At 46.2% G+C, this 71,019-nt stretch overlaps 3 protein-coding genes across 6 annotated transcripts in view; 1 reads left to right on the top strand and 2 right to left on the bottom strand.

Annotated features, from left to right (window-relative positions):
• The window catches only part of SOX12 (SRY-box transcription factor 12), a 2,984-nt gene extending 707 nt beyond the window's left edge, over window positions 1-2,277 (bottom strand). Inside the window, exon 1 of the mRNA XM_060078648.1 lies at window positions 1-2,277. This exon is cut by the window's left edge and continues 707 nt beyond it. Within this exon, the coding sequence (XP_059934631.1) occupies window positions 954-1,892 (939 nt within the window). The 5' untranslated portion in view covers window positions 1,893-2,277 and the 3' untranslated portion in view covers window positions 1-953.
• A 17,678-nt stretch (window positions 2,278-19,955) lies between these two features.
• Window positions 19,956-22,920, bottom strand: ZCCHC3 (zinc finger CCHC-type containing 3). Its single transcript, XM_060077715.1, has one exon. The coding sequence runs from the start codon at window positions 22,617-22,619 to the stop codon at window positions 21,405-21,407; it is 1,215 nt and encodes a 404-aa protein (XP_059933698.1). The 5' UTR covers window positions 22,620-22,920; the 3' UTR covers window positions 19,956-21,404.
• Window positions 22,921-32,944: 10,024 nt separating this feature from the next.
• On the top strand, window positions 32,945-52,871 carry C16H20orf96 (chromosome 16 C20orf96 homolog). 4 transcript variants are annotated; one of them, XM_060078951.1, is made up of 10 exons: window positions 32,945-33,133; window positions 33,706-33,823; window positions 41,736-41,848; window positions 46,274-46,432; window positions 46,909-47,008; window positions 47,921-48,078; window positions 48,159-48,260; window positions 48,423-48,509; window positions 49,234-49,352; window positions 52,529-52,871. In XM_060078951.1, the coding sequence occupies exons 2-10, from the start codon at window positions 33,796-33,798 to the stop codon at window positions 52,587-52,589; spliced, it is 927 nt and encodes a 308-aa protein (XP_059934934.1). In that variant the 5' UTR covers window positions 32,945-33,133; window positions 33,706-33,795; the 3' UTR covers window positions 52,590-52,871. The 4 variants fall into 4 exon arrangements, with proteins under 4 accessions (XP_059934934.1, XP_059934933.1, XP_059934935.1 ...); XM_060078950.1 differs by lacking the exon at window positions 33,706-33,823; XM_060078952.1 differs by lacking the exons at window positions 32,945-33,133; window positions 33,706-33,823 and adding an exon at window positions 33,831-33,909.
• The last annotated feature ends 18,148 nt before the right edge of the window (window positions 52,872-71,019 follow it).

Here is a 71,019-nt window from a genome sequence, read left to right as displayed (position 1 = left end):
GTGTCTTGGTTCTGAGTTTTCTTTTTCTCTCCTGAAGGATTTCCAGAGAAAGACCCTGCCCCCAATTCCCAGGTGGGGGAAAGAAAGGTAGGCTTCTTGGAACCCAGACAAGCTGTAGAGGCAGTCATGCAGTCGGTAAGGGGTGGGTGCACGTGGGTTGGGCGACCCCGTAAGGGAAGAGGGGCTATGCCACTTGGGAGTTCCAAGCTCCACACCAACCCTTCCGGGCCGGCTAGTCTCTTTCTCCCCCTTCCGAGTGCTCCTCCCATTTAAGGCAGTGACGCCCCGTCGGGTTGAACGGAAGCCGTGGCTCCTGGATCAAAAGATTTCTCAGGATCGCTCTATATCCGCCCCCCTTCTTCCTGGATCTGACAGGGGCGTGAGGATCGACTGGGACCAGCTCCCTCCTCCCAAGAAGCATTAAGCATGCGCGAGAAGGGGGCGGATCCCAGTGTTCCCGGGGAAAAGGAGAGGGCCCCTCCCCCTCCCTGGGAGGGAGGGGCAAGGGAGGAGGGCGCGGGGCCGCCCAGCTGCAGCGCCCCCCCCAAACAAGACAGGAGGCGGGCCAGGCTAAGGCGGAGGGAGTCCGGAGCAAGGGCAGGGGCGTGTCCTCCGGCCGTGAGGAAGGGCGTGTGCAAAATGGGGGAGGGGTACAGGTCTCTTGGAGAGGACGGGAGGTGTATCGGAGGGGGGGCTGGCTGCTGGTGGCTGTGCGGGAGGGGGTAAGATGGGGAGGGGCTTGGATGTAGGAGAAAGGGTGGGGGTTGGGCTGCCTTGGGGTGTGTCTGCGGGGGAAGGGCATGTCTGGATTTGAAGGGGGTTGGGCACGTCTAGGAGGGGGGAGGCTGTGCGGGAGATGGGGTGCCAGCCTCGGCCTCCGAGGGGCCCCAATACCTGATTCCTGTATGTAAACAGCTGGTTTAGGGGGCGTGCGCGCCCCGCTGACGGTGGGCTCAGTAGGTGAAAACCAGGTCGGCGATGCTAGACGGGCGCCAGTCCCCTGCGATCATCTCGGTAACCTCGGGGGTGCAGTAGTCCGGGAACTCGAAGTGCGACGTGCCCGAGGGGGGCGGCAGGTCTGGGTCGCGGTCCAGGGCGCTGCAGTCCAGGCCGGCGGGGCCGGGGGGCAGTCTGGACAGAAAGCCCAGCGGCTCCTCCCCCGACGCCACCGTCTCCTCTTCGCCTTCCTCCGTCGCCGCCGCCTCCTCCTCCTCTTCCTCCGGCTCCTCGTCCTCCGACGGAGTCGGGGAGGCGGCGGTGACAGCCGCACCCTCGCCCGACGGCCCCTGGGAACGCTCCGCTTGTCCCCGGGCGGCCCGCCCCGCCGGGACCATCCTCCACAGCTCCCGCCCGGGGGTCTCCACCAGGCGCACTTCCAGCAGCTCCTCGTCGTCGTCCTCGTCGTCGTCCTCGGGCGCCGCCGCGCCGCCCCCCAAAGGCCCTCCCGCCGCTCGGCGGCCCCCGCGGCTAGGCAGCTGCGGCCCGGGCTTGAGCCGGCTGCCGCCGCCGCCGGGGGGGCGGGGCCGCGCCTTGGCGGGCGCCCCCTTGCTCTTTTTGCGCGGCCGGTACTTGTAGTCCGGGTAATCCGCCATGTGCTTGAGGCGCAGCCGCTCCGCCTCCCGCACGAACGGGATCTTCTCCGAGTCCTGCAGCAGCTGCCAGCGGCGGCCCAGGCGCTTGGAGATCTCGGCGTTGTGCATGTCGGGCCACTGGTCCATGATCTTCCGCCGTTCGTGCTGCGACCACACCATGAACGCGTTCATCGGTCTCTTAATGTGGCCGCTCGGGGTCTTGCACCAGCCGGGCTCACGCGCCCCCTCCTCGGCCGGCCCGGGCCCCGGGGGCGGTGGCCCGCCGTCCCGCTTGGCCCTCGCGCCCCGCTGCTGCACCATCGCGCCTGGGCCCGGGGCCGCTAGACGCCGCCGGGGGCCGTCCGCATCCTCAGCGGCTGGGGGTGGGGGAGGAGGCAGCAGCGACGGAGGGGCGGCCCCGCCCTGCAGCTCGGCCCGGCCCCCGCGAGCTGGGGAGCGAGAAGCTGGGCGCTCGGGCCCAACGGACGGCGGGGGGAGAAGGTCAGCGGCGCGGTCTCAGGCGGGCTCGGCGCGCCCCCGCCGCCTCCGGCAAGTTGCGCCCCGCAGCACGCCACACATTGTTTTGCGGGGGCTGAGGAACTGCACTCGCAGGGCCCCCGCGGGCTCTCCTTGCAGCCTCCTGCTCGGCCGCGGCCCGCGCGCGCCTCTCTCCGCCCCGCCGCCTTCCAGTGTCTTTCTCCCCGCGCGGCCCCGCCGGCGCGCGCGCCACCCCTCCCCCTCTCCGTCTGCGGGCCGCTGCGGCGCGCGCGGGGCCGCCCCGTGTAAACACCGAGGTGCCCGCTTGGGCTGCGGCCGGGCCACGCCTCGCGCTCGGGCGCCGCGTCACCCGTTGCTGGGCAGAGAACCTGGTATTTGCATCTCCCAATCGCTGGCTGCCGAAGTGGGGCGGGGCTCGCGCTGCGGGGCTGGGCGGTCTTGTGGCTGGGATTGGGGGTGTCGGATGAAGTCGGTTTCTTTTCTTAGGCTGGGGACTAGCGGGAGAGTGGGGGGGGGACGCCGAGCGTGCTTCCCTTCTGGCTCCAGAAAGCCTGTCCCCGCCTCGCGTTGCCTTTGAAATTTTAGCTTACTCAGTGACACCTGCCGCCAGGTAGGACCTCCGCTCCCTCCTCTTTCGGGGGCGTCTTTTTTAGCCGCCCCAGAACAGAAGGTGAGGAGACCTAGGCTCAGGAAAGCTCCTTAAGGGGACAACAACCTCATTGTATCATTGATGTAGCCCCTGCCTAGTATCCAGCCATATAGGCGCTCAACAAATGTTTCTGGGCCCAAGGAACCGAATCCCTTTTATATTTTTCTTCTCTTTTGAGGCACCACGAAAGTCCTGAGAAAGAAGGGCACATGACGCCCACTTTCCAGGTAGGAAACACCAAATATCTGCAGATTAGGGCTCGAATCCTAGGCTCGCGGTCCCAGCTCTCTTCCCTCAGCGCACGAAGGGGCCGGGGCACCTCGCCTAAACAGCCGAGGGTCCTGAGTAGGACGAACTCTCCGTTTTTCACACGTCTCAGGCGAGGTTCGAAGATGCGTGGGTGCCCCATTCCCAGGTCCCATGCCACACCTAGACCAGCCTGGTGCCAGACTAGGGCGCGATGCCCCTCCCGGGTCTGGAGAAGCGTGCGCGGGCACGGGGGCGGAGCCAGGCCAAGGGGCGGGTCCGAGGCGCACGCTCGAGGCGCGTGGCGGGGAGGGGCTGCGCGCTCCCTTCTCACCACGTGTGAGCCCGCTCGGGCATTGCTGGGCGTGTGCTGCCCCTTGGGGGAGGTCACCTTCACCGCGCAGTGGGCCCGGGCGATGGGTGGGGGTGCTGAAGCGTCCCTCCAAGGAATCAGGAGCTGGGAGGGGTCGGGATGGGGGTCTCTAGGGTAGCATTCTGCTGGGGCATAGTGGGCAGTATCCGGATTGGAAGGTGCGTGTCTCAGGCAGTAGACCTCACCCACCCCTGGGCGGGCGCGGAGAGCCCAGCCGGAGGGTGTGGGGTGGGGGAGGGAGGGCCTGCGTGCGGCTCCGCAGACGCTGGGGGCGGGGTGATTGCTCTGGGTGCCCGGGAGGGAAATTGGATCTTCGCCGGCGGGAGGGGGCGACTCTTAAAGGCACAGGGCACTCGGAAGGAGAAGGCTCCGCTCCCGACCAAATGGTTTCTCCGGCTATTTATTGGACGCTGAGATCTGGAGACCCCCGAGTTTGAATCTTAACAACGGTAGCTTGTACGGTTCATTGCTCAGTGGAGTCAGAATTCCTGTATTCATATCCGGGTGCCTCCTTTTGTGTGTCCTTAAAATAGGAAAAAGCAGTTTTTTCCTCATATGGTTATTTTACAGATTAAATGGGATAATGGTTGTAGACACATCCCTGACATCTAGTAAATGCACAACAAATATTAGTTATCAGAGACTCAGGGCACCACCAACCTAGAAACACCAACATAATAAGAAAAAAAGGCACCAAAGTAGTGATCTTGGGAAAAATAAAAGCCTTAAAATTTTTTTCTAACACTTTTACACTTTTCCTACTTAATATTTGTCTTATTTTAAATTACATAGGATGGGCACTGCCGTCTTTTCAGTGCTTAGGGCCTCTCAAAGGTCTTTCTGTGGCCCTGTAGCTGCTGCCATTACTATTATTAGAGTTTGAAGTACTGGCCTCCTGGTTATTCCTCAAACACAGAAGGCTTAAACCCACCTCAGGGCCTTTGTACATGCTGTCTCCTCAACCTGGAAAACTCTTCACCCCCACCTCAGGGCCTTTGTACATGCTGTCTCCTCAGCCTGGAAAACTCTTCACCCCCATCCCCACATGGCTGGTCCATCTCATTCTAGCCTCAGTTCACATGGACTCTCCAGAAACGCCTGCCCTGACCACTCTCTGCTGCCGCCCGCCCACATTCCCCTGCATCTCAGGTACACAGAATTGTTGGTCTGTGACATTGTTATCATTGTCCATGATTGGTTCAGTTCATGTTTGTATATATTTATTTATATATAATATTAGTAAAAAACAGTGAAATCAAGGCTTCCCTGGTGGCGCAGTGGTTGAGAGTCCGCCTGCTGATGCAGGGGACACGGGTTCGTGCCCCGGTCCTGGAAGATCCCACATGCCGCGGAGCAGCTGGGCCCGTGAGCCATGGCCGCTGAGCCTGCGCGTCCAGAGTCTGTGCTCCGCAACGGGAGAGGCCACAACAGTGAGAGGCCCGCATACCGCAAAACAAACAAACAAACAAAAACAGTGAAATCAGCAACCCAACACAGGAACTGGAACATGAATAATAACCCACCTTTCCCTATGAACTTTTCTCCCATCCCATCCCCTGCTTTTCCTCACCTGATGTAATGTCTATCCTGAGTCTTCCCTTACACTTAAAAAAAGCTTAGCAGCTTTATTGAAATACCAGAGTATTCGTTCATTTAAAGTATACAATTCAGTGACATATTAAGGGAGCTATTCAACCATCACCACAATCAATTTTAGAATATTTTCTTTGGGACTTCCCTGGTGGTCCAGTAATTAATACTCTGCGGTCCCAATGCAGGGGGCCTGGGTTTGATCCCTGGTCAGGGAACTAGATCCCGCATGCAGCAACAAAGATCCCGCAACTAAGACCCAGTGCAGCCAAATGAATAAATAAACATTAAAAAAAACCAACAAAATATATTCTCTAGCCTTTAGCTTTTAAAAAAAAGGGTATCATGCTGTATGTAATACTCCGGTATTTACTTTCTCACTCAATATTATAGTGGTAAGATTCATCTAAATTATTGCACCTGTGTGGGGTTCATTCATTTTCCACTGCAGGAATGTACCACAATTTTTCTATCTAGTGTCCTGTCCCTGGACATTTGTGTTATCACCAGGTTTTTGCTCTTATGAACAGTGTTCCTGTTAACAAGCCTAAATGTGTTCCTGGTGCTCAAGTGCAGGAAGGTCTCCCAGGTATTTTATGGGAAGTGTGGTGGCTGCATCTGAGGATATGTGAGTGCTAACTTTTATAAGGTGATTCGAAACTTCCAAGTTGTACCAATTTACTTTTCCACAAGCAACATAGACGAGATCCTCTTCGTCTACATTCTGTGCAAAGTTTGGTATTGTTAGACATCTTAATTTTTGCTTGCATTCTTCTAACTCATCACCCTTTCTATTTGCTTCATAGCACTCACCACATTCCGGAATTATTTTATTTGTTCACTTGTTTTTTGCCCATCTCCCCTCCACTGGAATGCCAGCTCAAAGAGGGCAGAGATTTTTGTCTGTTTTTTTTTTCCTGCTCTGTCCCTAGGAGAGTGCCTGGCACACAGTGGGTGCTCAATAATTTATTAAATGAAAGTCAGTGCTCTATCATAAGTGTGCTCAAATTCCTCCGGGAGCCCAGAGAAGGAAGTGAAATTTTGGAACGCAAAACCCCAAACTCCGGTCTGCCACTGGGATGTGGTATTTATCAGTGCACACAGGCTATCCTGAGTCCTTTCAAATGGGTGCCCCAGAGTCTAAACCTTGCAGGCCACAGGAGTTCAAGGCTGGGCTGATCACTGAGCTGTTCAATCCAGACTGTGGTAGATAGATAGTAAGGTTCTTGGAGAGATGCTGACCACTGCTGCCCCACTGGTCCAGGCCACCATCATCTCTTATCTGGGTACCTGCCCAGCCTCCTTTCTGGTCCCTGTACCCACCATATCTCCTACCATTCCATTCTCCTCCCTGAAGCCAGAGTGATGGTGTCTTTCAGTCAAAAATCTGATTGTGCGTCTTCCCTTGTTGAAACCCACCAGTGGTTTCCCCATTACTCTCAAGATAAACACCAGACTTTCACCTGACCCACTAGGTCAAGCTTGGTCTGACCCCTGCTCACCTATCTGACCTCCTCTCCCGATTTCTCGGTCTTGATCCACTCTCTAGTCACACAAGTCTCATTTCAGTTTGTGGAACAAGCCAAGCCTCCCCACACAGGGTGTTGTGAAGTCCATTCCCTCATCCTTTCCAGCACCCCTGCCTCTGTCTGCCTCCTTAGAGCTCTCCTAACCCCATGTTCCTTTTCTTCAGTGCACCAGTGACCTGCCTAGCTCATTTGACACTCAGAACAGATGGCTCCCTTAAATGACATTATTTTCAGCAGCAGTCATGAAATACAATGAATAATACTAATGATAATGGCCAGAAAAGAAATGCAGATGGTGACAATACTCTTTTATTGAACTTTGTATACATAATCATGTCGGTAAAAATAAATATTACAGTACAAAAAAGGAAAAGAGTATTTGATCCATACTTTTCAATTATATTACTATATTTCTTTGAAAAATAAAAGAAAAAAACACACCCACACAGTGGTCTGTTGCAATAATAATTCCATTCCATTAATTACATTACAGTTTAAAAGCAAATAAGAAATCACTTTAAAGATAAGAATCTATTTTAATATTAAATATATGATTCAGGGGCTTCCCTGGTGGCGCAGTGGTTAAGAATCCGCCTGCCAATGCAGGGGACATGGGTTCGAGCCCTGGTCCAGGAAGATCCCACATGCCGCAGAGCAACTAAGCCCATGCGCCACAACTACTGAGCCTGCGCTCTAGAGCCCGCGAGCCACACTACTGAAGCCCGTGTACCACAACTACTGAAGCCTGTGCGCCTAGAGCCCGTGCTCCGCAGCAAGAGAAGCCACTGCAATGAGAAGCCCGTGCACCGCAACGAATAGTAGCCCCCGCCACCCCCAGCTCGTGGCAACTAGAGAAGGACGGGGCACAGCAACAGAAGACCCAACACAGCCAATAAATAAATAAATTAAATAAATCAAATAAATCTATAAAAAATCTATATGATTCAAATTCGGTAAAACACAATTTTACTAAATAATAATAATATTATATATAATACTATTTTACTAAATAATAAAATTTGCAGTTACCACGCTTGGCCGTTCACTCTCTGTTTCACTGTGTTAAATTTTAAATACAACAGCTTCAAGTGGTCACATAGAATGACAGAATTGAAACAACTCAAGTTCTGGTTCTTCAGCTTCCTAATCACTGTGCTATCATTGTTTATTTTGAATCTATTGTTTAAACACAGCCATATGTTGTACCAAAGGGGCTGGAGACACAAGTACTCAGGAAGCGAGCTTGAACAATTCTGGACTGTTACGAACTTATTCTCAAAACTAACGCGTGTAGCTGTGTCTGACTTGGTGTGTGTTAGGGGCTGAATGTATAGCTGGGAGTGCTCTGAATTATCTTCCTTGTAGGCGATTATGTTTATTAGTGTACAAGTGATTAAAATATGCTGATTCGAAGCTTACAAATATATCATTAGGACTTAAGGTAGACCAACAACTTGATTTTCAGAGAGGAGTGTCTTACACTGACATGGTTTAGAATTGTGGGCACATGGTAATAATAAAATGCAGAGAGATGTTTAATCAGTTTTATTGTTCTCAAATTCTCTGCAGACAATACACCCTTTCATTGCCTGCAGAGCCCCACTTGGTACACCACAGCAGAGCAGAAGCTCCATGGGATCAAAGGACCCACCTGATTTCCACTCTCCCCAGCACTTAGCAGATCTTGGCACAACACAGACTCTCAATACCTGTTCAGTGAAGGGAGGAAGGAGCCAAATCGGGTGTGGGCGTGGCTGTCACAGACACCATCATGCAACTCCACCCACCCCAACTGTGTCTAGCTCTAAAACATCAGTCTTTGAACCAGCACCGTCCTCAAAGACATTCATAATAAAGAGGAAGAGCAATAAGAACAAGGTAATTCATTTCTTGATTCATCTAAATGTCTTCTTTGAAAAATTCAAAGATTATGATCGTGTGTGTGTGTGTGTGTGTGTGTGTATGTACATTACAGGGCTCTTTTACTGAATAATGGTATAGAACTGCACATGGGGCTCTTGAGCACTTAAGTATGGCTACTGCAAATTGAAATATGCTACAGTGCAAAATTCTCACTGGTTTTCAAATACTTAGCAAAAAAAATTAAAATATCGCATTAATATTTTTGAGATTGTAACATATTGGATATATTGGGTTAAATAAAATATGTTAAAATTAGTTTCACCTGTTTCTCTTATTTAATTTTTTTTTTTTTTTTTTTTTTTACTTTTTAAAATGTAGCTTCTGGAAAAGTTAAAATAACACTTATGGCTTGCATTATATTTCTAAGAGGCAGTACTAAGAGAGAAGATGGAGGTTTTCCTCATCCTTACTTGGCAAAATAAAAAGTTGTCAATTTTTGTCCATCTCCAAATTTTAAAATGAATAGTTTTATTCAGGGGTGAGAGGAGTTTTTTAAACTTCTCTGTGAAATCCCAAAGTCTTAAAGATCCTGACGGAATTCTGGGTTGCCAGTCCATAAGATGTAGTTTGAGACTCAGAAGCACAAGGCAGCAAGGAGAGACCAGAACTGGAGGCATGTTCATGGGGAGAAGAGGACAGCATCAGGGGCATTTTAGCAGCACCAGCAGGGCTGATGGAATTGGGGAATAATCAGACTGGGGGAAGGAAGGGGACGGTGACTAGATGGAGGAGCTGATTTTATCTGGACAGTGGGTTCCAACTGGTGACTCACATCACACCCCATCGGTACATCTCCACATTTCCTAGAGTACAATTCCCACAACCTGACTCTGAAATTCATTAGACTTTTCCTTTGGAGGTGACCATATTCTTTATCATGAAAGGGGACACTATTAATAATTATGCTGGAACAACAGAAATAAACTGGGACTGCCTGGGGAAACTGGGAAATAAGTCATTCCCACCTTATTGGCTAAATATAGAGGACTCCCATAGGTGACTCAGAAGTCAAGCATGGAAATACTGGGGCTTTAAACAATCAAAGCACCCAGGATTTGAAGTCAAACTTTGTTCAATGGTATGAGCTTTTAGGGAGTTACTTCAACTCATTTGCCTCAGTTTTCTCGTCTGCAAAATGGGAGAGCATAATATTTCAGGACATGGAGCATGGTAAAGAGTCAATGAGTTGTGGAACTTCCCTGGCAGTCCACCGGCTAAGACTCCGCGCTTGCACTGCAGGGAGTGCTGGTTCAATCCCTGGTGGGAGAACAGAGATCCCACATGCTGCGTGGCGCCACCCAAAAAAAAAAAAAAAAAAGTCAATGAGTTGTAATAAGAGCAACCCCAAAAGTACTCTATTGTGTGTATTCTCTTTAAAAGAAAATGTACGCAAAGGCAAAACTATAGAGATAGCAAAAAGATCTAATGGTTGTCAGGGTTTGGAGTGGGGAGAGGGTTGAATAGGTGAAGCACAGGGGACTTTTTAGGGCAGTGAAACTCTTCTGTATATTATAATGGTGGCTACAAGACCTTATGCATTTGTCAAAACCCATAGAACTATACATTAGAAAGAGCAAATCTTAATGCATGAAAAATTAAAGAATCATTTATGACTGGGGAGAATCCCAAAATGGAATGCAGAATGTGACAAAACAAACTGTATTACAAATGTATGAAACAGCCTCATTAAAGCGGGTGGGGGAAAGGAGCTTGACTTAAGCAACTTTAGAAATGAGCGGGGTCTGTAAAACTAAAAGCAAAAGAAAGTGTACATAAAGTTGATAACAGGGGTATGGGTTAACAATGCTGATGCTGCTATACATTTTTACTGGTGAATGGTGGGAGCCAGGTTTCTCATTGTTGGAGTGGGAATTTACAGATGAGCAAGGGGAGGAGGCTAGAATGATTCATGTGGTAATGGATTAGAGCTGGAAATATAAATAGGACCTTAATACAGATGCAGATGGTTACATACAGAAATATTCATAGATATGTTTATGTACACAGGTTAGCATATACACATATATTTCTTTGTTCTGTTAGTTGAAATAGGAGGAATCTGGACTTTTGAGAAACAGCTAATTCTAGGACTGGGGCAGGGGATATACAAGATGAGTCTGGGGCAACATATAGTGCCAGAAGGTAAGGAAGTGCTCAAGAACAACAAAAGACACACAAAGATGGGAATATGTCAAAGGGACACAGGAGCCAACTAAAAGAGCTGCCAGAGGCCAAATCTGGACCAATTTGAGCAACAAAATTAAGCAGTACTGGATTATAACTGAAAGTATGAAATAAGTATCTATGAGTCCATTGGTGTAAATAAATGACTAAATAAATAGAGGAAAAGAAACACATCTTCAGTGCAGAAAAACTCCAAATAACTTACATAGATACTCCACCCTCAAGGGGGTAGAACATTACTCCCCACTCTTTAAGTATGGGCTAAGCATAGTTACTTCCTTCCAAAGAGGAGAACATGAAAAGGGGTAAAAGAAGAGCAACTTTACAGAGGAGAAACCTGACAGATACTACCTCAGCCAGGTTATCAAGGTCAACAACAACAGCGGTAAGTCCTGTTGATGTCTGAGAAACTGCTACAGCCAAGAAGAATCTAGGAGACATGAGATAAATGCAATGTGGCATCCTGGATTGAATCCCAGGATAGAAAAAGGACATTAAGTAAAAACTAAGGAAATTAGAATAAACTATTAATGGTAACTAATGCACCATATTAATGTAAGATGTTGATAATAGAGGAAACAGGATGGGTGGGGGATATAGGAACTTTGTATTATCTTTGCAATTTTTCTGTAAATCTAAAACTTCTAAAAAATAAAGTTCATTTTTAAAAAGATGGCAGGGTTTTAAAAACACATTTAGTTTATTTAGACTTTAGAGTGTTAAAGCAATTACATGGTCTGCCTTAAAAATGGAATTTCTTCAATGGATTAAGAGAAATATTTATTTATCCTACAGTTTTAATATGTTTTGTCCAATGAAAGTCAGCTACCAATTGCTTAGGTCAATGTCTCAATGACTCAGGGTCTTTCATTTGTATGCATTTGAAATACAAACAAGGAAAGATGACTAGCTTCTTGATCATTTAAAATTAAATGAAAATACCAATATTGAAAGAAATCCACGTAGAGCAGATATCAACCCCATTGCCTAAATTTTCATTGCCTAAAATTGTTTTAGTAGAGAATGACATATATTGTTGTCTAATTGGAACAGTTTTGCTCTCTTAAATAAAATACCAGCCAAAGATTATTCAGGCTGCAACTGACAGAGGCTTTACTGCTAGTTCCTTCTAATTTGGAGAATTCCTTTTTTTGAAAAATCGAGTCTTGTTGCTTCATTGAAACTGGAGGGAGAGCAGGACCGAAGCTCACTGGCGGTGTCCCTGAGCGGAAGGCAGGACTGTAAGCCAAGGGACCTGCCCATTGGTGGGCTGCCGGGCAGCTGTGGGGCGGGGACGCCTGGGATGGAGCTCATAGCCCATTGGCTGCGTCGCTGGAGGATGGTGTAAAGGACCGCCAAGGCCTGTGCTGCCGGTTTCCACGGCAACGGAGGCTTGAAAGAGCCACTCAGATTTCGGCGTTCGTTCCCAACTCCCCCCTTCCGGAGGGGGGATGGGCGGCCTGGATTTGAGGGCTGGTGGAGGAGGCGTGGGGGCTGGGAGTTAAGGGGACAGGGCTTTCCTCCGACCAAACCAACCTAGCAAAGCAGCATCTGAACGGGGTTCGAGAAACCTGGCCTGTGTGCTCACTGGAAAAAAATCAGACAAACAGAAAGGCGTTAAAGACGAAAGAGAAAAATGGCATATAATTCCATCCTCCCTTGACCTCTCCATCGGTAACACTGTGCATGTGAACGAACACAAAGCCTAGCACAGAGTAGGAACGAGATACTTAGTGGGAGGGAGGAAGGGAGGAAGGGAGGAAGAAAGAGGAGAGAAAGAGGGAGGATCCCTGATGTGGGCAACGTGGCGTGAGACTAGTGCCCGCCCTTTGAGGCCGAAAGCCCGCAGACAGACCTGACGGGTTATGACAGCCTTCAGTATGGGGGCTTGAAGGAGAGAGGTCTCGCCGGCGCACTGGAAGGACGGAGGAGGCGGCAAACAGGATCGTGACTAGGCATTTGGGAGACCTATCTCTGTAGTAAGACCGGGTTCACATTCCCAATGGCCCTGCCACTTACCAGGTGCCAGTGCTTCAACTCTTCAGATACCAGTGTCCTTGTATTTGGGGAATGATAAACAGTACCCACCTCGTTGTGTTGGTGTCAGAACTGAGGTGAGATAATGCATGTCAACCTCTGAATACAATGCCTGAAACACAGTAAACTTCAGTCACCAGCAGCTATTACCATAATTGAAGACACGGTAGGATTTGACTAGGTGGAGAGAATAGGGGGTTATCCTTATGTGGGTGAGGAGGGAGGAGCAGTGTGGAAATCTTACGAAAGAGACCAGTTCGGATGTCATATAGAAAATCGTGGGAGATGATAGCCAGAGGACAAAAAGGAAAAACTAACGATGAGAGCTACTGTTTACTGCGGCTCTGGCACTCTGCCAAGCCCTTTACATGAATTTTTATTTCATTTTCTCATCGGCCCTGATAAGGCAGTTACCATTAAACACATTTTTCTGGTAAGGAAACAGGCCCAGAGGGCTTACATTTCTTGTCTGAGCTAAGAAATGGTACAACCAAACAGGGGCATTTGTAGTGCCCAGGACAAGAGTTCAATTGGAGGCCCATATACCACACGCCTCTGTAGTTAGAAGTGATACATCCATCATCAATCTAAGGTGTTAAATATGTTATATTCTCCTCCTTGACGGATCTACTTTCACAACAACCTGGAAAAGCCAGGTTTGAATTAGAATTCCAGGACCCTTGGAGGTCTGTGCCAGGGTGTGTTGGCCCAGCGAGGGCTACCCTCTGGATCCTGCATCCAACCCCTGTCCAGCTACCTCCCATCCCATCAGTGAGGGACCCAGCGCGTATGAGTGGACACCCCAGCTGCCACATCTAGCTGTCTCTTGCAAACAGCTACTCTGAGACCTAAGCCTCAGGTCTGTAAGGGGTGCATCAGGCAGTGCAACCTGCCCTCAGCTGAGATGAACCCAGGGTTGAGGCCACAAAGGTTCTAATTGAGCTTAAGGGTATTTTGGAAGGGAATTCTGGGGTTTCGGAGAATGGTCTGGAAAGGGAGGGCACAGACTCTGGGTGGGAAGTTCCTCTTGTGCCTACAGATTCCCACCCCACCCCCTGAGAAGGGGCAGGGCTCAGGGCCAGAGCTACTCTTGCCAGGGATAAGGGAGTGTTTTGTTGAAGCTAGGCATTCACAATCCACTGTGCCTCACAGTGCGGGGGACATGCAGGCTAAGTCTCAATGATATGCCCTCAGAAGAATAGGGGAGGATGGGCCTGACCTCCAGGCTGAAGGAAACCCTTAACAAAAGTGAGAAGACTGAAGGAGTGAATTCAATTAAAAAAATTTTTTTTATTATTATTTTTTAGTTGAAGTATTGTTGATTTACCGTGATTCAGGTGTATAGCAAAGTGATTCAGTTATGTATATAACTTTTTCAGATTCTTTTCAATTGTAGGTTATTACAAGTTATTGAATACAGTTCCCTGTGTTATACAGTAGGTCCTTGTTGTCTATCTATTTTATTTATAGTAGTATGTATCTGTTAATCCAAAAATTTGAATTTGCTTTTTGAAGATGAATGAATAAGCCCTCATTCAGTAGAGAGTCAGTGACAGGTGTGCTAAGGGATACTTTGAGTGTCATTTATAAAGGACAAGGAGGATACACACTACTGTATATAAAATAGATAAACAACAAGAACCTACCATACAGGGAACTACATTCAATATCTTATAATAACCTGTAATGGAAAAGAATCTGAAAAAATATATATATGTAAAACTGAATCACTTTGCTGTATAACTGAAACTAATACAACATTGTAAATCAGCTATGCTTCAATTTAAAAAAAGGAATAAAAAAAGGATAAGGAGGTACATATCCTGATCTGTAACCACAGCCAAGTAATTTCTAGATCATTCATGCAATAAATATTTATTGGGTTTTACTATGTGCCAGGCACAGTGCGAAATGTTGGAACTATAACCAAGCAAAAAAAGTCCTGGTCTCTGCCCTCTGGGAGCTCAAAATTGAGAGACAGAGGCAGATATCAATCAAACCGTGGCATAAATAAACATATCATTGTACCTGCAGTGACCACTAAAAGGAGGGGAGTGTAAGAGGGTTTTGTCTAGAAGGTTAGGGAAGGGAGGGCCAGGGAAGGTAAGGGTTAACCACGGGCCTGGGAGAGTGAATTCCTGGAATGAGTAGCAGGAGCCCAGCCAGGGTGAGGGGGTGAGGCCCAGAGGAGGCTGGGCGGCCAGGCAGGGCCTGGTGGGCCCCAGGGAGGACACAAAGTCTTTGAAGGTCTTTTAAGCTAGAGCTTAACGTGATCAAATTTTGTTTTGGGGACGATTTTCCTGGGTGGAAGGAGACCAAGCTTGGAAGCAGGGAGACCAGTGAGTTGGCTTGGCTGCTCTAGAGTTTTAAACTTTCCCATCAAAATGTCTTATTTTTAAAGGTAGAGGAAATGGACTCCTGTTTCTACAGAGTCTACAGGAATTTCTTTGAAGTCTTGTGTTGTGTTTTGCATTTTTTTTGTTGTTAATTTTTTTTTTTTTTTTTTTTGCCAGAGATAATACATGAAATAGTTAGAAACAAAACCAAAGAAACCCCCCAGGGATATACCGTGGAAAATACATTTTCCTTCCAGCCCCAATCCCAAATATCCAGTTCTTCTCAGAAGCAACAGTTATCAATTTCACTAATATCCTTCCAGATTATTCTATACATAAATAAGCATATGTATATATTTATTCCATCATTTTAAAATGTAATATGTATATCAATAATCACATGATACACTTTAAATATCTTACAATTTTATTTGTCAATTACACCTCAACAAAGCTGTAAAAAGTAAAATTAAAACGTAAACAGCATACCATATCTTGCTTTGTTCACTTTAAAATGTGTCTTAGATGGTTTTTAATAGCCGTTCTTTTTAACAGCTGCATAGTGTTACACTATTTGAATGTGCCATAGCCTAACTACTATTGATACATAACTGATAATCAGGTTGCTTCCAGTCCTTGGTACCTTAAGTAATGCATCAGTGAACATACATAACATCTGACATATAACATCTTTGTGCACCTGTCCAAGTTTAGCTATAGATTCATTTCCTATGACTGCTGTGTTAAAGATTATGTAAATTTAAAATTTTGATAGTGCCAAACAAACTGCTTTCCAAAGATGTTGGTCCATGTTTTATTTTAAAACTCTGCAAAGTTTGCATTCTCCACCATAATATATCTGTTTATTTTCATGAAACATGTCCTCCCCCAAATATTCTTAGTCACTCTGACAAGCCAGCAAGTGGTGCTGTATGGATCCACTGGCTCTGCCCACGTCTGGTAACGCTCGTTCTCGTGGAATTCCACCTTCAACTTGGTATGATCTGACTCCTTAGCTTCCTCTTATACCATTCCACACTCCATCATACTGAACTCCTTCTGGTTGCTCTTTGTCAGCCATACCTGAAGTTGACATGAAGTAGGGAAATGGGCACTCTGGCTGAGAATAAAGTCCCAAAGGGGCCCAGAAGCCTCTTGCAAAAGGAGTTGTATGCTAGGCTGACTCCCTAGAGCAGTAGAGAGCACCAGAGGGAGTAAAAGGGTCAGAGTGCTAGACTGGCATTTTAGGAAGATTACTTGTTCCTTAGTCCACCTCTTTCTCCCAACACTCTAAAAGGCCTTCAATCCAATGGGCACTCTTCAATCCTGACTTATGAACCTTGACATTTCTCAAGGCCAATTTTACTTGACCTCTTGCAGCCCTCAATACAGTTAATCCCTGCCACTTATAACTATCCTCCCTTGGTTTATGTGTCTCTACACTCTTGTTTTCCTTCTCCCTTTCTGGCTGTCCTTTTTTAGTTTGTCACAATATCTTTTTCCACCAGGGAAAACTCTCACATGTCAGAGTTGCATAAGGTATGGTCCGAGTTGCTATGATCTTTCTCCCCTACGCTTTTTCCCATGACCCGTTAGGAGATTATACAATCAATTTCATGGGTCATATAAGCATTTATAAAAGAATGAAGCAATAGAATAGAAAATATCAGAGCACACCACCCAGAGAGATAATATTATTTCTTTCTATATATAAAATTGTTTCTATATAAACTTGTTTCTATATATAAACTTGTTTATTTATATATAAGTATACACATGTATATGTATATGTTGGATGGCTGCAATGTAAAATGTATACCTTCTGTGGAATGTGGTTAAAGAGTTTGAAAACCATTGCTATAGGACACCTGTGTTTATATCTCAAGCCCAGAGCTCTCCTTAGAATTTAAGGCCTGTGGATATTGAACCACCCATCCCACACCTTATTTTAGACATCCTCTACGGGGATCTCAAACTCAACATAGCCAAAATCAAACTGAAGACCTTCATCCCAAACTTGGATTTTCTCCTCTATTCTACACCTCAGGGAGTGGCCCCACTATCTATCCAATTGCAGAAGCTGGAAACCTGGGTGTCATCCTTGGTACTTACTTTTCCTCCAGCCTATGTCTAAGTCTTGTTGACTTAAACTCCTGAAAATCTCTTTACCCTGCCTGCTTTTCTCTATCTGCATCATCCAGGTCCAAGGTACCCTCATCTGTCACCTTGGTAAACTGGACTTCTCTACACTTGGGCTTCCCTCTGACCCATTCTCTACAAAGTATCCTGAATGGTCTTTTAAAAATATAACCCTGATCATGTCACTTCCTTGCTCAAAAATTTTTCAATGGCGCCTCATCATTCTTAGACTCACATTCTAAACATGACTGACCAGACCTCCCCAAGAGAGCTCCAGTCTTATTTTGTACCACCATCTCCCTCCCCCTCTCTGCATTGTAGTCACACTGGCTGTGCCAGATGTGGTTGGTCGGCAGACAGCTCCCATTCCCACTGTTAATGTGCCTTCTGTGCTACTCATGCTGGAAAGCAAAAGCATTTCCTGACTCCCTTGCAGCTAGGGCTCCAGCAATTAGATACACTTACATGAGGTTTGGAAGGTGGTAGTGGGCAGAAGTCAAACAATTTTGGCTGTTTTTGCTTTTAAGTAAGGTTGTGGAGACTCTAGTGTATGATCTCTGGCTTCAAGGGCTTGACATTCCACTGTTCTAGCAGTAGCATTGGCAGTGGCATCCTGTCCTTGAGTGGCAGCTTCCGCAGTGTGTCCTCAAACTCGGCCTTTCCAGTGATGGCCTCCTGGCTCCTTTCTGACTGTGAGAGAGGTTGTAGCTCCCCTGGTAGCTCAGTTCCATGGTGTTCTAGGAATCATTCCTAATATCCAGCCTAGAGCCCATCACTTTCCTCAATACCTAGAGTGGTTTGTTTCTAAACACTGGCTTTCATTTGGTTTCTAGAATCCACTGTGCCTCCTCCCACTATAGGGTTGTTATACTTGTTATTCTTATGCAAACCTAGGCTCATACCCTTACCACCACTTAACCCTCACCCCCACCTTTCAATTAACTTCTTATGTAGTCTTTTGATCTCAGTTCAAACATTTTGTCTGGTAAGTTATCCCTGACCTCCCCCACCCAAGAACAGATGAGTTTTCCTTATTAAACATGTCACTCTGTATGTTTCTTTCAATGCATTATTACAGATTATATATTTGTGTGACTCTAGAATTCCAACCCCAAAGGGCTTGACTATTTTGCTGCAATCCGTTGCCTTGAAAGAGTTGGTGCTTAACATACGAGTGTTAGAGTGTTAAATGAATGGAATGAAGGCGGCCAGAGTGGAGGGTGTTAGGACAAAATCAAGCCTCTTATTACACTGACAAGCCCTGTCACTTCCTCTTGGCCTTTTCCCAACCACATCTTCCTGTGACTCTCCAGCCAGCCTGAACACACCCTGTGCTCTAGCCTCCAGGTCTTCGCACAGGCTGCTTCTGTTGCTTGAATCTTTTCCTTCTCCACTTGACTCCTTCATTTTGCAGGTTTCAGTCCAGACATCATCTCTTCTAGTAGAACTGCATTTAAGACAATTCTATACTCTTTTCTAGAACATTAAAAAATACTTAATATTATTTTAAAAATTGCTTCCTTATTACTTATCTGTAGCTCCCTCTGCAAGTGCAGTCTTATTCACGGGTGTATGTAGAGTGCCTTGTGTCGGGTCTGGCTCTTAATGGCCTTCAGTATTGTTGTAAGCTGAACGAATGAATGTCAGCTAGTCAGCCAGCCTCAAGCTGGGGATCTCGACACACTTCCCAGGAGCCCATGAACAGTGAGGGATTGTAATTTGGGGGCTGCTAGATCAGGAGAGGAAGCTGGGGGAGGTTTGTTCTGCTCCAGCCCGTGGCTCAGTCCCCAGACTGCCAGGCTGGAGGCCCTGGAGCGGATGGGGGGGCGGGGAGGGGAAGGGCAGGGAAACAGTTTCTTCCTCTGCTCTCTCCAGTAGAGTTGGGGGGGAGGGGCAGAGAGAGGGAAGATTCCTTCCAAGGAGGCTCCTTGGCACAGTGCCTGCTAGGAGGAAGGGGGAGGGGACTATGATGAATACAGGCTTTTTCCCCCCACGTCAGGCCTCCAGCACTGTGCGGGAGGGAAACCCGTGGCAGAGGAGGGGGAGAGGCGGGGGAGAGAGAGGACAGACGGAGGGAGGGAAGGAAGGAGGAGGGAACACTGTGTTTGCCTTGGGAGACAGGAAGGAGAAAGGCTGAGCTGGCTCGGCAAGGCAGGATTCTGAAGAGCCAACCAGGCCTCAACTGTACCAGATCAGCTCTGGAAATACCCTCAAATCACTGAGTCAGAGAATCAATACACTGGGAACATTAATTCTTAGGATCAGATCATCCTATCACCTCAGGGCTAGAAAATCCCTCAGAGGGTTGTGTCTGGAGTCTCCAGGGCTAGCTTGGAGGAGTGAGTCAGCTCTATGGGAAATTTCCTGGACCCTTTCTCTCTCCCTCCCTTATAGTTGGAAGAGATGGCATTTTTTCTAAAGCCCATGAATACTTTGTATCCAATTCAGTACACTTCCAATAACTGTTAAGATGATGAAACTGACAACCTACCTCAGTTTTTCCCACTGGTTTGTAATCTCCTGAGGGCAGTCCCTCTCAGTCTTGTTAGTACCATTCAGAACTGTGGTCTCAAACCTGGCTGCCCATCAGAGTTGCTTGGGGTGCTTACTAAAAATATTTCACTCACTCCAGTGATTCCGATTGCTTGGAACTGAGTTAGGACTTAACACTTTAGTTTTATCAGTATGCTAAGTGATTTTGATGCAAAGGTTTAGGTAACAACTCCCAAGGGCCTGGGAAAACATAGTAGGTGTTAAGTGTTGCCTGCGGGGCTGGAAATGTATATGCAGAGTAAACAAATGGTGTGTGGGAAGCCTTGGTTGAACTAGGGTCTGTGAACCTATGCATCTAACATTTTGAAAGAAAATAGTGCAGCAGTGTTACCAATACAAAAGATAAATATTTATTCAGAACAAAACTTTAAACAATCGATTTTACATTCTAAGCCACAAGGTAATAGCAAAACATAAAGGAAAAACAAAAACTAAAAGAAAAGCAGTGTACTGCCTTTTCTACTTTAACTTGATAACGCTTAGTAGACCCAATGCCCTCTAGCTTGGCCTATTTCCCAAGTACATTTCAGAGTTAACAGCTCCCTTGGAATTCTGTCTTTCTCCTGAGAGTCCGGAGGTTGCAGATGAGCTCCAGTCGGCTGCTTCTCTGGGGACGCTAGCTATGGAGGCTAAGATGCAAATGTAAACCTTTCTTTACTCAGGAGCACCTCTATTTCTCACTGATGGCAATGAACGGGGAAGGGGAAGGCCACAAAGGAGCAGGGCCACTTTAATCCAGACATGGTACCCCAGGGGGCGGTGAGTACACCCTGGATTATGTTCCTTTGTCCCTTCCGGATCTCCCAAGTATTCTGAAGCTCCTGCCAAAGCTTCTGCTTCCTTCCCCAGATGATTTCTTAGCATCCCCTGGGCTCGTTATTCTGGAAAGAGCAGACTTTCTGGGCCCTCAAGTGTTGAGGAAAATGTTGTGAGGTGTGAGAGGTAGTGGAATGAGCACCGGGCTTGGGGTCAGGGAACTCTACTCTAGGCTAGCTCTGGCACCAGACAGCTATGTGATTTTGACCCAGTCAGTTAACCTCTCTGGTCCTGTTTCATCTGTTGGAAAACCAGTGGATTGGTCTAGACCAATTTTTAGGTCTTTTCCAGCAGGAAAATTCTAGATTCTGATTCTGTGAAGAATGGTTTCTGAGCCACTGAAAGCGCTGTCACAAAGTCCATGCATTTTAATGCCGTAAGAGAAGTCCTTGGCCACCATTCAGAGCCTATTGACTCAGGTTACATACACTTCTAACAACACTGGTTTCACAAATTCTCAGACCACATAGATTAGAAGCAGCAAATTAAAAGGGGACGGGATGAGCTGCAAAAGATAGACACCCTGACAGAAGCCAGGGTCAACAATGTTCTCAATTCAACAAACATTGATGGAGTGCCGACCATTGCTGGGCCCCTACCTAGCACTGGGGCATAAAGATGAGCAAGGCAGCCGGAAGAATGAAAATCCGGGGAGAAGACAAGGGATGGGGAGTAAAAAGTACCAGAAAAAAAAAATCTCCAAATACAAAAATGAAAATAAATTTTAAAAAAGGGAGGGGAGACATATCTGCACACTACAGTTCTCGGTCGGTAGTCGTTACTGATGACAGTGTCACCAAATTCAGGAAAGGCTGAAATGGTTTAGGAAGGCAAAGTGAGATGTCTCTTGTAGTTTTAAGAAGATCTCCTTCAAAAACGATAAAAATGGTTTAAAAAAAAGTTTTGGCACTTAAGAGGGGTAAGCTGGCTCTGTGTTCACCCTGGCAGGCAGGCGGGTGTTCAGTGCCCGGCCACGCCGGTTAGCTGAGCTGCCACGGAATTGTGAACCGCTTTGGGACACTGGGCAAAGGCGTGTCCTCGTTTGCCACAGAGGTTACACACGATGCCCTTCCGGCAGTAAGGGCTCAGGTGCCCCTCCTCCCCGCACCTGAAGCACCTGTCCTGTGTGCAGCTGCCACTCATGTGGGTCCGGGAACCACATTTAAAGCACGTCTTGGGCTGCCCCTTGTACCAGCTGTAGCCCCTCTCGGCCCCCAGGAAGAAGGCCCCCGGCAGGTGCCTGACCCCGCCCTCCCCCTGGCGCAGCTCGATCTCGCACTTGTACTCCCCGGTCCAGATCCCAAACCTGTCGGTCACTTTCACCGGCACGGCCAACACATCGCAGTGGCGCTTGAGCCAGGTCACGATGTCCTCCACGTCCACCGTCTCGTTCCGGAAGAGGATGAAGAGCGTCTTCAAGCTGGACTTGCTCCGCCCCAGCACCACAAAGTTCTCCCAGCAGTCCTCCTGCTCGCGCTTCTCCTCGTAGACGCGTAAGAATAGGGCCAGCTTCTCCGCCGAGCGGAAGCTCACGTCGAACTCCCGGCTGCCAGGGATCTGAATGACCGCGTAGATGTCGCTCGGGTCCATGCCGATGGAGCGCAGGATGAGCGCGCCCACCACGAAGTCCCGGGTTGGGCAGGCGCCCTCGTCTCCCTGGAAACAGATGCGCACGAGGAAGCGGCCCTTGCCCGGGCCCGCCGCGGGGCCAGCCGCCGTCGCCTGCTCGTCCTGGGGGGGCCGCTCGGCCGCGTCTTCGGCCGCGTCGGGCTTGGCCGGGGCCGCCATGGCCGCCGCTTCGGCCTTCTTCCTCCTGCCGGCCTCGGCTGCGCCCTTCTTCTTGCGGGCGTCCGTCGCCTCGCCGGCCGGGTCTCTCCGGCGGCCCTTCGGGTCCCCGCGGCCGGCCGGGGGGAAGTCACCGAGGCCCGGCGCCGCCAGGCCCGCGGGGGCGCTGAGCCCGCCGCGCGCGCCGTTACCGCCCTCCTCCTCCCGCCGCGGAGGCCGCGACTCGCGGAACTCGCCCTTCTTCTCGGCCAGGTTCTTCACCACCTGGGCCCAGCCCATCTTCTCGCGGCCGCCCTCGGCCTCCTCGGCCCGGGCCGCCGGGCGCGCAAGAGACAGGAGCTGCGTCCGCCCCCGCTTCCTCTCCTCCTCCGCGCCGCCGCCGGTGGCCATTTTACCTCCTTCCCAGCATCCTCCACTCACTCCCGCAGCCAAAGGGCGCCCATGGCGCGCGCCCGCCCGCCCGGGGCTGTGGGGGTTTGGGCTTCTTTTTTTTTTTTTTTTTTTGAAATTCGACGCTTCTCCCCCCCGCCCCGCTAAGGTATTTACTTGCGGCGCTCGGCGGTCAGCGGCCGCGGGCCGGGAACCCCCTGGTAACGGCCTGGCTGCGTTTCCGTTAGTGCTCGCTCCAACCCTACCTCCTCGGCACCGAAGTGGGATGCGGAGCTTGGAGCGCGTCCCTATCCCTCGCGAGGGTTTGGCAGCCTTGGGCCTCGCTCTCGAGGATTTGGTATTTCGCAAGCGGTCCTCGATGATTTCATTCAAGCAGTTTTACTAACGGCCCCACAGCCCGAAGGCGGGAGAGAGTTGAGGAAGATTTCGCCCATTTTGTTTTCATTTTTGTACCTTTTCTATTAAAAAAACAAAGACAAAACTTAGCCCTTCCTCCTCCCAAAGCAGATCACAATGCATTATTTTTCCAACGTTGGATTATGGACATTTTCAAACATACAAAAAGTGGAAAGAATTTTGCAAGTGAACATTTTAACTTTTAAACTATTTTATCTTTCATTAAAATTTTACTATACCTATCACACTACGCCTGTATCCATCACTCCTTATTTTTTGATACATTTCTAAGTAAGTCATACTGAATGATTTTTTAAGAAGACCTCCATCATATTCATGATGACAATTATATTGAGCGCTTAAGTGTTCGATACTGTTCTAAGCACACTACAAGCTTTATCACATGGAATCTTCCAAAACAATGTTGTAATTATACCATTTTACAGGAGGCAGGGGCTTGGAGATGGGAGTTAAATCACTTGGCCAAGTGGCAGAGTTAACAGGCAGCCTCCACGCATAGGTGGCTTATACTTCTACTTCTTTACTCTGACATTTTGGATAAAGGACTCTTTGGATCAGACTCTCCAGGAAACGCCTTCACACAGATTCCCTAACTAAAGTTAGCACTGGACACAATCCTTATTCCTACCTCACCTGTCTCAACTGGTGCTTCAGAAGCACTGATAACATTTGGGTAGTTGAGGGGGTGGGGTTAATACCACCTTTTGTCATCTTGTTTTCTTTACCATAGCTGCTTGTGTTTCAGGGTGCTCCAGTGATCTTTCTGGGTTTAGTGAAAGAAAAGGATTGTGGACTCAGGGAGACCCTAGTTTGAATCTGACTGCTTCAAATCTCAGCTTTGTCACGTGGGGCCAATGACCTCAGTTTTCATAGCTCAATTTGCTCATCCATAACAAAGGGATATTAATATCTACTTTCAGAGGACGAATTTGGAGGTCCAAGGAGATAACCTGTGTCAAAGAGCTTAGTCCACAATGGGTTTCCAGGGAAGGTTATTCTTCCTTTCTGCCGGTATTGGATTTTTTCCTATTTCTCTTGCAGTTCTGCTTAGCATCTGGGAGTCCCTGTGAGTTCTTAAGATCTTTCCCTTTACTCCGATTCCAGTACTGGTTTCAGGAAGACAGCATCTCCAACTCTTGTGCTATTTGGACCTTCCGATTCCCTCACTTTATAAATCTCGATGTGCTCTCATCCATCCCTTCTCTGCCACACATCCCCAGGATCGTACTGGGATCATTAACCAGAAGCATCAAAGTCTTAGATTCACGCATTCCACTCTTTTACTCTTTCTGCTTGCCTGCTCAGATCTTTCCATGGTGAGGGTATTTACATAGCCAAACAGAACCCATGTATTTTAAATAATCTCTTTTATTCCTCTCACCCTAACTGCCCACCCCAGGTAACTAACACACAATCAAATATCTACAAGGTAGGTACCTTAAATAAGGAAAAGTGCTGGGAGAACTGGAGGGCACATATTCTACCTGAAGGGGCAGCTGCTAGTCAACTCCAGCTAATTATCGTTCCCACTGTGGCCAGATTTTCCTGTTTTCAAAATGAAGCCTAACTCTAGTTTCTTTCTTTTTTTAATGGGAAACATTCTTCCTTCTCCTTCTTCGAGGTTGTCTCAGCTATATTTGGATCCGCTGTATAAATTTTAGAACCAGCTTACTAAATTCCAGGAAACCACTTTTGGGGATTTTAATTGGGTTTGCATTGCATTTATACAGAATTGCCATATTGTAATGCTGACTCTCCCCATTAGTGACCCTCCTGGATTTCTCATTTATGTAAGTCTTATTTTATGAATTTCAATAACATTTTGTAGTTTTCTTCCTAAAGATTTTGTATAATTTTGGGGGGGATTTATTCCAAGGTGCCTTAGTTGCTGTTGTAAATGGTATCTTTAGAAATCACATATTTGTTTTCAGTATTTAAAGGAAACACAATTGAATTTTTTGTATTGAGCTCATATCTAGCAACAATGCTGAAATCTTTTAAGATTTCCAATGGCTTTTGGAATCAATTTGCTTTTCTATGTTGACAATCATATTGTCTGCAAATAACGAAGGTTTTTTTCTTTTTCTGTTTAGATCTTCCACTTTTTCTTGTCTTACTGCACTAGACAGGACCCCTTATGTAACCAACATATATTAGGCATTTTTGTTTTGTTTATGACTATTAAAATATCTGTTAGTATTTTGAAAAGGTTTGATCTGTGGACTAGGGCTGGCTCCATCTCAATTTTACTAACCATATCTCCTTCTACCGTAAGATTTTGTTGGTATGAGTATGGCCATTCTTTCCGTCAATGCCATTTTTCTCAAGTCAACTTTTGCAGATCCAGGTTTTCTATATTCTCTTTTTACTTTTATTTCTTGTTGATGATCACTCTCAGCACTGTGAATTGGATAAAAGACTGAACATTTATATTTATCTCTCACTGAATTTATTCAAAAATTGTCAGCCATTCTCCTCAGCAGTGCTCCAGCAGTCACCTTGGTCTATTGCAGAGATCACTGAACCCAGAGCTGCGGGGCCAGGCAGGTATCCTGCGAGCAAAGCAGTGCAGATGGGCACCGAAGCCATCTGAAGATGGCAGCCTTTACTCGTTTCTGGCAGATTATCACCACAGAGGGTTATCAGAATTGGTCAGTTTGGCATCTCAGTCTGGGTTCTTATGGACAGGGTTTTGGAATTTGCGCTATTTTTAAAGAGCTAGTTGCAAGACTGGGGAGGAGGCATGATTTGAGGTGGACTTTGAACGAACAGGTTCTGAAGAGCAAGAGAGAAAAAAAGTCTGTGGGTTAGAATTATTGTTCCTATTCACAGATGAGGAAATTAGACTCGATCATGGAAGAGAGTTGCCCAGTGTCACAAAGCTTGTAGTAGCTTAGTGATTGTCAAAATCTGAACCCTCATCAACCCAACTCTAAAGCTTAAATGGTTAGCCACTTATGTGCTCCTGCCTCATGTCTGTGAAATGGAGATAACCATGCCTACATCAAAATTACTGTTTACTGACAACTTAAATTCATGGTTGTATTAGCACACAAGCTAGGCTCCTTTTTTTTTCCCCAGTTGCTGATTACATCTGTTTAATTAATTAACAATACAGCAATTTTAACAGGGTAACATGGTCCAGAGAAAACTGTTACATTATGCACTTGATATTTCATTAAAATTTTTTCCTTAAAACTAAAAGGTTTCATTATAACAGATACATTTCAAATGTACTTTATTAAATCATTGCTAATTAGAGCCTAAGCAATTATAAAGAAATTATAGGGCTTCCCTGGTGGCGAAGTGGTTGAGAGTCCGTCTGCCGATGCAGAGAACACGGGTTCGTGCCCCGGTCCGGGAAGATCCCACATGCCACGGAGCGGCTGGGTCCGTGAGCCATGGCCGCTGAGCCTGCCCGTCCAGAGCCTGTGCTCCACAAAGGGAGAGGCCACAACAGTGAGAGGCCCACGCACCGCAAAAAAAAAAAAAAAAAAATTACACAATGATATTCAACCAGAAGTTATTTTTCTGGACATATAGACATATTAATGTACTTCTGTTGAAAAATTTTAATCTCCAGCAAAAATAACTGCATGTAGACATTATTCTGTTTTCTGGGAGAGATCTGGGAGTAAAGGGCTGGGTGTGTGTATAAGAATAGACCAGTAGCTGTCTCCATCAGGGAGGTGGTACTAATCAATTTTGAGACTCAATACTCAGATAAATTTCAGGTTAAAAACATTTGTTAAGATAGGTGATAATTTGTTAACATAGGTGATAATTGGGCTATTTTTATATTGACAACTGAGACAAAACTATAAACTGTCAGTCAATGTTTAGGGACCCAGAACCAAGGAGGGCCTTATGGTGAGGTTGTCAGGTAAATAACTAGCACATACAAATCAAAGACTGTGTTCAGGACAACAGAGCCACACCCACTGCCTGATGGACAGGATTCACCTATTAACCTCATCACTTTATAGAGTCTGCCTAACACGAGAAAGTCCTCCAAGTTCTGATAGCCAGATACTGACAAGAAAGGCTGTTGAAACTTATTTAATTAGACACATTGAAGTACTACTGCTATTAGGAGTCTGTTTATAAAGATTTTCCATCATACGTTATTACAATATTTTTTCAGGTAAAAAAGTTGGTTTCAACTGTTACAGTCATAAAAGTATTTCCCCTGGGATTTCCTCCACATAGGGAAGTTATCCATATTATTATTATTATTATTATTTTTTTTTGCGGTACGCGGGCCTCTCACTGCTGCAGTCTCTCCCGTTGCGGAGAACAGGCTCCGGACGTGCAGGCTCAGCGGCCATGGCTCACGGGCCCAGCCACTCCGCGGCACGTGGGATCTTCCCAGATCGGGGCACAAACCCGTGTCCCCTGCATCGGCAGGCGGACTCCCAACCACTGCCACCAGGGAAGCCCCATATAATTATTTTTAAATAGTCTTCCTAACTTTGGGAAAACTTTGCCCTCCCTGCAACATACACACACACACACCATGTGTGTATCTTCTTCAGTTACTTTCATCAGTGTTTTGTAGTTTTCATTGTACAAATCTTTCACTTCTTTGGTTAAATTTTTTTTTTTTTTTTTTTTTTTTTGCGGTACGCGGTCCTCTCACTGTTGTGGCCTGTCCCGTTGCGGAGCACAGGCTCCGGACATGCAGGCCCAGCGGCCATGGCTCACGGGTCCAGCCGCTCCGCGGCACGTGGGATCTTCCCGGACCGGGGCACGAACCCGTGTCCCCTGCATCGGCAGGCGGACTCTCAACCACTGCGCCACCAGGGAAGCCCTCTTTGGTTAAATTTTTAAAACATTTTATTCGCGTATAGTTGATTTACAATTTTGTGTTAGTTTCAGGTGTATAACAAAATGATTCAGTTATACATATACATATATTCATTCTTTTTCAAATTCTTTTCCCTTATAGGTTATTACAAAATACTGAGTATAGTTCCCTGTGCTATACAGTAGGTCCTAGTTGGTTATCTATTTTATATATAGTAGTGTGTATATGTTAATCTCATCCTCCTAATTTATCCCCCGCACCTTTGGTAACCATAAACTCGTTTTCTATGTCTGTGGGTCTATTTCTGTTTTGTAAATAAGTTCATTTGTATCTTTTTTTTTTCAGATTCCACATATAAGTGATATCATATGATATTTGTCTTTCTCTGGCTGACTTACTTCACTTAGTATGATCATCTCTAGGTCCATCCATGGAAATGAGATCGTGAAATGGTCAGCCCATGTGCCCAGTAAAAATTCTAATACTACAGAAGAAGGTAGAGTGGATATTGGAGGCCATTAGCAGTCTTTACCACAATGGTGCTAGTCAGTCTTTAAAATGAAACAGTGAAGTAGGCATTATTATGCCTATTTTACTGACGAATATATTGAGGTTCAGAGAAATGAAGCAACTTGCTTAAGGGTGAGCTGGGATTGGAAACTTGACTCATGTTTGACTCACCATGTTCTACTCCCTCCCCAGTGAAATTGTTCCTTTGTGAGTTTTGCTGCTTCTCTTTTGTTTCCTTCTCACTTGGTAGTGCAATGTTAGCATGGATGTCTACACTCTCTGGGCTGTGAGCCTTCCTCCAAATGCTTATTCTCTGGCATAATAATCATGTCCCAGAGGGAGAAGATAGTGGACTTGCAAAGGCTGGGTGCCGTGGGGCCACATGTGTGAGCTGTTACTTCAGTATTTGCAACAGATGTTGGAAAGCAAGTCTATAAACTTCAACCTCTTCATGAAAGAGCAATGTAACCAGCTGACCCAAGAGAAGGAGGCCAAGGCCAAGAGAAGAAAGGGCCACTTGACTCTCAGGGTCTGGACCTGGATCAACATCAGCCTATTCCATGGGAATGAGAAGCTGGTAGAGTCCATGAAGGGGACATGATCAGAAGCCCAGTATCATGTCCACGAGGACAAACTCTTTGACATTTTTCTGAGACCTGTCTTGGCATTGGGTGTGGCTGGTGCACGTGCATGGAGAGTGAGCTGGAACACAGGTACAAGAGCATCTTCTGTGATACCGTCAGGTTGTACTGGACTCTCAGCAGACCCTGCCAGCAAAGGAGCACCTTGTAGAGTATGACTTGGGGTCCAAACTGGTAGTTTCCAAGATGCTCAACTGAAGATGCCAAATCTATCTCATCAGCATGCAAGCAAATCCTATCAGGCTATGCACATTGATTCTGGCTCTTTAGGACTACTTGACTAAGTTTGTCCTCCTATATCCTCTCACCACCAAGTAGGTCCAGGAGGACACCCTGTTGGACATCTTCATTGTGCTCAGGGAACCCAGAGTCTTTCAGACTAGTATTGATGATATTTCTTTCTTTCTTTTTTTTTTTTTTGTGGTACGCAGGCCTCTCACTGTTGTGGCCTCTCTCGTTGCGGAGCACAGGCTCTGGACGCGCAGGCTCAGCGGCCATGGCTCACGGGCCCAGACGCTCCGCGGCATGTGGGATCCTCCCAGACCGGGGCACGAACCCGTGTCCCCTGCATCGGCAGGCGGACTCTCAACCACTGCACCACCAGGGAAGCCCCTGATGATATTTCTTCATCCAGATTGACAAGGGCTCACACAGATGTGGCCAAGCTGAAGATGGCCCATGAATATGACAGGGCTCCGTGGCTTGTAGGTGCACCACTCTGATCTCTGCCTCTCTCGTTACATGACATTCTCACTGTGTCTGGGTCTCTTATCTTCTTATAAGGATATTAGTCATATTGCATTAAGGGCCCAGCCTTTGCCAGTATGACCTCCTCTTAACTAATTACATTTGTAACCACCCTAGTTCCAAATAAGGTCATATTCTGAAACTCTGGGAAGGACATGAATTTGGGGGGAACACCATTCAACCCAGTGCACTGTTGACTGCTTAGATGCAGAGCAATGACACACAGCACTAGCCCCAGGGTCTGTAGTTTGTTCAGATGATGAAAAACTCAACTTACCACAAGGTTATCTGCCACTGCCCCCATGAAGCCATGTTTGTCTGCAAAGCCAAGCTTGGCCTGGCAACTCCAAGTCACCCCAGGAAGTTATGCTCACACTTAGGACTGGATAGGATTTGAAGAGGGAACAGAGACAACTGAAGAATAGCATCCATGTGCAACAAGAAGACAACAGAGAGATGAGACCTGGAAGTGAATTCAATGTTGTTCTTTCACATGTAGCTTTCATTAGAATGTTTTTGGCCTGAAAGTACCAGAAAACTCAACTCACAATGGCACACTCAATAAGGTGATTTGTTATTTAATCTCCAGTACTTTCTAGATAGGTGACAGGATTGGTTAACTTAATGACTCAGCATTGCTATTAAGGAACAGGTTTCTTCAACTTTCTTCTTCCATTTCCAGGATGTCCTCTTCAGCTAACTGTCCTCACAGTCCCACAATTCCAGCAATGTCACACAGATATGATGATGTCTAGTAATAGACAAGGAAATGTTTTTCTGCAATGTCTTTTTATAAAAGTGTGATGACAGTCTTTCCCCAAAGATGCTGAGTAGACTTCCCACCCTGTCTCCTTGGTCAGACTTTTATCCCATGCCTATGACCAAACCTGTAATGGCAAGGGAAATGGGCCCACCAAGCCTAGCTCAGACCAATCATGACTACCAGAGCTGGAACTGGAGCTGGAACTGGGGCTGGGGCTGGGACTGGGACCTGCCTCCTCTAAAGCAAGTGAGCACCTGAACAAGATGAGGGTCCATTAGCTGGGATGAAGGGGAGGAATGGCTGTTGGGTAGACAACCCCCCAGGTCTACCACATATTGCTACCTCTTACTTCTTATCGGTTTCCTGGCAGAGCTTCCCTGCTGCAGTGCTGTGGCTCTGCAAATGGGGTGCCTGACATAGTGATTCCCTCAGCCCTAGGGGCAGCTGGGAGGGTCTTGAATGGCCAGAGTATCCATGCTGATTGCTTTTGCCATAGCAGTCCCTTCTGTTGACCACAGCGTGCAGTGCTATTTATAACATTTTCCTATGATTTTTAGGAGGGGGAGAAGGTTGGGAGCTCTGGCCTTGTGTTCTATAGTAACATTCCCCTATTGAAGTGTGAGTGCTTTCAAATTATTTGCTCCCTCCAATTTATTTTTTAAACTGGAATGCACTTTAAAATCTGTTCTCTATCTAGCAAATCTGGGGTGTGGGGAGAGAACTGGAGTGGGGTAAGGGTGGGAGCTGGTACTGTAGTCCCAGAGTGAAAGTGGGGTATATGTTTGTACGGGTGGTGGTAATAGTAAGCGGTCTTATTCCAGATTACTTTGAAGGCATTGCTGACAGATTTGGTTGTGGGATGAGGATGAGTCAAAAGATGAGTTAAGAATGACTGCGGGGGAATTCCCTGGAGGTCCAGGTCCAGTGGTTAGGGCTCCGCACTGCAGGCAGCATGGTTGATCCCTGGTGGGGGGAAATAAGACCCCTCATGCCGTGTGGTGCGGGAGAGTGGGGGTGGAGAATGAAAAAGAATGACTCCAGGAAGAGAGTTGCCACTTTGAGTTGGGGAAGAATGCTTTTGGGGAAATATTCAGTGTTAGAGTTGCCTCTTAGGCGCCCAAGTGGAGATGTTGAGTAGGCAGTTGGATGTATGTGTCTGGAATTCGATGGAGGCTAGAGAAGTGAGTCTGGGAGGCATCTAGAGTTGGCATCTGAAGTCACAAGACCGGAAGGGAGCACAAATGTAGTGAGAATGGACAGAGAAAAAGAGAGGGCTCGGTCTGAGTCCTGGGGCGACCTGGGAGCAAAGGGAGAAGAGGAGAAACCAGGAAAGGAGAAGAGAAGTAGGTAGGAAGCAACACAAGAGAGTGGTTTGCTGGACACCAGTTTAGAAAGTGTGTCAAGGAGGGAGTGATCCGTTGTGTCAAATGCTGCAGACAGGCTAAGATGAGGACTGAGAGGTGACCGTGGGGATTAGCAAAACGGAGGTGACTGGTAGCGTTGACAAGGGCAGTTCCAGAGGAGAGGTGGAGGGTAAGCCTGACTGAACAGGCAGAAGGGAATGGGAAACAGTAGGCAAACCTCTCTAGAAGTTTTGCTGTAAAGTGAAGCAGAAACGGGAGGGTAGCTGGATGCTAAGTGGTCATTTTTTTTAATAGGAGAAGTTAAACTATGTTGGTAAAGCGATGAGAATAATACAGAGGAAAGGGTGATGGAGAAAACGGGAATTGCCCGGGGAATTTCATAGAGAAAATGAGTGAGGACAGGATTCAGTGCACAATTGTAGGAATCGGTGTCAGTAGGCAGTTTACACATAGTCTCAGGAGGGAGGCATGTAGGTGGGTAAATGAAGTGATGTGAAATTGTGAGTTTACTGAGCCCCATGATTTTCCTCGTAAAATAGGAAGCAACGTCATTAGCCAAGAGTAAGGATGGAGAAGGAATTGATGGAGGTTTGCTGAGAGGAGAAATATGACATAATTCTTTAGCATGATAGGCTGGGCCAGCTGAGGGGAATTTGAAACCACGATGAGAAGAATGTGGAGAGAGCTACTTTTTCCCTTGCGATATTCGTTCCTCTAGGCGTTCGGTAGTCTGCGTCCGTTTCCTTGGAGACCAACACAGGCAAGAAAGCGGCAGGTCTCGCTGGGAAGTTTGAGTGGCCTTGGTTACCGCGCGACCCACGCTGAGACAAGGAAGTTGGAGAAGCCAAACAAATAGGCATCCCAAAAGATCGGGGGCCCAACGCCTCCGGACTCTTCTTCCATTCTCCCTAATGGCGCGCGTCTTTCCGAAACACGTAAAAGGCGTATGGAGGGGCTGTGGACCGCGCATGCGTGCGCCCAACCTATCTCTGGCTGGGTACTCTCCGGGTGTTGTCCCAAGGTCTTTTGACCCCGCCCTCCCCCCGCCCTATCTCCCTAGCCCCGCCTCCCCCTCGAGCTCGCCAGCTCCTGCTTGGCTTGTGTCCCCTGGTGGGTGAGGTTTCGGCTTCGAGACCCCATGCCAGTTTCACGTTTGCTGCTTGCATCCCGTGGGTTGGGAATGATGGGAGTTCTTTCCCGCCCCAACACTTTCCAGACTCAACCACGCTGGGATTTGCTCCACAGTCCCCCAGTTCCAGGTTCTGGTGAGTCCAAGAGGGCTAGGGAAGGTATGTGGGTGGGGCTTGCTGACCCTGGGCTTGCAGTCAGCTTGCTCTCAACGCCCACGGCTGTGACTGTCCTGGGCAATAGAATCCAGAAACCTGAATTCCAGGCCCGGCTCTGTCATGCATTTGCTGTGGGACCCGGGGCGTGGCTCTGAAGCTCAGTTTTCTCACCACCTATCAGGATGTAAGGGTGTATTATGCTGCTCTCTTATTTATCTCTGATTGCTTTCCTGTTGGGTCTTCTCCATGCCTTCTGTTTCTCGCAGTTCTTAGCACCTCCCAGCCGATGTGCTTAGTAAATTCTGGCTGGCTGCTGAAAAAGTGATAGCTAACACTTATGGAACACTTACCACATGCTTTACAAATATCATCTTTTGGAATTTTTGTACCAACCTGTGGAGGTAGCTTTTATAATTAGATCCAGTTTACAGATGAGAAAATTGAGGCTCGGAGAGGTAAATCCACTTGATCAAGGTCACAGATATCTGTAAGGGGGGAAGCTGGGATTTGAGCCCATGAGCTCTGTGACTGATTTGTGTTATGTCTGGTAGGATAATGTTCCACGGCAGCGGTCCAAGCAAAGAGCCAAGCCATCTACTCTGTCTCCAATCCCACGAACTGTCAACACTAAGAAAAGCAAAATGAAGACCTGGACTACCGTTCAGCCAGGTGGGCAGAGGCACTTGGGTGCTGGTGGAGTTGGTGACAGGATGGAGTGGATGCTCTTGGCCGTTGGTGACAACATTTATATCAGGGTAGGCTAACTGCTATAACAAACCATCCCCAGATATCAAGTATTAATACAGAAACATATTTCTCATTTATGTCGAAGTACATTTGTGGATCTAGCGGGGAGGGAGTAATCTTTTTCACGTGATCATTCAGGGATCTAGGCTCATTCACCTTGTGGCAATGACATTTTTTAAGGCCTTGAAGTCTTCTGCTGGGTACTTTTGCATCCTGCAGAGAGAGAAGAGAGAGAGCAGGAGTATGGATGATCCTGCCCTTTCTTTTTCAGGGCACAGACTTGAAGTGATACACATCACTTCTACTCATATTCCAGTGTCCATAACTCAGTCACATGCCTACCCTTAACCACAAGGGAAGATGGGAAACATAGTCCAACTATGTGTCCAAGAGGAAAAGAAAACAGGGTTTGGTGAACTTGGGATAATCTCTGCCACATCACTGTCATGCCTTCCAGGGGAGTTCTGAGGCCTTGGCTCAGGCAGACATGGGTTCAGACCTTCGTTCTGACATCTGCTGTCTTGGGAAAGTGAGAGAGATGAATGAGTTTTTGTTTTCTCATTTGTAAAATGAGGACACTAATCCTTACCTGATAGGATTGTTGTGAGAATTAAATGAGAAGATCTGTGTAAAGCATTGTTATTCAGACCCAACACTCCTTTTAATGACAAATATTACAAATATTTTTTTTTTTTTTTTTTTCTTTTTGCGGTATGCGGGCCTCTCACTGTTGTGGCCTCCCCCGTTGCGGAGCACAGGCTCCAGACGCGCAGGCTCAGCGGCCATGGCTCACGGGCCCAGCCGCTCCGCGGCATGTGGGATCCTCCCAGACCGGGGCACGAACCCGTATCCCCTGCATCGGCAGGCGGACTCTTAACCACTGCGCCACCAGGGAGGCCCTATTACAAATATTTTGTAATATTCCTTTAGTATCCTGAAATAAACTTTATAGATAATATAACCTACATACATATATAATTTTTAAATATTAATTTAATGCCATAACTGTAAAGGAAATGGAAAGTTATTTATAGTTAAATAAAGTATATTTCAGTATGTAAATGCTCAGGATGGAGTCCACTAGAAGACATTAGAAAGTCTTCAGAAGCTTACTCATAGATGTGGAGTCATGGTGAACATAACAGTTGCAAATGCAGAGTGACACACGGTGGGAAATCAGGGACTCAAAATACCAAGAGGGATTTTTCATTGCAACTGTGATTTCCAAAGTGGTGCCCATCTCTTGGTAAAGTTCTAAACAAAAAAAGCACAATCTTCCCTTGATTGTAGCTGCTTTCTTGGAAAATTCAGCATTATAGTAAAACCCTGAAAAATATTCTTTGTGGCTATATGTAAAACAGAGTCAGGTTCTGGGATCAGATTGTTATAAATAGGGGTTTTACCTATGTCATATCTAGTAGGACTTAGGAGAGTAATGCAGGACAGGAGAATTCTATGTTCTATGGGGTTGTCCTGTTCTGGGGGATGTCTCGTGTCCCTGGCCCCCACCTACAGATGCCAGTTGGGCCCCCAATGAGAACCCACAGATCCCCCCCTGCCAATATATCTAAAACACCCCTGTTGAGAGTCATTGATATAAAGTGATGAGCACAAGACCTGGTGGTAGTGACTGAATTTTTGTCTTTGGTCCTAGACCCTATTCAAACAGCATCTACAAGGAAACTCTTGCCCTTTTCTTTCACTGGGGAAGCAGTGAGATACGTAAATGACACACCCACAACCAGAACAAGAGCAGTTACCATATACCAAGCACTTACTATGTGCTAGATACTGTTCTCAACACTTTACACCTATCACTTTATTTAATCTTCCCAACAACCCCATGAGGTGAGTGCTGTTGTTATCACCTCCTCTTACAGATGAGGAACCTGAGGCACAGACAGGTGTAACTCCCAAGGTCACAGGTAGGAGGGGCACATCCAGGCTGTGATATTTGGCAGTTTGGCTCCAGGACCCACAGTCAACTACTGGAGAAATGAAGTAAAAAATAAATATAAAATGTAAAACAGTAAAACTTTTAGAAAAAAACATAGGAGAGAAAAATCTTTGGGACTGATGGCCAAGTGAAGAGTTCTTTGACTTTACACAAACAGCTGGATCCATAAAAGAAAAATGAAATAAATGGACAAGTTGGACTTCATCAAAATTTAAGACTTTTGTTCTTTTAAAGACTCTGTTAAGAGTATGAAAAGACAAGCTACAGACTTGGAGAAAATGTTTGCAAACCACCTATCTGACAAAAGACTGCTTTGTAGAATATATTGGGAACCCTCAAAACTCAATAGAAAAACAATTCAGTTAGAAAATGGGCAAAAGACATGAAGAGGATTTCACCCAAAGAGGAAATACACATGGTAAATAAGCACATGAAAAGATGTTCAACATCATTATCCATTAGGGCTATGCAAATTAAACCACAATGAGGTGTCACTGCACACCTATCAGAATGGGTAAAATGAAAAATAGTAATAACACCAAATGTTGGCAACGAGGAGAAACTGGGTCATGCATACATTGCTTGTGGGAATGTGAAATGGAGCCGCCATTCTGGAAAAGAATATGGCAGTTTCCTATGAAACTAAACACACATTTCCCATAATGATCCAACAATTGCACTCTTGGGCATTTGTTCCAGAGAAGTGAAACTTATGGTCACACAAAAACCAGTGCAAAAGCATATCCAAAAGGATAAAATACCTAGGAATAAACCTACCTAAGGAGACAAAAGACTTGTATGCAGAAAACTATAAGACACTGATGAAAGAAATTAAAGATGATACAAACAGATGGAGGGATATACCATGTTCTTGGATTGGAAGAATCAACATTGTGAAAATGACTATACTACCCAAAGCAATCTACAGAGTCAGTGCCATCCCTGTCAAACTACCAAGGGCATTTTTCACAGAACTAGATCAAAAAATTTCACAATTTGTATGGAAACACAAAAGACCCCGAATAGCCAAAGCAATCTTGGGAAAGAAAAATGGAGGTGGAGGAATCAGGCTCCCAGACTTCAGACTATACTACAAAGCTACAGTAATCAAGACAGTATGGTACTGGCACAAAAACAGAAATAAGATCAATGGAACAGGACAGAAAGCCCAGAGATAAACCCACACACATATGGTCACCTTATCTTTGATAAAGGAGGCAAGAATATACAGTGGAGAAAAGACAGCCTCTTCAATAAGTGGTGCTGGGAAAACTGGACAGTTACATGTAAAAGAATGAAATTAAAACACTCCCTAACACCATACACAATAATAAACTCAAAATGGATTAAAGACCTAAATATAAGGCCAGAAACTATCAAACTCTTAGAGGAAAACATAGGCAGAACACTCTATGACATAAATCACAGCAAGATCCTTTTTGACCCACCTCCTAGAGAAATGGAAATAAAAACAAAAATAAACACATGGGACCTAATGAAACTTCAAAGCTTTTGCACAACAAAGGAAACCATAAACAAGATGAAAAGACATCCCTCCAAATGGGAGAAAATATTTGCAAATGAAGCAACTGACAAAGGATTAATCTCCAAAATTTACAAGCAGCTTATGCAGCTCAATATCAAAAAAACAAACAACCCAATCCAAAAATGGGCAGAAGACCTAAATAGACATTTCTCCAAAGAAGATACACAGATTGCCAACAAACACATGAAAGGATGCTCAACATCACTAATCATTAGAGAAATGCAAGTCAAAACTACAATGAGGTATCACCTCACGCCAGTCAGAATGGCCATCATCAAAAAATCTACAAACAATAAATGCTGGAGAAGGTGTGGAGAAAAGGGAACCCTCTTGCACTGTTGGGGGAAATGTAAATTGATACAGCCACTATGGAGAACAGTATGGAGGTTCCTTAAAAAACTAAAAATAGAACTACCATACGACCCAGCAATCCCACTACTGGGCATATACCCTGAGAAAACCATAATTCAAAGAGTCATGTACCACAATGTTCATTGCAGCTCTATTTACAATAGCCAGGACATGGAAACAACCTAAGTGTCCGTCGACAGCTGAATGGATAAAGAAGATGTGGCACATATATACAATGGAATATTACTCAGCCATAAAAAGAAACGAAATTGAGTTATTTGTAGTGAGGTGGATGGACCTAGAGTCTGTCATACAGAGTGAAGTAAGTCAGAAAGAGAAAAACAAATACCATATGCTAACACATATATATGGAATCTATAAAAAAGATAAAAGTTCTGAAAAACCTAGGGGCAGGACAGGAATAAAGATGCAGACGTAGAAAATGGACTTGAGGACACTGGGAGGGGGAAGGGTAAGCTGGGACAAAGTGAGAGAGTGGCATGGACATATGTACACTACCAAATGTAAAATAGATAGCTAGTGGGAAGCAGCCACATAACACAGGGAGAGCAGCTTGGTGCTTTGTGACCACCTAGAAGGGTGGGATAGGGAGGGTGGGAGGGAGGGAGACACAAGAGGGAAAAGATATGGGGATATATGTGTATGTATAACTGATTCACTTTGTTATAAAGCAGAAACTAATACACCATTGTAAAGCAATTATACTCCAATAAAGATGTTAAAAAAAAAAAAGATGATGTGGTGTGTATACACACACAGACACACAGGAATACTACTCAGCCATAAAAAAGAATGAAATAATGCCATTTGCAGCAACATGGATGGGCCTAGAGATTACCAAACTAAGTGAAGTGAATCAGAAAGACAAATATATGATATCATTTATATGTGGAACCTAAAATATGATACAAATGAACTTATTTACAAAACAGAAACAGACTCACAGACATAGAAAATAAACTTATGGGGGCTTCCCTGGTGGCGCAGTGGTTGAGAGTCCGCCTGCCGATGCAGGGGACGCGGGTTCGTGCCCCGGTCCGGGAAGATCCCACATGCCGCGGAGCGGCTGGGCCCATGAGCCATGGCCGCTGAGCCTGCGCGTCCGGACCCTGTGCTCCGCAATGGGAGAGGCCACAACAGTGAGAGGCCCGCGTACCACAAAAAAAAAAAAAAAAAAAAAGAAAATAAACTTATGGTTACCAAAGGGGAAAGGTGAGTGTAGAGATAAATTAGAAGTTTGGGATTAGCAGATACAAACTACTATATATAAAATAGATAAACAACAAGGTCCTACTGTATAACATAGGGAACTATATATAAACTTGTTGTTTATTACAACAATATCTTGTAATAAACTATAATGGAAAAGAATATGAAAAGTATATATATATATATATATATATATATATATATATATATAACTGAATCACTTTGCTGTACACCAGAAACTAAGACAACTTGTAAATCAACTGTTCTTCAATTTAAAAAAGTGAAAAAAAAAAAAAGTGCATGAGAGTTTCAGAGTAGCCTTATTCGTAATACCCCCAAACTGGAAACAATCCAGATGTCCTTTAATGAGTGAGTAGTTAAACAAACTATGGTGGGCTTCCCTGGTGGCGCAGTGGTTGGGAGTCCACGTGCCAATGCAGGGGACACAGGTTCGTGCCCCGGTCCGGGGAGATCCCACATGTCGCGGAGCGCCTGGGCCGGTGAGCCGTGGCCGCTGGGCCTGCGCATCTGGAGCCTGTGCTCCGCAACGGCAGAGGCCGCAGCGGTGAGAGGCCCGCGTACCACAAACAAACAAACAAACAAACAAAAACTATGGTACATCCATTCCGTAGCATGTAGTACTGTTCAGCAAGAAAAAGGAAAGAACTTTTGATACATTCACTAACTTGGATGAATCTCCAGAGAATTATGCTGAGTGAAAAAAGCCAATCTCAGAAGTGACATACTGTATGATTCCATTTGTATAACCATCTGGGAATGACAGAATTTGTAGAAATGGAGAACAGATTAGTGATTGACAGAGGTAGGGGGAGCATGGAAGGGGAGGGAAGTGGGTGTGGCAATAAAAGGCAGCACGAGCGATCCTTGTGGTTGTGGAAATGTTCAGTCTTTCAATGTCCTGGTTGTGATATTGTACTTAGTTTTGCAAGATGTTACGGTCGGGAAAAATTGGGTTAAGGGAACATAGGATTTCTCTGCATTATTTCTTAAGTAAATGTAATCTGAATTTATTTAAAAATAAAAAGTTTAATTACAAAAAAGATAAATCACGCCTACCACCATTAATGAAAAGAAATACTCCTTATTAAAGCGACAAATCTTCCTAAGTATTTAAGTTCAGCTTACAAATGTTATAATTTTTAAAAACCCTTGTGAAGGGGGTTTTGGAAGTTGGTTAATTAAATTCTCCTAAATCGTTTAAGCCACCTTTAAAATTTAATATATTCACTTTCATTTTCAAAAAGCTCACTTGTTCTGATTAACAAAACCATTGGGTATTTAATGTAATTCTTGTATATCTAATAAATAAACTTCTAAATATGGATAATCTTATGTTCATTTAAAAGTTGTGGTAATTTGGGCCTCCCTGGTGGTGCAAGTGGTTGAGAGTCCGCCTGCCGATGCAGGGGATACGGGTTCGTGCCCCGGTCTGGGAGGATCCCATATGCCGCGGAGCGGCTGGGCCCGTGAGCCATGGCCGCTGAGCCTGCGCGTCCGGAGCCTGTGCTCCGCAACGGGGGAGGCCACAACAGTGAGAGGCCCGCATACCGCAAAAAAAAAAAAAAAAAAGTTGTGGTAATTTATACACACTTAATAAGAGTGTATTAAACCTTTCAACTTAAAACAAATCTAAATCAAAATCTCACTTACACATTTTAAATTAGAACCAAAAATTAATCTATTAATCACTCCATCTCTCAAACAATACAATTAAATACCAGATACATACAGATAATTCATAACTTTAACACAAAATTACTCTAATTTTACTTTGTCACTTCAACACTTAATACTAAATTAAGGATATTGATCCATAAAAGAAATAATATTTTTCAAAAATGAACTGGGTTGCACCTCCAACAGAGATGTTGGCAGGGGCTGACAAGGCAGCAGCAGCGTTTGTGATGATGATCTGTGTGATTTGCCTCATAACTGCGCAGGACGCATGGAGAGGAAGCAGGGGTTCTCAGAACATGCCCTCCGAATGCCTTCTTCTGATCTGAATTATTTTCGTGTACTTCTCATCCGGCAGGACCACAGCTTTTACAGGTGTTCCGGAGACAGCTGGTTAGCATTTTGCACGGCTCCTGTGCCTTTATCTGATGCTGTGGTCCTGATCCCAATTCTCAGGTCATTGGTAATAACAGTGACAACTAGTATTTATATTTAGCACTGAATGTGGGTTAGGCACTATTCCAAATACTTTATAGTAACTTCTTATTTAATTTCACTACAACTCTGTGAGGTAGGCATGATGATTACTTCTGTTTTACAGATGGGAAAGCTGAGGGACAGAGAGGTCATGTGACCTGCCCAAGGTCATATAGCTAGTAGAAGACAGAATCCAGATTCAAACCCAGGTTGTCTGGTTCATTAGTTGTTGCTATTAACCCTTACCCCTTCTGAGCTTGCCCCCGGCCAGCTTGGTGGGAGAGATTGGGGATGTCTGGCCATCTCCTGCTGCTACCCCTCTCCTCCCCTCTGTTTAACCCCACAGTCACTGTGGTATGTGGAAGTCTCCTGGGCTTCTCTGTCCTTTATAACAAAGCTCAGAGTGGGGCCTGGGAGCTAACTGATGGATGTGAGCTTCATTCCTCAGTCTCACTGTCGTACATTATAAGGACATGAGTGGATGGCATTGAGGTCTCTCATGGCTGGTGCATTCCCTGGGACCTGACCCCAGACCTGCCTCTACCCTCACACTCTCTCTGTCCTTTCCTATACCCTAGGGTTGCAATCCAAGCCCACCTTGTGGATGACAAGCCAGCCGAGGGATCCACTAGAACTGCGCAGAGGAAAGTTGGACCCGGGGAAGACACAGAGCAAAATCCAACTAATGAGAGTATGACGAGCATCTTTCCACAGGCACCAGGGCCCAGGGCAGGGGGCGGGGGATGGCGATAGCAAACACGCACTGAGCATTTCATGGGTGCCTGACTTGACCCCTCCTCCTCACAGCAACCCCGTGGGCACGCTTATCATCATCCCTCTTCTACAGATGGGGAAACCGAGGTGCAGGGGGATGACACAGACCACGCAGCTAGAAAATGCAGTACCAGGGGTCAAAGCCAGTTAGGCAAACAGCAGTTTGCCTTTGTTTTTGTATTTTTTGGCTGCGCTACAAGGCATGTGGGATCTTAGTTCCCTGACCAGGGATCGAACCTGTGCCCCCTGCATTGGGAGCACAGAGTCTTAACCACTGGACCACTAGGGAAGTCCCTTGCCTTTGTGTTTAAGACTCAGGAAAATGATCAGAATCACTTTTTTTTTTAACATTAATGACTACAATGCATTAAAACATGAAATATATGAACATCTATAAAAGAACAAATAAAACCAACTTGCTGTTCACCTTTGGAGGATCACAGGGAAACAAATCACTAATTTTTTTTTTTTTACTTAAAACTATAGAAATTTATTGTCTCACAGTTCTGGAGGCCGGAAGTCCAAGATCAAGGTGTTGGCAGGACTATGCTCCCTCTGAGCAGAATCACTTTTTATTTTACTGCATTAGGAACACAATTTAGTGGCTTGTTCATTTTAAAATTTCCAGTAAATTAGCCTTTCATGGAATACAGTGCATCTTAAAGCAAGGCTTAGGAGCTTACTATTAAAAAATTTCACATCAACTAATAGAACTTTTGAAAATTGATTTTCTTATCATCCACTGTTTTTTTATGGCTTCTGAACATTGTTTCAAAGTATTTGAAATGACTAGAAGAAGAGGGGGCTTTTGTGTCCATAGGAGAAAGTAAAATACCAAATACTATAAATACTACAAAATACTATAGAAGAATTCTTAACTTCTTCAGGAAAGTTTTTAATATGATGAGTCAATGAACAATGACTGTTATATAAAGGAATAGGGGAAAATGTATTTGCCTTGAAACCTTTTTTTCCCTTTAACCTTCAATTTTGCAAAAATGGTTTAGAGGCAGCCCTGCGTTTGTAAAGTAGGAACTCATATTTCTGATGTTATTTTTATCCTGACTTTAGAAGGGTTTATGTGTTTTTGTTTGAAACATGAACTTGGACAATTGGCTCTAAAAGTTGTGCTCCTAACGAGTTCCTAATACTGTCTCTTGTAATCATTCATTTGTTTAGTCAACAAATATTTGAGCACCTACTATGTGCCAGACCCTGTTCTAGGTGTGGGGATTCACCAGTGATGTGGCCTCTGACCTTAGGGAGCTCACATTCTACTCGGGGAGACAGACAATAAGTAAGACAGATAAAAATGTAATATGTGTAGTGAGGGTAAGAGCTATGAAGAAGTGTAAAATAAGGTTAGGGGCTAAAGAGGCACAGAGGGTGGAGTAGCCATGACTGTTTTAGGAGGGTGGTCAGGGAAGGCTGCTAAGGTGGTGACATCTGAGGGGGAATGTTCCAGGCTGAGGAACTGGAAGTGCAAAGGCCCTGAGGTTGGTGTGAGGTCAGTGATGGGCCAGGTGATGAGGAAGAAAGATGGTGGGCTGTGGGGGGAAGGAGATAGCTTGTATACAGCCCTGTAGTCCATGATTAGGCTTTGTGTTTGTATAGAGTAAGGCAGGAAGACCCTGGAGGATTCTGAGTAGAGTGGGGATATGATCTGACTTAGATTTTCACAGGAGTCCTTGGGCTGCTGCTGCTGTGTGCAGAATGGGCTGTGGGGACAAGGGGGAAACAGAGCAAGGGAGCAGAAGTGACTCAGTTGGTTTGTTCTTGGATATGAAGTAGGATCCTGACTCTGCCCCTCAGCCTTAGGACAGTCACTTATTCGATCAACAACTCCTGAGAGAATGCCTATGATATGCCAGGCACCAAGCCGGGTGTTGGGGACACAGCCATGAACACGGCCCTTAGAATTGGTGCTATGATGGAGCTTATACTTTAGTGGGGAGACACATAATAAATGAATTAAAACCCCCAAAGAATAGTACTCATCAGTTTATTCAACCCATACTTATGGAGCTCCAGGCACTGTCCTGTGTGCTGGAGATACCTGTAGCTGTGATAAAACAACCAAAGCCCCTGCCCTCCTGGCTGTAAAATTCTAGTTGAGTAGACAGACACGAAACAAGATAATAAGAAAAACATGTTATGTTTGGTAGTGATGAGTCCTAGGAGAAAAATAAATTGGGAAAAGGGGAGACATAATTACAAACTGTAATTATGTAATTACAAATTGGGTAAGGGTCAGGACCGACACAAAGCAGGGTTTCTACCCTAGAGCTGGTGGTCAGGGAAGATCCATTTCTAGAGCAGAGGTCATTAATTCTACACTTTATCAGAATCACCTGGGAGTGGGGCTCAGTGGGCCCGAGACTCAGAGACTGGCATTTTTCACAAGATGCTTCTGGTCCCTGTGGGCCATATTTGGAGATGTTTTGGTCTGGAGATGTGAAGGCAAGATGGTGGAGTGGCTAGGAGCCCAGACTTCAAGGACAACGGCTCTGCGATGTGTGACCTTGGGTAAGGTACTGCATCCCTCTGACCCTCAAGTTCTGCTTCTCTAAAGTGGGGATAATAATAGTCCCAAGTGGACTTCCCTGGTGGCGCAGTGGTTGAGAGTCCGCCTGCCGACGCAGGGGACACGGGTTCGTGCCCTTGTCCGGGGAGATCCCACATGCAGCGGAGCAGCTGGGCCCGTGAGCCATGGCCGCTGAGCCTGCGCGTCCGGAGCCTGTGCTCCGCAACGGGAGAGGCCACAACAGTGAGAGGCCCGCGTACCGCAAAAAACAAAAACAAAAACAATAGTCCCAACTGAGGTAGTGCGTGGGAAGTGCTTAGCATACTTTAGAGTTCATAATAAGTACTCTATGCATTTGCACTATTACTCATTATTGTGTGAGGAATATGGCAGCTGAGGGCTAGGAAGAGGTAGTTTCTAGCAAAGGACAGAGAAATGAAGAACAGAAGGAATAAAGAAGAGAGCACATAGTCTGGCAGAGGTGGAGGGTGAGAACCGGTGAGAATGATGACTAGTCACTGAGTGTGTGAGGCGCGCCACTAAGTGGCTTGATTGTGAATATTACCTCATCTGTTTTTTATAGCAGCAGCTCTCTGAAGCCGGTATTAGTTTCCTAACATACGGAATGAGTATAGCAGGGTTCTGGGAGGCTGACTGACTTGCCCAGGTTCCCTTAGGTGGGAAGTGGCAGAGCTGGCATTTGAACCAAGGTGTGTCGAGGCCTAACATCCAAGTGTTTATTTTTTTGCGGTACGCGGGCCTCTCACTGTTGTGGCCTCTCCTGTTGCAGAGCACAGGCTCCGGACGCGCAGGCTCAGCAGCCATGGCTCACGGGCCCAGCCGCTCCGCGGCACGTGGGATCCTCCCGGACCGGGGCACGAACCCGCGTCCCCTGCATCGGCAGGCGGACTCTCAACCACTGTGCCACCAGGGAAGCCCACATCCAAGTCTTGATCCCTGTGAGGTTCAGCCCACCTTGCAGCTTTAGGCCCACTCAGTTCCTCATCTTAGTGTAGTGGAAAGATAGACATTGGGAGTCAGAAGTCTGCCTTTCGAGTTCCGGTGCCACTACTTCCTGTCTGTGCAACTTTGGGGCAGTCATGTAACCTGCCTGAACATCCACCTATCAGTAAATTAGAGCTGGGGAACATAGGGTTGTTGGAGGGTAAGCTGATACCCTGAGCCGCCTGCTGAGTGAGGCGCCCTCAGCAGTTGTTCTTGTTATTATTATTGTAGGTTATGTGTACCTGCTTGGGGGCCCTTAGGCAAGTCCCTTAATCCCTTAGAGGCTCATTGTTTTCCCAGGGGCTTTTGTATGAAACAGTCCTCACCCAGCTCCGCTGCCTGATGAGAAATGGTAGCGATTATCATCCACTCTGCCTCTCCTGCTTCTTCTCCAGACAAGGCCCGTCTCCTCGGCCATCTTCTTTCCTACTTGGGCGTTTTCTATTATTGCTAGTACTATATAGTTCATCGAGTCTAAGAAGCCATTGATAATAAGGCGTACCTTTATCTTAATTACCCACTAATAAAATATTTGTCAATTAGACTGTAACACGCCACCAACTGTAAGATATATCCCCACCTCAGAGTGTAAAATTATGGGAAAATGGGTGTTTCAGAAAGGATGAAATAATTCAAGGTGCTCTGACCCGCAGACAATGGGGAACCGCCGCCCAGCTCGGGTGGCATTTACCAGTCGAGGCCACAAGGGGGCGGATTGCGGCGGGAGGGAAGTGGTCCCTAGGCTCCCGGAGGTTCCGGCCAGTTCCGCGCATCACGGAACACTGCCCCCCTTCCCTGTTCCTCCGCTTGCAGACGATGCTCAGGAACCGGCAAGCCGCGCACCAGGAGCTCTGCGATCACGAGGACTTCCTCACCAAGCTCTGTGGGCAACTGATCAAGACCATCCAGGACACGGACGACAGCTCGGCCCTGAAAGTGCGGGGGATGCTGCAGCAGGAGGACGTCTTCTTGGTGAGCCCCCTCCGTGGCCCCGCAGCCCTGCCTCTGCCCTGCGTTGCGGTCCAGCCCGCGACGCCGCCCTCCTGAGCGCTTGGGCGCCCTCTCCTGCTTTCTCCTGGCCTCTCCCGGCCCGTTGCGCAAGCTGCCTCCTCCATGTGGAGGATACATCTCTTACACACTCCGCCGCCCCCCCCCCGCCCCCCGCCCACCTACCTGGGCTTTGGAATCAGACTGGGGGTGTGGGGGGGTGGGGACTCATCCCCATCAGCACTTATTAGCTGGAAGACTTTGAGTTAACCTCTGAGCCCTGAAAAACTGGGGCACAACAGCACCCACCCCGAAGAGTTGTGCCTGGCACACAGTATGTGTGGGGTTGGGTTTGGAGACTCCTCTGAGGAAGTGCTGAGTCCTCTGACAGTCCGTGCTTTGGCCGCACCAGTGGAGGCTTGGGGTGAGCTGACCCCCCTCCCCGCCCCCCACTCCCACAGACCATCGCTGACATCTTGGAGTACTCAAACAAGAAGAAGCTGCACCAGATGAAGTGTGAGCTTCAGGAATGGGAGGAGAAGGAGGAATCCAAGATACACAGTAAGAATCCCTGGGGCGGACTCCCTGACCCTCACCTGGCCCTCTGGGCAGGTCAGCTGCTGGGCATTCCCCTTGCACCTCCCTTTCAGAAACCATCAGGCCCATCACCTCCCTTCTGAGGCCGATGGGACTGCTAAGATGCACAGCTGACAGCTTACTTCTCAAGCACTTAGTGCCTGCAGGCCCTACGTGCTTTGTTTTTATGGGCTCACTCTCCATCATTCCGACTACCTGTAAGGCAGGGAAGTTTTTCTTTTCTCCCATTTTACAGATGAGGCAACTGAGGGTAAGGGAAGTGAAGTAGCCGGTTGAAGGTTACACAGCTAGGAGCCAGCATCCAATCTCAGCCTCCCTCTTTCTTGCCAGGGTCCCTCTGGGAGTCAGTGGCTGGAACAGGTCACTGGCCACAGACCTGCTGAGCCTGTGGTTTCTTTCCCCTGAGCAGACTAGAAGCCTTCTGAGGGGAGGGGCGGTGTGTCAGGCAGCCTTAGATGCTGGGGATCCCCTCCATGGAGGGTGGCAGGATAGACTGTCTTACTCCTGCCCTGGTCATGTCTCGGGAGGCAGTGTTGCCCCATTTCACTGGGCTCATTGCTTTGGGAGCGTGTGTATGAGGGGACTGAGGTCCAGAGAGGGAGGGTCTTGGTGAGGGTCATGCAGTGGCAGTGGCAGAGCCGGGGCTTGCCAAGGGATTTGGCACTGGGATAGTTTCTTTCCTACCCAGCATTGCCTCTTCTCCTGTGAAGGCAGAGAGCTCTCTAGGGGCTTAACTGTCCACCACCTCCTAGCCTTGTGTGAACCTGCTTCAGCCCAGACCCCAATTCATTGGTCAAGGAGAGCTTTGCCTCTTGGGTCTCCCCAGAGGGGTTCTTGAGGGAGGGTCCTGCCTTCTGTCCCTCCTGATCTCTTCAGACCTGGAGCAGCAGGTGGAACAGCTGGATGCCAAGATCGAGAAGGTCCATAAGAAAGTGAGCTTCATGAGCACTTACATGGACCGTGAGTATCCCATCAAGTCGGTCCAGGTTGCCAACCTTGTGCACCAGCTGCAGCAGGTGAAGGACAGCCAGCAGGTAGGTGAGCCCATGGCCTTGCCTCACCAGACCATGTGGGAGGCAAGGCTGGTGACCAACACCCTCCTGCTGACCCCCAGGATGAGCTGGATGACCTCAGTGAGATGTGCAGAACGGTCCTGGCATCTATGTCCAACCAGATTCAGAATAAGAAAAAAAACCTACTGAGGTCTCTGGTGGTGGTGAGTAGCCAGCCACTGTGGCAGGTATCCAGGTCCTGCCCCCAGCCCTGCTTTTTTCCCTGTCCTCTGCCTCCAGGTCCCCCCCCCACACCCACCATGCTACCCAGTGCATGGTAGCCCCTGGGGCCAGACTTGGGGGCCAGACCTCTCCTTCCTCTGCAGAAAATCCAGCATGCTCATCAGGAAGCGCTCCTGCAGAAGACTTGGAATAGCCAGGTCATACTGAAATACATGGACAAGTTCCGAGAAGTGAGTGGGCAGCAAAGGTGGTCGTCACCCCTGTGCTAGAGCAGGAGGGTGGGTGGTCCCCAGGACCTGTGGGAGTCAGGCTTGTCCTGATCTGGCGCTCATCAGGTCTCTGACTCTGGTGTTAGCCTTCCTCCTTGGCAATGCCATTAATGCCACTTGTCATTCATCTGAGAAGGGGATTTGTTCTGGCCTAGGGTTTGCCTCATTAACCAACACCACCAGCCATGACCCATCAGCAACATCACCAAGCATCACCACACGACTGTCACTTTAATTTCACTACCCAACCCCGGTCTTCACCTCTTTAATTCTTGTCATTGACCATCACTCATGACCAGTGTTAATGAAGTCCACCATCACCATCCTCTCGCGGTAATTTCCGTTATCTTGCACCTTCATCAGTTATCCGAGTGAATGGCCTTCATCGTCTCCACCAGCCCCCATTAATTCTCACTGTCAAGCGCTGCCACCCATTTGCAACCTGTCTCCATTCTCCACGATCCCCTCACCCTTTCCAGCACCATCAAACATCGTCGGTAACTTGTGAGCCAGCCCTGCCCTGCACAGCGAGGACCCCCCTCTGGAGTCCAGAAGTCCCAGTGACAAAAGTGACAAAGCCCAGGCCATTTCTGTAGATGAATGAGGAATAATCCTTGTTCATTTTGCCCTTTTCTCCCTTTGGTTGGAGAATGTTTCGTTTCTCACTTTCCCCTGCTCTCCTCAGTTTATAGACCATTTTGAGGAGGAAATACCCATATTAAGGGCTGAGATGGAACAGCTCCAGTTTCAGATCTTGGAACCCCGAGAGACTGTATTTGCGGACATTCTGCTTCGGAGATCCAAGTATGTGATCCTTGTGTAGCTACCTCTTAAACTAGCCATGCTCTGGACTCGAAGAAGCTCTCTGGTCTCGGGGAAGGCAGCCTGGTGGAGAAGGCAGGAGGCTGGGTTTTTGCCTTGGCTCTGCCACTGACTGTGTAGCAGATGTGACCTTTCCCATCTTTGGGCCTTAGTGTCCCATCTCTGCACAGCAGGCTGAGTTAGGTAATCTCTCTGGACGCTTCCAATTCCAGATTCCATGTTTCAACCAAGTGGGTGCGCCCCTAAGCTCTTGGGGTGTTCAGGAAGACAGTGTTGAGTGGGGTGGTCGGCTCCAGAGAAGAATGGCCTGGAAGGCACACTGCAGGGAGAGAAGGGTATTCTCTCTGTGGGGCCGAATTCTGGGGCCCAAAGGAAGGACTTCCCTCCTTCCAAAACCAGTTCTCTGCCTGCCCTCCCTTGGGTCAGGCCCTCTGGGTCTGAGGGTGAGGATCCCACCAGGCCACGCCTCTCTATGTGGGGCAGATCTTACCATCTGCAAATTATTTTTCTTCTTCTTAGCTTCTATGTCTATCTCCTTCTCTTCCTCTCCCTTTCCTTCCTCCTCCTCTACCTCCTATTCTTCATTCTCCTCTTATTTTCCTTAAAAAGTACTGTCAAATTTATGATGTGCCTATGGAGCGCCAGGCACGGTGAGCGCAAGCAACCCTTGGCTCTGCCACCATGGAGCCAAGGAGGGGATCAGACATTAATGGATAACGAGCCACCGACAAATGTCCCGTGGCAACTGACCCCAGAGCTGCTGAGGCAGGTATGGATGTGGCGCTGGCAGAGCGTAGCCCGGACAGGGAGGAGGCTGGAGGGTCAAGAGAGGTTCCCCTGAGAATGTGACAGTTTAAACCAAGGTCTGAAGGATGATGCATAGAAGTTCACTGGGCAAAAGGGGCTGAAGGGAGAACTGAAGGAAGAACATTTCCAGGTGGCGGTGCTGGCATCTTGGGGGGTGTGGTGAGTAGGCACCGTTGTCCTTATCTGAGCTCTGAACACATTGAAATAAGACTGAAAGGGGCAAGGCAGACATGGGCCAGACTCTCACTTTTATTCTGATAAAGTGAATTTTAGAGAATGTATCAACAGCTTCTATCTCCAGATATGTTGGCTTCTGAATACTGAACCCAGAATCAGGCAGATCGAGCTCCTTAGTCAGCTGTGTGGGGGCAGAGGAGAGTGTAGTCCTTGCAGGCGGCTCGTTGCTGGGAGAGAACAGGGCAGGGCCACCCATGCCCCATCCTATTCTCCAGACTCACTGCTCAGCTCGTTGTACCCCTTTCCAGGGCCAGAGTGAGTAGAGAGGCCGGGGCAGTATGCCTGCCGAGGCCCTTCCACGGGCAGGGAGACACCAGGAATGGGAGAAGCGTTCTCCTCCTAAAAAGTGGGAATGGCGCATCCCTAGGCAGAGCTTCTCCAACCAGAATGTGCACAGGAATCACCTAGAGATCTCGTTACAAAGCAGATGCTGAACCGGTAGGTCTGGAGTGGGGCTCGGGAGTCAGCATTTCTACGAAGCTCCTGGGTGAGGCTGATGCTGCCAGTTCCTGGATCACAAGCCGAGCAGTGAGGCTGTGCAGGATGTGTGGTAGGAGGGAACTTGGCGTTTACCAGGAGCTGAATGAAGCTGGAATGCAGAGGGATGGGGAGAGTAACGGGGTAGGAACCCCCGTGCAGGGCTCGGTAGACCCAGGGAAGAGTTTGGTACTTGACCCTGAAAGCAAAGAAATTGTAAGCTGAGTGGTGACATCAGATTTGCATTCCAAGAAAAGTCACTTTGAAAAGAGGGTGGAGAAGATATTGGAGAGGGGCCAGAGGAGGTGCTGGGAGTCTGGTTGGGTGTGCCGGCAGTCGTGTGTGTAGGGGGTGGCTTGGCCACGGTGGTGGCAGAAGAGAGAGGAGAGATGGATGGAGCGGAGAAGTATTGAAGAAGGTAAATCCGTAGGCCTTGGTGATATTTGGATGTGGAAAGTCAAGGACACGGAGGTGTCAAGAATGACCCCTGGGATTCTGGCTTTTGTAACAGGGTGGGTAGTGGTGCCAGATCCAGAGACAGGGAAGGCTGGGGCCGGGGGGTGAAGGATGCTTACGCAGGTCAGTCAGCAGTTGACTGGGACACTGAGTTTAATTTACAGAGACCTCAGCGTGGAGCTGTCAGGTAGGTAGTTGGGGGTATGAGTGTAGGTATCAGAAGACAGATATTGACTGGAGATGGAAATTTGGGCATTGCCAGTACAGAGATGGATTTATTTTTTTTACAATTATTTTGAACAATTTCAAATATACAGAAAAGTCGAGAGAGTATTATAATGAATACCCAGTTACCCATCTAGATTTAGAAATAGTTATATTTTTTGCCATATTGGCTTCATCTTCATTTCTTCCTTTTTCTTTCTTCTGAAATGTTGTAAATTGCAGACATCCTGACATTTCATGTCTAAATCCTTCAGCGTGCGTCAGTGTGTACCATGAGAGTGGGTGAGAGAATTGGGAGGGAGAATGTAATCCTGGAACCTTGTAAATGTTCGTGCTGGTCACTGAGCTGGGAAAATAGTGCAGATGGGAACCCACTGCTCATGCTACTTTTATGGAAAGGATAATGCCTGTTATTTACTGAGCACTTATTACACGCTGGCACGGTCTCATTTAATCTTCCCATCGGTGACTGAAGGTGGACCCTCCCCACTTGACAGATGAGGAAACGAGGCTCGCCTGGGGTCTGTCACATAGTGAGTGCTTGTTACATAAGTGCCCAGTGAAGTCCAGAGGCTCAGAGGGGAGAAGCAGTTTGCTCAAGGTGACACAGAGTTAGGCTTCCAAACCAGTCATCCTGACTCCAGAGAGCGCGCCCGTCCTGAGGGGCCCCAGCACTTCAGAGCTGAGCTCTTGTTTCCTCTTGGCCTCAGAGCTCTGTGGGGCAACATGAGTCGTGCCAAACCAGTTCCTTTTCCATTTTGATGTGTGTGTGTGCGTGTGTGTGTATGTGTGTGTGTGTGTGTGTGTTTGCTGTAAGGTCACAGGTTGTGTTTTGGGCTCCCCAAGCGAGTACCAATGTTCTAAAGAGCAGGACTCCTCTGAGGCCGTGCTCCCCTACCTGCAGCTCTGGCGCCCCTGCTTGGTGTCTCACACCCCTCTTTGCTGTTTCCTACCAGGTGCACCCCTGACATGGACATCAACCTCAACATCCCTGTGGAAGAGCTGCTGCCCTTCTAGATGGCGGGGCCGTGGGCCACCCCTCCCTCCCTGGTCTCTTCCCCACACCCAGAGCCTTGAGTTCTCTCTTTCCAAGACCACATCCCCATCCAGACCCTGGTCTGCAGTTCCTTCCTTCCTCATACTCCCTCCCTCCCTCCTTTCCTTCCTGGAGTTCTTCCTTTTTTCTTTCCGCTTCCTGCGTCCCCCTCTCCCTCCATTCTTTTGGTTGGTGCTGCTACTTGAGCCAGGTAGGAATTCCTAGTCAAGTCCTTTTTACCAATAAAGCTGGGTTTGCCTTTGCTCTTTGCCAGTGCCTGGGGCTTCCTAAGAAGCCTAGGTAGGAATGGATTTTGTCTTAAGATTAGGGGTGTTCTGCCTGCACCTGGGGCTCCAAACTTCTTGAGAAGTGCTGGAGCGCCGCCCCCTGCCTGAGTCTCCATGGTTCTGTGGCTCCGGGCCACCCCCTCCCTGGTGCAGTGCGACTCCAGTTTCCCACCTGATTTGTGCCCAGACCTGTTGAGGCCAGTTCCCGGGTGGAGGGGGGATTTCTTGAATTTGATACACCTGGGAACTTGCTGGACCTTCACTGCTGCTGGCCACCTCTTTTCCAGTCCAGCCGTCTGTCTGTTCACTGCTTCTACCCCAACGGTGTATGGACGTGAACACCAACTCATCCTCAGGTGCCTAGTCAGGCACTGTTCCCTGCCACATACTCTTTCACGGTGGACTTAAGAGGGGCGCTGCCTGGACCCCCCTCAAGCAAGGGCTTTTGCTCTGGTTACCGGGAGGGCCACTGGCAGGTGGCCTCCAGCTGCCAGTGCCTTGGGGCTTTGCCTTGGCTGCAGAGAGCCGGGCCTCTTCCCACCTTCCATGATGCTTAATGTGCCAACACCAAAGGCTGTTCTGGCTCCAGGGCTGCTTGGAGGGTTGGCTGAAACTGCCCCTGGACCTGCACTGCAGCTTGACCCCTCCCCCTGCCCAGCCCCGTGTACCTCCCTCTCCTCCCTCCTTCAGCCGGTCTCAAGGACACTCAGTAGTCAATGTCCTGTACCCTATGCTCTGTCTCTGAATTGGCCTCCCTGGGGACCCAGACTGTTCCCACTCCCAAGAGCCTCTGGCCACTCACAGATCCACTCTGTGTGTTGGGAGACTTTCGGTTACAGGTAACAGAACATCCAAGTCAAATTGGCCAAAACTTATTTAGGGCTCAGGTACGTAAATATTCTAGGTGAGGCGAGGCTTTAACCAGAAATCAAGCGACGGCACCAAGGACCTAGTTTCTCTTTCTCTACTTTGTTCTCCAGGGTGTTTCCTCTTGCTGCGGTCGACACTCCCTGTGGTCCCAGTATGGCTGCCAGCACCTCCTGGGCTGTAGGATTCCTTGTTCTTGTCCTGCTGGAAATAGACAGTGTCTCTGTCCCAGAACTTTCAGCCCAAGTCTTAAGATTGCTATGACTGGACAGGCTCATATCACATGCCCACCGGGAACCAGCCTAGGAGGTGGAGAGTGCCTACTAATTTAGTCTAGATCATGCGCTGGACCCTAGAGCAAGGGAAGGGGTGGGGGTGGGGTGGAGCACATGACCCAGGCTAAGCCAGTAGGCACCCCCAGAACCATATGGATCTCCAAACAGAAATGGACAGTGTTGGACATCATAATAGCAAATGCTTATTAGCTAGAACTTACTTATGCTTTACGTCTATCAACTCATCACATCCTCACAGGAACAACCCTAGGAGGTAGGTATGTTAGCATTTCAATTTTACGGATGAAGAACCCAAAGCATGAAGAGGTAAAGTGACTTTTTCGAAAGTCACCAGGCTAATGTCTGTACGTGGTGGAGAGAGCTGAGCCGCCAGGTGTCATAGGAGCCAATTCAGACAAGTCCAAATTAAAGTAACAGTCAGGCTTCAATCGTTCACTTCCACATGTAAGGAAGAGGCTAACCTGGAGAAGCACTGACATCCCTTCCTTGGATTTTCCCCTTGGAACAAAGGGCACCATCCCATCAGGTGGATCAACACTGGGGCTGCTCTCCCTGCTGGGGGAGCCCCAAACAAAAGGCTCCTTCAGTTTTATGGACCTGGGGGCCACGGGGAGGGGGGATTGGGGTGGGGAAGGGAGTGTGGGAAGGGCTAGGAGCAGGAAGGTCCTGACTCCTGAGGCAGAGTGGAGACGTGTTTTCCAGGTTTCCCCCTCCCCCCAGAAGAGTGAGGCACCTGAGGAGGGCCTCGGCCGAAGGCAATCCCCTTCCCACTAAAGGTCTCTGAAGAAAGCTGGGCTAGGAATGCAGGTTGGGGCAGGGGCTTGAGTCCTCGGCTGTGACCCACTGAGAGACCGCGTGCACTGGCGGTGTACCACGCTGGTGTGGGGAAGCTAACCCTCCCTGCCAGGCCTGTCGGGGAGAGCCTTTGTAATGGCCTACGGTTGTGCCTAAGAAATGAACAGATACACACTACTATATATAAAATAGGTAAACAACAAAGACCTACCCTGTAGCACAGGGAACTATATTCAGTATCTTCTAACAACCTATAATGGAAAAGAATCTGAACAAGTGTATACGTGTATATTTGAATCACTTTACACCTGAAACGAATACAACACTGTAAATCAACTATACTTCAATCAAAAAATACTTTAAAAATCGGACATAGGGGCTTCCCTGGTGGCGCAGTGGTTGGGAGTCCGCCTGCCGATGCAGGGGACACGGGTTCGTGCCCCGGTCCCGGAGGATCCCACATGCCGCAGAGCGGCTGGGCCCGTGAGCCATGGCTGCTGATCCTGCGCGTCCGGAGCCTGTGCTCCGCAACGGGAGAGGCCACAAAGGTGAGAGGCCCGCATATCGTAAAAACAAAACAAAACAAAAAATCAGACATAGGTTTTTGGCCAGAAGCTGGATTCCTTATAGTGAAGGGATGACTGAGTTCTGAGGAGGAAAACCAAGAAACAACATAAGAACACAGATTCCCTCACATCACACACAGCCATTGTGCCTCCAGATGTGACAGAGAGTAACCCCACACGTGCACAACTGTACATGGATGTACTCCCACTTTTCAGAGCTGCACGTGGGTTTATGCTCACATGTGCAGGTATCGATGCATATGCACGCGGATACACACCAGGACTGCCTTCATCAATAAAAGAAGGACTGATTGCGTGTCTTGTCAGGAATTCTCTGTATTAGTCAGCTTTAGCCCCAGTAACACTGCTGCATGAGAAGCAACTGCAGAACTCAGTGGATTGCAGCAGTAAGAGTTTATTCTTTACTCGGGGTCCTCAGGTCGACTGCACTTTGGCTGAACTCAGCTAGGCTGGTTGGGTGGCTCTGCTTTAGGTTGCGGGTCAGCTGGGCTTGGCTTCAGACTGTGGGTTAGGCTCAGGGGTGCCCTTGGGCTCTGGGGTGTGCTTTTCTCAAGGAGGATCACAGGAGCAAACGAGTCAGGCCCACACTTAAGACCTCTGCTTGCATATGTGCTAGCATTTCACTGGGCAAAGGAAGTCAAATGTCCAGGTCCCAAATCAATTAGGCAGAGAAGTAGCTCCCCCCACCCACGGACCTCCCCTTACCTGCCCATGGGAGGGTAAAGGGAGTGGATGTTTGCTGAACAGTAACCCAAAGGATCGTGCTTTTCTGCTTATAGAGGCAGGGACTGAGCTCCTGGTATTAGTTTTCTATTGCTGCTGTGACAAATTATCACAAACTGAAATAAAACAACACAAATGTATTATCTGAACTATCTGTAGGTCAGAAGTCTGACAGATCTCAGAAGGCTAAATCTCAGAAGGCTAAAATCAGGGGTCAGCAGGGCTGTCTTCTTCTCTGGAGGCACTAGAGGAGAATCTATTTTCTTGCCTCTTCCAGCTTCTAGAGTCCACTTGTGTTCCTTGGCTTGTGGGGCCCTCCTCCACCTTCAAAACCAGTAACTGCAGGTTGAGTTTTTCTCCCATCACATCACTCTGGCCTCTTCTTCTACTTTTTTTTTTTTTTTTTTTTGCGGTACGCGGGCCACTCACTGTTGTGGCCTCTCCCATTGCGGAGCACAGGCTCCAGACGCGCAGGCTCAGCGGCCATGGCTCACGGGCCCAGCCGCTCCGCGGCATGTGGGATCTTCCCGGACCGGGGCACGAACCTGTGTCCCCTGCATCGGCAGGCGGACTCTCAACCACTGCGCCACCAGGGAAGCCCTCTTCTTCTACTTTTAAGGACTCTGTGATGACACTGGGCTGACCAGGATAATTCAGGGTACCCTCTCTTTTTTACGGTCTGCTGATTGGCAATCTTAGTTTTATCTGAAATCATAATTCCTCTTTGCCGTGTAACATAACACACTCCCAGATTCTGGGGATAGGATGTGGACATCTTTAGGGGCTATTAGTCTGCCTATATATAGTCTGCCCCAAAGATTCATGTCCACCTCACAGGCAAAATACATTCACCTCATCCCAAAGTCTCATCCCATTATAGTATCAACTCAAAGTAAAAACAACTCATCTAAATCGTATCAGCTCAAAAATCCCAAATATCATCTAAACCAGGTAGAGGGAGGCTATGAGAAGACTTCATCCTTGGGCACAATTCCTTCCCACCTGTGAACGTGTGAAACTCAAGAAACAAGTTATCTGCCACCCAAATGCAATGGTGGGGTGGGCATAAAAGTTATAGAGTCTCCCATTCAGAAGGGATAAAATGAAAGGGAAAAGGGAGAAAATGAAAGGCAAAAAGGGGTCACGGGTCCCAAGGGATTTCAAAATTCAGCTGCTTTCTAGGCCTGGGAATAGTCCTCTGGGCTTGTGTCATCACAGAGTCCTTAAAAATGGAAGAAGAGGGCAGAAGAAGAGGCCAGAGTTTTCAGGGAGGCAGTGGCAGGGGCGTGCGATCGGCAGTCAAGTGGTCCTTGGTAGCCTGCAAAGAATGGGAGGCAGGGGGACACAAGTAGTGGAAATTCTTAATTTTTGGAAATCATCCACCAGGGACAGAAGGGAGCAGCAGTTGGTTTGCTCTCTAAAAGGAAGGGAGGTGGTGGTCACACCTATCTAGATAATCTAGAGGATCTAGATCTGCCTCCAAACATTTTAAAGCCTTTAGGTCTTGTGCGGGTAGATCTGTAAAACAGGCTTGTGTAAAGCACTCCAGCAGGGAGTCATTAGCCTGAGTGGGTCTGCTTTTTCCATTTTCCTGTCTCTGCCTAGGGGCTGTTGGGTCCATGGGGGATCCCATTAGGGAATTCTGTGTTTCAGAATTTTGCACAAAAAGGCACTGAACAGAAAGGCAGGACAATGAGCTACCCTGGGTGGGCAGGCAGACACATCTTCTAGAGGCCAAGTGCAGAAGCCAAAGATTAAATACACAATGGTCCAATGCACCAAAGTGTCACTATTTATCTGGGGCAGCGGGGCTGCTGGACAGTTGTGCCAGGACTTTACCTGTCTTAACTGAGTGTATTTGTGCTGGCGTGTGGCAGGGGCAATTCCCCATTGCTAGAGACTTGCGACATGATCGACTGGTTGTGAAAAGAGCCCGGCCAATCTAACTGCTGCAGTGGTCCCAGGGTGTCATCTGGTGGGAAAGCCCAACAGGTAGAAGATCCTGTGAGGAAAGAGAGGGCTTGCACGGGGCGCCCGAGAGGCAGGGTTGCTTTTGTGCCAAAGTCCAAATTAGGGTCCCAGCTCTGGGTGGGGTCCTAGGCAAAGCTGTGTCCTGTGGAGTCTTCCGGAGGGGTGATGTCACCTTAGGTGAAATCCTATAGAGAGGGGATGTCATCTCAGGTGCAAGGTTGGACAGGTCCTGAATGGAGGCCATTAGGACCTGGTTGAGCCCAGGTGTAGTAATAATGGGAATTGGCCTCTGAACGACCTTGAGACATAGAGTTTTTGTTAGACAGGGAGTCACAGACCCAGGCACACTTACTCCGCATGTTAATAACCTTCCCATTTGTCTGCGAGGTCACTCTTGCATTCAGGCTTGTGGAGTTCCTAGTGTGGGTGGCAGGAGCCCATCTACCTGGTAGAATTGGTTCCAGAGAGTGGCTGGCCCAATTCAACCTGATGTCAGATGAGGGTGAGAGATGGCCCACTGGCCTTAGCAGTTTGGTTTGGGACTGTCCAATACCCATGCCAGGAGCCAGATGAGACTCAACACAGCTAAGCATAGCAAAAAAGGCATTTTCGTGGCCTTGGACATTGTAGGGGACTCCCTCCTCCTTTCACTCTTGTCAGGAGCATGGGAAGGGGCCAGGGGAGTCACCCAGGGCTCCAGCAGGAGTGTGGATCCTGGGTGACACCACTTTGCAGGGAGGGTCCAGATGATATCATTTGAGGATATTTCTCACATGTGTCAGTTTTAAGTTATTCTGCTCCCTGATCACTAGCCCTAATCACTGGGTACAATTCCCTCCACCTCCTGTGAAAGTTCATTGTTATTATTATCTATGAGTGGTCCTTGTATCCTGGAATCTAGGCAAAGCTTCTACCTTAGGCAGATTAGGATTCCAAATCAGCATACTTGGGGTGGTGATACTGGTGGGAGGAGGTGGTCCACCATCATTTACTGGAGTATTGGAAGGCGACAGAGGTGAGAGAGAATAGGTGTATGGGGATCCGGAGGAGGAGGGGAAAGTGAGGACTAGGCATCACCGTTGAGGGCAAGAACAGGCAGTTGGCGTGTCTCCAGAGCGTTTCGCCAAGGTGCAGAACGCTCGGAAGGGGGAGAATTTAGCATAGTAAGGATTGCGGGCAGGCACGAACCAGGTGCTATTATATGACCAGGCACTATTTTTTTTTTTGCGGTACGCGGGCCTCTCACTGTTGTGGCCTCTCCCGTTGCAGAGCACAGGCTCCGGACGCACAGGCTCAGCGGCCATGGCTCACGGGCCCAGACGCTCCGCGGCATGTGGGATCCTCCCGGACCGGGGCACGAACCCACGTCCCCTGAATCGGCAGGCGGACTCTCAACCACTGCGCCACCAGGGGAGCCCTATTTCTTAATTTTAATAGGAGCTGTTTGAAAAGCCTATTCTGGTGCTCAGTGAGGCCAGTTAATCGGATAAATGGAAGTTTCCTGTTCTCAGGCCCAACTCTGTGTATCTTGTAAAGTGCATTGTGACCCTTGATCTGAATCCAGTTTAGGGCACCAGTAGGAATTAGGAGGGCCCTGAACAGTGGCGTCCCACCCAGGGTGTCAGGTATATGCCCGCCTTAAACCGCTGTGTTGACCACGGCCTGGGCATACCGAATACTGCCAGCAGATGGCGGTAAAGACCCAATAAAAGGAACCTGTTAACGTCTTGTAAGGGCGGGCTCTCCGGGAATCAAACCCCAGGTTGTAAATCGCCCTTGGTGAGTTTTTACAATTGCACATTTGGGCCGTTAGTGTGGTGAGTGGGAGGCTTTCGTTATGCGCCCATTGCTATGGCCCTGCTCCCTGCCTACCTGAGCTGGCCTCCATCCTCATTTGTCACCATTTTTCTCGCGTCCCTATTTGTAGTCCCACAAGCCTTCCTTCCTCCCGCTAAACAAGCTCATTTCCTGCTCAGCCTTTGAACTGGCTGGTCCGCTGCTCTGAAGATTGTTCTCAGGGTCGGTCTTACCTGACCACCATTTCTAAGGTAGTTCTTTACGTCGCATCACTCTGTTTTATTTTCTTTATAGCAGCAGTTACTATCTGGTATTGCACATTCATTTACTTCTTTTTATGTTTGTTGTCTGATTTCCCCAACCATAAGGTGAGTTGCATGAAGGTAAACAATTTGTCATGCTTGTTTACTGCTACCTGTGGTGTGGGGAGCACTTCCTGGCACATAGTTGGTGATCAATAAATATTTATTAAATTATCAAATGGGTGAATGACTCTATCTATTGTAAAGCTAGTTTTCTGCAGAGACACTCACATCGCCATGGAAATGAAGCCACCACCCAAGGAAAACGATCCAATGAAGAGGCAAAATGGAGTATATGGCTAAGATACTGTCTTAGAAGATTGTCCCCAGTCTGTGAGCTTGTGATGGCAGGCTGGTTTTTGGTCATGCCTCCCATTGTACTGAGGCAGTGAACAGAACACTTGTGACCCTGAATTGTCCCTCATCTTCTCAGTAGCTTGTCCCTGTGTTACACATTGCAGAATCTTTTTTGTGCAGCTTTTTTTCCCTGCTTGGATTGAACCTACAAATCGTCTCCTGAGAATGAAGCAGCAACTAGTGCCCCACCTCCTCCCTCCCACCCCCAACCTGGGCAGGGTTCAATTACCTCCACCTCCTGTGAATGTACATCATTGTTATTAGCTATGAATTGGCCCTTGCACACATGGAATTTATTCTGCTTTACGCAGATTAGGATTTGTGTAGGAGGATAAATAAAGGAGATAATGCAAGAGGGAAGATCAGCAGATACAAGCTCTTGCTGCTTAAGATGGTGATTTTGTTATTACTAGTCAATATCTTAGGGCTGGGGTGGATTTTTTTTTTTTTTAAGAAGGGGAACATTAAACTTATAGATTAAAAATAAGTGTTTAAATAACTAAAGTTTTATGTAGATGTGCATAGTTATGGGCAGAGTTGTTTTGAACAACTCAATGAGAACACAGGTATAACATTGACTAAACAATTTTCTCTTTTGAAATGTTTACTGTAAAAACAATTCTAAATGAAAAACAAATCAGAACACTTAGCTCTCACAGTCCTGAGTCACTTCTGAGGGCAGTGGGGTGTATTCCATCATGATGCATCTCAGTGTGACTCCAGACTCGTGTCCCTAATACTGGCTATCAGCCTTGATTTCAGTTTTTTCATGAGATAAAAAAGGTGCTTTAGAGAGTCAGTTGAACACAAACACACCCAGAGATTTCAGGATGGTTCTTCACTTCATATCTCATTTCCAGGTTTCTGGGGACACAGTATGTGCTCGGTGGGGGTAGCTGGCTCTCTGCTTGTGCCGGACATGTACTGCTTTTGCTGTCCAGCATCTAGTCTACTCCCTTGATAACAATTCCTAAATTTCCATTTGGGGAATCCACCCCGACCCCATTCTCAGTCCATGAAGAAGCTGATTCTATTTCTGGGTTTGGGGGTGGGGTTTATGACCAAGACTGAGGCCATCAGAGCATTCCATTTCCCAATCACTGACTGGTTCAACTATGAGCACATGACCCGAGTCAGTCCAGATAGGGCTAATGAGGTTCAGGTCTTGGACTTCCACTGGGGAAGGGAGCTCTCTTTCCCACTGGGTTTGATATTAGAGTTGATGTGGTCTTGTGGTTGCTTGAAGTATCATGTATAGCCTGACAGTGAATCCAATACAGCACGAGGTAGCATATTAACTTTGGAGGTGAAAGGAAGATGGTTTTTTTTTTTTTTTTTTTTGGCGGTACGTGGGCCTCTCACTGCCGTGGCCTCTCCTGTCACGGAGCACAGGCTCCGGACGCGCAGGCTCAGCGGCCATGGCTCATGGGCCCAGCCGCTCCGCGGCATGTGGGGTCCTCCTGGACCGGGGCACAAACCCATGTCCCCTGCATCGGCAGGCGGACTCTCAACCACTGTGCCACCAGGGAAGCCCCAGGAACATGGGTTTTAATGACATCATGTAAACCCTGACCAGCTGCCCTTGAAGACTGTCCCTGGCCTTACAGTTGTGTGAACCAATAGATTACCTGAAGAGCCTTGACTGATCCATAGCTTAATCACTCCCTTGTGTAATTATGCCTGCAAGTTGATAGCAAGCACTTTCTACAGCTTGCATTCTTAGGAAAGGAAGATGCAAAAGTTTAAAGAAGCATTCTTACTTATCAAAATACTTGAATCAATTCTGGTAGTGCAGCTTCATGGCTATTACATTCTGTGATTAATCCAACCAACATTATGAGCCTCCTCTATGGCAGTGCTAGGTTCCCATTTCAGCAAGGTCAGGGCGCCTCAGTCATGGGAAATAAAAGCAGTCCTTAAACGTTTCTTTCTTTCTTTTTTTTTTTTTTAAAATAAATGTTTATTTATTTATTTGGCAGCACCGGGTCTTAGTTGTGGCACATAGGATCCTTTAGTTGTGGCATGCAAACTCTTAGTTGCAGCATGTGGGATCTAGTTCCCTGACCAGGGATCGAACTCAGGCCCCCTGCATTGGGAGTGCATAGTCTTAGCCACTGGACAACCAGGGAATTCCCTCTAAATATTTCCATTTGCTTAATTGGCGTGCCAACTCAGTCCGAATGTCAGCACCCCCATGAAGAAATGAGTAATTTTCACCACTACAATGGCTTCAAGCTCAGATCTTGATTTGTCACATCAGTAAAAATAATTACCTCGTTAACCATGGGAGTCAGGGCTGGCTTCATGGGTGTCTTGTGAAGTCACACAGGTCCCCATACTCAAAAGAACTCTCTGCTTGGTTTAATATTCTACTATAGCTGCCTTGAAATACTTAATAATTTTAGAACAAGGGAGCTGCATTTCATTTTGTACTGGGCCCTGTGAATTATGTATCTCGTACTGACTGGAAGTTGAATCTCATATTCTTTAAGTCCCCCCATTTGTTGATTTGCAGAAGCAGCTCAATGCATTCTTCATCAGATTTATGCCATCAACCTGCAATTCTACCACCCGATTCTATGAAAATGAGTGAATTTCTGTGTTGTGTTTCATAGCCTCAGGACACACTTACTATTTGCAAGGCCCTGTTCTAGGCTCTTGAGATATACCTGTTAAGAAAACAGATGAAGATTCCTGCTCTTGTGAATCTTGATTATTAAGTAAGGGGAGGTAGAGAATCAATGATAAACATCACAATTAAGTAAATTATATGTTATATTAGAAGGTAATACGACGGAGAAACCTATGGCTTTTATTGTGACCATGATTTCAAGGGTGTATACTTATCTCCAAACTCATCAAGTTGTACACATTAAATATATACAGCTTTTGTATGTCAATTATATCTCAATAAAGTGTTTTTAAAAAAGGTGATAAATGCCATGGAAAAAAAGAAGAGTAAGGAGTCTTTTTCTTTTTTATAAACACCTTTTTTATTTGTTTTAAAAAATATTTATTTGTTTATGGCTGCTTCGGGTCTTAGTTGCAGCATGCAGGCTTCTCTCTAGTTGTGGCGCACCATGTGGGACCTTAGTACCCTGACCAAGGATCGAACCCACGTCCCCTGCATTGGAAGGTGGATTCTTAATCACTGGACCACCAGGGAAGTCCTGAGTAAAGAGTTCTGCTTAAGTTTTTGTAACTTCTACACATAAGTACATCATTAAGTAAAAATTCTTTACTTTTAAAAATTCTGTGGCAAATGCTCTTTTATTTCCAAATTTAGACTCACAGAATCTCCCTAGATAGTAACCTAGGAAGATTGATGTGGTCACTGATGATTATCAGGGTAACTCTTTTTTCTTATGTCTAGGTAATCTTAGTAACTGTTATTTGAAGGCTTTCTTCTTTGACAGAGGAGAGATTAGTACTGTAAATATTTTATCTCTGTATCTTGTCTTATGTGGTAACATTAGCTTGTATAACAAACAAATTCCCCAATTCAGCAGCTTACTCCTCACATACATCCTCACCTGCATTGTGAGGGGTGGGGTTTGTTCCTCTACTCAGTCACTCAGGGACTCAAGCGGATGAAGGCTCTGCCATCTTCAACAAGTAGCTGCCAAGGTGACCCCAGGCATCACCATCCTCTGGAAAGATATTCAATGAAAGAGAGTGGGATACAACACAGGAGGATTTTACAGGTCACCAAGAAGTGGTATAACTCACTTCTACCTGTATTCTCTTGGCCAGGACTCAGTCACATTAGCCCCTTAAGTGCAAAGAAGTCCATGAGATGTAGTCTAAAGGTGTACCCAAGAGGGAAAGAAATTAGTTTTGATGACTAGTTAGCCTGATATTGTCACTTTTCCTATGGAAAAAGTTAATTGCCATTTTTAGTAGGGAAAAAGGGCTGTGTATTCTTTCTGCTCTAGGAGCTGTAACCTCACATTCAGCTGCCCTGTGATCAAGTCAGTAACTGGAGAAACAGATATGGAGGTGATGACATTTCATGTGGTCAGATGCTGCAGGTGGCTGTAGTTATCCCATGTAACTACATTGTCATTTTTTTCCTTGAAAAAAAGGAATGAGTACGCAAACTTCTGGTTACAAATAAAAAATGTCCAAATATTAAAGCTTTTCAATTACTTTTTTCTTTTTTCTGATTTTTCTCATTCTTCCTCTCACTTATAACTTCTGTTACTATTTTAAACCTTAGGTACTATCCTATTAGCGTCTTAATCTTATCTAAATTGTCATATCAAAGAATGTGTTTAAAGTATAACATTATTTAAAACTTGAAAACAATCTTAATTATAAACACAATTAAAGCTAAATTAAGCATATTATTAAGATAATACCTACAATGCACTATTTCATTTTGGGTTTTAGAAAAGTCAGGGTAATTATATTTAGACTATATATACTGATAAAGCTTAACCAGAGACATGGGGTTACAGTATATCCTTTTCATTTAACTTTTTATAATTTGATAGCTTTAGAATTAAATTTCAATTAAAAAATGTCTTTAGATATACACAGGTACTTATCACTGTATTTTATTAAAGTCTCAAAGGCATTTTTAAAAAAGCAGAAGATACAACATCCCAATGCAAATAATATTAATTGGAAATCTGTTTTTCTTTGCCATTGCTACATAACAAATGACCACAGACTTAGCAACTTAAAACACCTTATATGTTTATCAGTTTACATTTCTGTGTGTCAGAAGTCCAGGTGGGCTTGGCCGAGTTCTGTGCTTGGGGTATCACAAGTCTGAAATCAAAGTGTCGGCTGGGCAGGCCTCTTATCTGGGGGCTCTCATAAAGAGTCAGCTTCCAAGCTCATTCATGTTGTTGAAGCCCCTGTTTCCTTGTTTCCTTTCTGGTTGCTACCTGGGGACGGCTTTCAGTTCCTAGAGGCCACCCACATTCTTTGTCTTGGCCCCCCTCCATCTTCAAGCCGGCAAGTCTGTGTCAGATCCTTGTCATGCTTCACAGCTCTCTGACTCCTGCTACCAGCCAGAGAAAACTCTACTTCTAAAGCCTGGCCTGACTGAATAAGCCTATGTGAATAATCTGTATATTAAGGCCAACTAACTTGGGATTTAATTATATCTGTACAGTCCCTTCGTAATGGTACTTACGTCAGTGTTTGATTGAATAACCAGGGAACAGGAATCTTGAAGGGGGGCAACGTTAGAATTTTGTCACAAAATCCATGTTTGCATTACGTTTACATATCCTTGAGTGTCATTTTAGGTAATGGAAAATCTCAAGCTTTATAGAAAGGCAAAGGAAATTAAAATGTTTGTAGACAGCTTTGCTTTAGTGTTAAAAGCTAATAAAAAAAAAAAGAATTAAACATGCCATGTCTGTACTTTCAAAACTTTTTACATTGTGTAATCAATGCACCTTCATAATTGAAGCATGTCTATATTCATTTTTCTCAAAACAGTTACAGTTATTTACCAATAGGTATTTTTCTTTTTCCAGTTGGTAAAATTAAGTATTGAAATACCAAAACTGAGTGTTATGGACTTTTGTATCTCCTAGCCCCCACCCAAATTCATATGTGTCCGTTTGCAAACTTGGGAATTTCCAGGGTGAAATCTGAGCCTGGCCCTAGTACACGGAGGGCAGGGAGAGACCAGAGAACAAGGCAGCCCCTCCAGATTGGTAGGTGGCAGGTTAAATAAGCAAGGGAACTTACATTCGAGGCTTGTCTTGGGTGGCTGCAAGACAAGTAGGTTTCCACACCTACCTGCCAGAATCTTAAAAGTTTGTGCAGAGGACTTTATGGGGTTCAGTCTTGTACACAGTCCAGATGGCCTCAACAACACATTGCTCTCCATGAAATGGCTCCAGCTAGGGGAATTGTGGACCGAAGGTACATTCCAAGGATGGGGAGAGTGTGGGGAGCCTCCGACTGCCTGGCTCCAGCTCAGGGTCAACTGACGGTCACATCCTCTCCATGATCTCCTCCAACAATGTGTTGAAACTGTAAATCCCACCTCCCACCACTTTTGACTATATCTGGAGATAGAACCTCTAAGGGAATAATTAAGGTTAAATGAGGTCATAAGGGTGGGGCTCTGATCCTTCAGAATTAGTGTCCTTATAAGAAGAGACACAGGAGAGCAAGCTCTCTCTTTCTACCTCGTGTGGACACAGCAAGAAGATGGCCATCTACAAGCTAGGAAGAGAGCACTCTCCAGAAACTGACCCGGCCACCCCTTGATTTGGGACTTACAGCCTCCAGAGCAGTGAGAAATATATTTCTTTTGTTAAGCTATGATATCTTGTTATGGCTGCCTGAGCAGATGAATGTACTAAGAAATATTAAAATTTACAGTATATTTCATACATTTTATTATTTGCCTTTAAATCTGGAAATAAGATAATTATTAAAATTAAGAAGTCAATCCATACATACACTGTATTAAAGAGTGGTAGCTTATTGTTTTCAACTTAAATACCAGGGCCATTACGTGTACTTTTTAGAAAAGGAAAATAATCATTTTCAAAAACCTCAGCATTTCAGCCTTAGAAAAGAATGTCTTGAGACACAGATGTAGAGAACAAACATATGGACACCAAGGGGGGAAAGCAGGGAGAAGGGGTTTGTTGTGGTGGTGGTGGGATGAATTGGGAGATTGGAATTGACATATATACACTAATATGTATAAAATAGATAACTAATAAATACCTGTTGTATAAAAAATAAATAAATAAAATTCAAAAAATAAAAAGAATGTCTTAACAGCAGCTACTGCGCCATTTTTCTGGACATGATGCTATGGCAAATGCCATGTTTTATCAATTTCATGACTTGTTGCCAATTTGCAGTTTGATAATTCACAGGATTAATTTTCCCTGCAAATACAAATAGCATTTTGATTTACTGATTAAAATTCATCTTGAAGTAGATTAATAGTACAACCTCTTAACATATTTTACCTCCTCCTCCCTCTTCCTCGCTCTCTCCTTGTCTTCTTGGCCAATCATCATATAATTAGTTTTGAAATTAAAAAATTTAGAATTTTTTTTCTTCTTTTTCTTTGAAAGGCAGAAAACTAGCCAAGAAATAGGAGCGAGCCAAGTACATACCTATTCAGTTATGAAACTGAGCATAGTTAAAGCTCTATTTCCACATTTTTAAGCATTCATGCTTGTCACAGTTACTATTTTAGTAAGTCTTAAGACTATTCTTTGTAGCAAAATGAGAAAGGGAGAGGAAAAGAAAAGAGTCATCAAGTCTTTTCATAGGAGACTTGTTTGCTTAAGTTATAGGTAGAACTTTAAGTTATAGCTCTTGAGAATTTATATTTTAGTATTTTATAAATATTTTATTTTATGAGGGACAAGTTTGTATAAATTAAAATGCTTTATTATCTTGGTATACCAAAGAAATTTATCCCCCCAAAATGACATTTTTGTGATGGTGTTTTCAACTATTTAATTTCTAAAATTAACATTCAGTTAATCACTATATTTTGGGTGGACAGTGATATGAGTTTTAACTACCACCAAAATCAGGATACAGAACACTTCTATCACCTCCCCAAATTCCCTTGCTATCCTTGACTATCACAGAAATTAATTCTTTCATCTCCTGCCCAGGAAATCTAAGCCTGGCAGGCAGGCCAGTTGAAGCAGAGAAGGGGAAGGAACCAGCCCTCTTATCATTAGTTAATAGGTGTTACTTCAGTTCTTCTATTTTAGTATGTATTTCAGCTCCAGCATTTCCTTGTTCATACTGTCTATGAAGTAGACATTTGTTTTTCTCTTTATAATTTTTTTTGTTTTAAATTAATAGACTTTATTTTTTGAACAATTTTAGGTTTATAGGAAAAACTGATTGAAAAGAACAGAGGGTTGTCATATACCCCTTTACTCTCCCCACAATTTCCCCTTTTAGTAACATCTTACATTACTGTGGTACATTTGTTATAATATATGTACCTATGATACATTATTATTAACTAAAGTCCATAGTTTAGGTTACACAAGATTTTGTTTTATTTTATATTTTTTTGGCAGTGCCACATGGCTTGCAGGATCTAAGTTCCCCTACCAGGAATCAAACCTGTGCCCCCTGCAGTGGAAGCACAGATTCTTAACTGCTGGACCACCAGGGAATTCCACAGTTTACATTAGGCTTTACTCTTTGTGTTGTGTAGTCCATGGATTTTGACAAATGTATATTGACATGTATCCATCATCACAGGATCACACAGAATAATTATTTTACTATGCTCAAAATCTCCTGTGTTCCACTCATTCATTCCTCCTTCTTTACCTCCCTGCCTTCCTCCACCAAAACCCCTGGCAACCACTGAACTTCTCTCTTTATAATTAATTTCATCTTATTTTGCTCTGAGTAAAGACTGCAACGTGTTTAATTTCTGTTTTAAATTTTGTTTAAAAAAATTTGATTGCAACCTAAAATGTTGATAATCCTCATGAATCTTCCACGGGCTTTTGAAAGAAATGTTTATTTTTTTCCCCCTAGACATGCAGAATGTTCTCTCTGTATTAATTACTTCAAGTTTGTTAATTGCTTAGTAAAATTTCTCTATGTCCTTATTTTTTCATTTTTGTTCTTGATTTATTGATTTCTAATAGAATTGGTGGCGATTTACCTGGAAGAAATTTTAGGGGAGACAGTCTGGGAAAAACGTTTTAAGTCCATTCTGTCTCCCTCCCCACTTTGTGGGTGAAGGGGGTAGAAAAGAGCTGTAGTATCCTATCTTGGGGGCTTTGTCTTAACCTTTGATTGTTCACCATTGATAGTACCACAAATAATTTTGGGATTGTGCCTTGAAGAAGCAATTTACCTAAACTGTATGTATCAATGGAACTGTTCCTTTTTGTAGTTATATTCTTTTTTTTTTTTTTTTTTTTTACTATATCCCTCCCAACTTCATTTCCCCCTCTATAAAAGCATTCTCCTTACCTTGCTGTGGGTGGACTTGTACAGGGCTCACCATGGTTGCAGACCCTGAATTGCAATTTTCTGCTGATCCTGAATAAACCCATCTTTGCGGGAGAAAGTTCTGGCAGCCTATTTGTTTCAAATCAACAGAGACTGCATTTAAAACATTTTAAAATTGAGGTTTAATTGAATACAACATTATATTAGTTTCAGGTGTACAATGATTTTTTCGTATGTATTTTGAAATGATCACAATAGTCTAGTTAACAACTATTGTCATACATAGTTATATAATTTTTTTCTTATGATGAGGACTCAAGATTTACTCTCTTATTAGCAACTTTCAAATATTCAGTACAGTGTTATTAACTATACTTGCCATGCTGTACATTACATCCCCATGGCTTATTTATTTTGTAACTGCAAGTATGTACCTTTTGACTGCCTGCACCCATTTCACCCAAACATCCCCCCCTCCCTCCACCTCCGGCAACCACCAATCTGTTCTCTCTGTATCTATAACTTGTTTTTTGTTTTTTTGTTTTCTAGATTCCACATATAAGTGAGATCATATGGTATTTGTCTTTGTCTGGCTTATTTCACGTAGCATAATGCCCTCAAGGTCCATTCATGTTGTTGCAAATGGCAAGATTTCATTTTTTAATGACTGAATAATATTCCATTGTATATATGCACCCCATTTTCTTTATCCATTCATTTGTTAGTGGACACTTATGTTGTTTCCATATCTTGTCTCTTGTAAACAATGCTGCAATGAACATGTGGGTGCAGATATCTTTTTTTTTTAACATCTTTATTGGAGTATAATTGCTTTACATTGTTGTGTTAGTTTCTGCTGTATAACAAAGTTTGAGTTAGTATTTTTGTTTCCTTCAAATAAATACCCAGAAGTGGAATTGCTGGATCTATTTTTAATTTTTTGAGGATTTATCTTTTTGCGGATCAATTTTTAATTTTTTGTGGAACCTCCTTACTGTTTTCCTTAGTGACTGCACACATTTACTTTCTGTCCAACAGTGCCCAGTCTTCCTTTTTGTAGACCACACTTAGAGAACAACTGGTTTAATCTTACATTCAAGGCAGGCAGGATATTCTCCTTGTTGGGGCACTTGTTAGTGTTTTTATTGTTGTGCTTGTAGTCTTCTTTTATTTCTTTCTATTCTTTTTTTTTTCTTTCTGGTGATCATAGGAATTCCTTTGCACCTAGTTTTGTTGATGATGTCGTGTGTGTGTGTGTGTGTGTGTGTGTGTGTGAGGTATGTGTTTGTTATTGCTTTTATATGATTAAAAATAAAATCTCCTCTCATCTCAGATAACTTCTTCACTAAGGTAGAAGAGAAAGAAAACAGTTTTGTCCCTGAGTAAGCGTTAAACCAGAATGTGAGGCACGTGGCAGACAATCTGCTAAGAGATTGCAAAGACAGAAATCTTACGCGTTTATGCAGATAAGCAGATACAATCCATTATATAC

This window comes from Mesoplodon densirostris, chromosome 16 (genome assembly GCF_025265405.1).
Source record: "Mesoplodon densirostris isolate mMesDen1 chromosome 16, mMesDen1 primary haplotype, whole genome shotgun sequence".
NCBI lineage: Eukaryota > Metazoa > Chordata > Mammalia > Artiodactyla > Ziphiidae > Mesoplodon > Mesoplodon densirostris.
The sequence above is the reverse complement of the archived record's forward strand: the minus strand, read 5'-3'. Positions and strand labels throughout refer to the sequence as shown.

Bases quoted from the DNA above. Each gene is read 5' to 3' on its own strand.
- ZCCHC3 (XM_060077715.1), bottom strand. From the start codon at position 22,619: ATGGCCACCGGCGGCGGCGCGGAGGAGGAGAGGAAGCGGGGGCGGACG.
- C16H20orf96 (XM_060078950.1), top strand. From the start codon at position 33,007: ATGCCAGTTTCACGTTTGCTGCTTGCATCCCGTGGGTTGGGAATGATG. The intron at 41,849-46,273 runs GTATGACGAGCA...CTCCGCTTGCAG, and splicing joins GCAAAATCCAACTAATGAGA to ACGATGCTCAGGAACCGGCA. The intron at 47,009-47,920 runs GTAAGAATCCCT...TGATCTCTTCAG, and splicing joins GGAGGAATCCAAGATACACA to ACCTGGAGCAGCAGGTGGAA.